This window comes from Triticum dicoccoides, chromosome 7A, assembly GCF_002162155.2.
Source record: "Triticum dicoccoides isolate Atlit2015 ecotype Zavitan chromosome 7A, WEW_v2.0, whole genome shotgun sequence".
Taxonomy (NCBI): domain Eukaryota; kingdom Viridiplantae; phylum Streptophyta; class Magnoliopsida; order Poales; family Poaceae; genus Triticum; species Triticum dicoccoides.
In genome coordinates this window covers 462,634,189-462,706,277 of record NC_041392.1, presented here as the reverse complement: position 1 = coordinate 462,706,277, position 72,089 = coordinate 462,634,189, and positions in this window count along the sequence as shown.

Below are 72,089 nucleotides of genomic sequence, written 5' to 3'. Positions count from 1 at the left end.
AAGCTGATTTAATTCTGCAAACAAATAAGGAGATGAGTAATCACAGAACATCATAATAGAGAGAGAGAAAGAGGGGAATCAGATCGGGTTATACTTTTTGTGATGGCAGATTATAATGAGATTGAGCTCTCGTCCCCTCTTTGCTATGAGACTATCAGCTACTATGGATGTGGAATCTGTTGGACAATCGATGCTCCAGGGAAGGACAAACTCCGGCGCTACGCCCCCGTGTGATGGTGGTGAGGAGGCCCTGAGGAGGTGAGGTGGGCTGGCTGCGGGCTTGGCGGTGAGGTAGGCTGGCGGCAGGCGAAGACACCGCACATGGGTAGGGCGGCGGGCGACGCGCTACGGCGCTAGTAGTTGCAGCAAGGGGAGAGCTGTTGTGGAGATTGGAGAAGAAGCACGCAGCGACGGAGAATATATGGGGAAGAAACAGAAGTGGAGAAGAAGCGGTGCCATCTTGCGCCGTTTTTCTTTTCGAGGGAACCATCGGGTGCTTTGATGTGGAATTCACTGGGGAAAGAAACCGAAGCGGAGGAGGCGTTTTGATTAGGCCCAGCGCGTAGCGGGGCTTGTGCAGAAAATGAAGCGGTGCGTGCCGAAGAATGAAGGGGCAAAATAATAACGTAAATAATGTGATGTGTCGTGAAAGCTGATTGAAAAAAATAAAAGTGATGTTGCTGACATGGCTTGATGATGTGGATGGGCTGCATGTCAAGAGAAATCATGTAGTGGGGAGCTCCTATTTATATATAGTAAATATCTAGGTATGATCATGTATATAGGCATCACGTCCGAGACAAGTAGACTGACTCCTGCCTGCATCTACTACTATTACTCCACACATCGACCACTATCCAGCATGCATCTAGAGTATTAAGTTCATAAGAACAGAGTAACGCCTTAAGCAAGATGACATGATGTAGAGGGATAAATTCATGCAATATGATAAAACCACCATCTTGTTATCCTCGATGGCAACAATACAATACGTGCCTTGCTGCCCCTACTGTCACTGGGAAAGGACACCGCAAGATTGAACCCAAAGTTAAGCACTTCTCCCATTGCAAGAAAGATCAATCTAGTAGGCCAAACCAAACTGATAATTCGAAGAGACTTGCAAAGATAACTAATCACACATAAAAGAATTCAGAGAAGATTCAAATATTGTTCATAGATAAACTTGACAATAAACCCACAATTCATCGGTCTCAACAAACACACCGCAAAAGAAGATTACATCGAATAGATTTCCACAAGAGAGGGGGAGAACTTTGTATTGAGATCCAAAAAGAGAGAAGAAGCCATCTAGCTAATAACTATGGACCCGAATGTCTAAGGTAAACTACTCACACTTCATCGGAGAGGCTATGGTGTTGATGTAGAAGCCCTCCGCGATCGATGCCCCCTCCGGCGGAGCTCCGGAATAGGCCCCAAGATGGGATCTCGTAGATACAGAAATTTTTGGCGGTGGAATTAGGGTTTTGGCTCCGTATTTGATCGTTTGGGGGTACGTAGGTATATATAGGAGGAAGAAGTACGTCGGTGGAGCAACAGGGGCCCCACGAGGGTGGAGGGCGCGCCTAGGGGGGGGGGGGGTAGGCGCGCCCCTACCTTGTGGCTTCCCTGTTGGTTGCTTGACGTAGGGTCCAAGTCTCCTGGATCTTGTTCGTTCCAAAAATCACGTTCCCGAAGGTTTCATTCCGTTTGGACTCCGTTTGATATTCCTTTTCTTTGAAACCCTAAAATAGGCAAAAAAAACAGCAATTCTGGGCTGGGCCTCCGGTTAGTAGGTTAGTCCCAAAAATAATATAAAAGTGTATAATAAAGCCCAATAATGTCCAAAACAAAATATAATATAGCATGGAACAATAAAAAATTATAGATACGTTGGAGACGTATCAACGGTACTCTCTCCCTCGCCCTTCATCACTCTATCTCTTTCTAAGTATATCTCGCTCCCTACTATGTGTCTCTAACTATGATTCTCCATGTGAAATATCTTTCTCTTACACAAACACAAACTTTGTCTCCCGGGGTCTCATTTCTCTCTACTATTCCCCTGTGTGCCACTCGCACACCCCCTCTCACACAGAGCTGTCTTTTGCTCCTTAGATATGAGAAGCTACGACTCTTCCTCTTAAATATCTCTTTCTCACACACAAACACAAACTCTGTTTCCCAGGGTCTCATATCTCTCCACCATTCTCTTGTATGTCGCTCACACACACTCTCTCCCCTAGAGATATCTTGCGTTCCCTCATATGTCTCTCTAGCTATCACTCTCCTTGTGAAATATCTTTATCTCTCGCAGACACAAAAATCCGACTCTCGGGATCTCATTTCTCTCTGATATTTGTTTGTATGTGACTCACATGCACACTCTCTCTATCTCTCTCTCACCCACACACATAACTCAGCCTTCTGATCCACTCGACTCCTATCTCTAACACACACTAGCTAGCTAGCATCTTTATCTTTCTATTTATCTGTTTCTCCATCAACCTTCTTTCTCTCCCTCACTCTTGCTTCCTATCACGCACACTATATATGTTTCTCTCTACATGCAGTCAAGTGCCCTCTTTTTATCTTTCTCTCACACACACATAACTTCACCCTCTGAACCACCCGACGGTCATCTCCAACACTCAAACTACCCGATGTCCCTCTATCTAGCATCTCTGTCTCTGTATCTATCTGTAGTTTCTCCGTCAACATTTCTTTCTCGCATGCACTCTTGCTTCCTATCACCCACACTATATATGTCTCTCCATACATGCATTTATAGGTTGAACTCTTTTGCACAATCCTTGTGTCTCGCTCCCTCTGCTCGCCATAGATGCATGCTCCAGCCCATGCCACTATCTCTTAAAGACAAAAACACATGCTCAATTATCGAGCCTTCTTCCCTGCACTCTCACATGCATGCATATTGTCATACCGATCTCTACCATATCGCTGATTTTATGACTTATGTCTTCTTTCTTTTATCTCGATCATGATCGTGCGCACACACACACATCCCACGTATACATGTATACCTCTCCTACATGCACGTTCAAGGTCTCCTATGTCTCCATACATAGTTAACTACCCTCAACCCTAACGCCACATCGAATCGTTCTCTTCTTGTGTGCACATAACTTCTGCCTGGATGGGTAAAACACACACTCACACTTGACAATCTCCTTCTAGCTACCACTCCCTCACTCTTCCCCTATATCCCCGAAACCAATAACACCATCACTTTGTTTAATTCCCGCCTACATGCACCATCGATATATAGTAGTCTTCCTCAGTGTCTCTTGAACAAACACGTTCTCTCGATGTCGACTCCTCTCACGCGCACATGCCTTCTCTTCCCTCTCTACAGGCCTTTTCTCTCTCACACCTCCTCATTGGTGGCCCCTGTCATACACTATGATGAAGCCACACACACTTAAATTACATCTGCCACCGAGGACCCCGTGTCACACACAAACACACACACACACACACACACACACACACACACACACACACACACACACACCCCTACACACTAAGACTCCATCTCACACACACATGCTCTAGGCGGAGCATTTGTTCCTACCACCCTTCGTCCAACCTTACCTGTATGATAAGCAATCACCTTAATTTACTTGTATAACATGGACAAATTCCACTTTACTTTAGTAGTTAGCAAACTTATCATCTCTACTATTATAAAAAAACAAGTTGGTGATGATGGTGGGCCTTCCATCTTGTAATATAGACCGTCCGATCTATATCTGACGGATAGAAAGCAAACTATGACAATTTTAAAAAGATACCTTCACCTCTCTCCACATTTACAGACAAGGCATTGCCTCATTCATCTTCCTTATCTCCCACAACCTCATTGCTGAGCAATTAAAATAGGAAGTCTCTGGAACAATCTAGCATGGTGGCCGCTGCCACCTGCCGGCGCCGTCCATTCCCATGCCTCCGCCCAGTCTGACCACCAGTCACCACCACGCTCCACTCCTCCTCACCTTATCTCTCATCTTTCATTTTTTGATGAAATTGTGGAGATACCAGTTTTCTGATAAAATTATCGAGATATCATTAGTTTTTACACATGGGATTACTCCTGCATGGGTCAATCAAAATAGGTGTTTTGTAAAAAAATGCATATTGATGTTCTATGCAATGCATGAGCATCTTGCTAGTAATTATATAATGCAAATCACGAGCAGGAAGTGACATTTTTTTACACAACCACGTTAACATGGCCACGTAAATCACTAGCTAAAGTGTAATACCATTATACTTATATCCTGATGCAAAAGGTTGAGTACATGTCTGAAGAGTAGAGTCGCACACACGCACTCTGTCTCTTAGAATCTCTCACACACACCAGTTACGTGACGCCCACTTAAGCAGACATGTATGTTACAATTTGTGCACCCATGGGTACACGTGATGGTGCGCATTTATTTAAGCCGGACGGCGAACCCAAATAGTGGCTGCATTCATTCCCCTCCCGCCGTGATAACCCACAAGTATAGGGGATCGCAACAGTTTTCGAGGGTAGAGTATTCAACCCAAATTTATTGATTCGACACAAGGGGAGCCAAAGAATATTCTCAAGTATTAGCAGCTGAGTTGTCCATTAAACCACACCTGGAAACTTAATCTCTGCAGCAAAGTGTTTAGTAGCAAGTAATATGATAGTAGTGATAACGGTAACAAAAGGTAACAGTAGTAAAAGCAATGTTCTTGGTATTTTGTAGTGATGATAGCAATAGCAATGGAAAAGTAAATAAGCGAAGAACAATATATGGGAAGCTCGCAGGCAATGGACCAGTGATGGAGAATTATGCCGGATGCGGTTCATCATGTAACAGTCATAACCTAGGGTGACACAGAACTAGCTCCAGTTCATCGATATAATGTAGGCATGTATTCCGAATATAGTCATACGTGCTTATGGAAAAGAACTTGCATGACATCTTTTGTCCTAGCCTCCCGTGGCAGCGGGGTCCTTATGGAAACTAAGGGATATTAAGGCCTCCTTTTAATAGAGAACCGGAACAAAGCATTAACATATAGTGAATACATGAACTCCTCAAACTACGTTCATCACCGGTAAGCATCCCGATTATTGTCACTTCGGGGTTAACGGATCATAACACATAATAGGTGACTATAGACTTGCAAGATAGGATCAAGAACACCCATATATTGATGAAAACATAATAGGTTCAGATCTGAAATCATGGCATTCGGGCCCTAGTGACAAGCATTAAGCATAGCAAAGTCATAGCAACATCAATCTCAGAACATAGTGGACAGTAGGGATCAAACCCTAACAAAACTAACTCGATTACATGATAGATCCCATCCAACCCATCATCGTCCACCAAGCCTATGATGGAATTACTCACACACGGCAGTGAGCATCATGAAATTGGTGATGGAGGATGGTTGATGACGACGATGGTGACGGATTCCCCTCTCCAGAGCCCCGAACGGACTCCAGATCAGCCCTCCTGAGAGGTTTTAGGGCTTGGCGGTGGCTCCGTCTCGTAAAACGCAATGATTTCTTCTCTCTAATTTTTTCTCCCCGATACTCAATATATGGAGGTGGAGTTGGAGTCGGAGAGGCAACAAGGGGCCCACGAGGTAGGGGGGCATGCCCTAGGGGGGCAGGCGCGCCCCCACCCTCGTGGCAAGGTGGTGGGCCTCCTGGCCTTCATCTTTTGCAGGTATCTTTCTTATTTTCTGAAAAGTAGCTCCGTGAAGTTTCAGGTCATTCCGGGAACGTTTGCTCCCGCACATAAATAACACCATGGTAATTCTGCTGAAAACAACGTCAGTTCGGGTTAGTTCCATTCAAATCACGCAAGTTAGAGTCCAAAACAAGTACAAAAGTGTTTGGAAAAGTAGATATGTTGGAGAGGTATCAACTCCCCCAAGCTTAAACCTTTGCTTGTCCTCAAGCAATTCAGTTGACAAACTGAAAGTGATAAAGAAAAACTTTTACAAACTCTGTTTGCTCTTGCTGTTGTAAATATGTAAAGCCAGCATTCAAGATTTCAGCAAAGATTATAACTAACCACATTCACAATAACGCATAGGTCTCAAGTTTACTCATATCAATAGCATAATCAACTAACGAGCAATAATAATAAATCTCGGATGACAACACTTTCTCAAAACAATCATAATCTGATATAACAAGATGGTATCTCGCTAGCCCTTTCTGAGACCGCAAAACATAAATGCAGAGCACCATTAAAGACCAAGGACTGACTAGACATTGTAATTCATGGTAAAAGAGATCCAGTCAAGTCATACTCAATGTAAACTAACAGTAATGAATGCAAATGACAGCGGTGCTCTCCAACCACTATTCAAGATATCTTCCGATATTCTGATAAATCGGCCGATTTATCGCTTACCAGTGTCTGACAGATAAGATATATCGGCCGATAAATCAACCGATATGACGATAAATCAGCCGATATGCCGATAAACTGGCCGATTTACCCCTTATCATGGGTCAACTGATAAGTTCCCGATAAACGATATCCCCAACATTGTCTCCAACGGGTGCTTTTTAATAAGAGGATGATGACTCAGCATAAAAGTAAATAGATAGGCCCTTCGCAGAGGGAAGCAGGGATTTGTAGAGGTGCCAGAGGGTTTTGAAATAGAGGTGAATACTATTTTGAGCGGTATACTTTCATTGTCAACATAACAACCCAGAGATGGCGATATCTTCCATGCTACACACATTATAGGCGGTTCCCAAACAGAATGGTAAAGTTTATACTCCCCCTTCCACCAACAAGCATCAATCCATGGCTTGCTCGAAACAACGAGTGCATCCAACTAACAAGAGTCCCAGGGGGAGTTTTGTTTGCAATTATTTTGATTTAGTTTGCATAAAGCATGGGACTGGGCATCCCGGTGACCAGCCATTTATCTCGTGAGTGAGGAGCGGAGTCCACTCCTCTTGAGAATAACCCGCCTAACATGGAAGATACGGACAGCCCTAGTTGATACATGAGCTATTCGAGCATACAAAACAGTTTATTTATTTGAAGGTTTAGAGTTTGGCACATACAAATTTACTTGGAACGGCAGGTAGATACCGTATATAGGTAGGTATAGTGGACTCATGTGGAATAACTTTGGGGTTTAAGGAGTTTGGATGCACAAGCAGTATTTCCGCTTAGTACAGGTGAAGGCAAGCAAAAGACTGGGAAGCGACCAGCTAGAGAGCGACAACAGTCATGAACATGCATTAAAATTAATCAACACCGAATGCAAGCATGAGTAGGATATAATCCACCATGAACATAAATATCGTGAAGGCTATGTTGATATTGTTTCAACTACATGCCTGAACATGTGCCAAGTCAAGTCACTTAAATCATTTAGAGGAGGATACCACCCTATCATACCACATCATAACCATTTTAATAGCATGTTGGCACGCAAGGTAAACCATTATAACTCATGGCTAATCAAGCATGGCACAAGAAACTATGATCTCTAATTGTCATTGCAAACATGTTTATTCATAATAGGCTGAATCAGGAACGATGAACTAATCATATTTACAAAAACAAAAGAGGTCGAGTTCATACCAGCTTTTCTCATCTCAGCAACCCATCATATAGCATCATAATTGCCTTTCACTTCCACGACCGAACGGTGTGAATAATAATAATAGTGCACGTGCATTGGACTAAGCTAGAATCTGCAAGCATTCAATAAACAGGAGAAGACAAGGCAATATGGGCTCTTTTGTCATATCAAAAATAATGCATATAAGAGCCACTTCAACAATTTAATTATGCTCTTCTCCTATCGACCCCCAAAGAAAAGAAAAGAAATAAACTATTTACACGGGAAAGCTCCCAACAAGCAAAAGAAGAACAGGAAATCTTTTTGGGTTTTCTTTTTAATTACTACTACAAGCATGGAAAGTAAATTAATTAAAAGCTACAACTAATTTTTGGGTTTTTCTTAAGGTTTATTAAACACACAAGAAGAAAGCATAAAAAGGAAAATAAACTAGCATGGATGATACAATGAAAAAGTATGAGCACCAATATCTAGCAATGAGTGTGTGAATATAAATGTAATGTCGGTGGGAAATACGTACTCCCCCAAGCTTAGGCTTTTGGCCTAAGTTGGTCTATGGCCTTGGCTGGCCTGGCGGATATCCATAATAGTAGTTGGGGTCATACTGCGACGCGGCGGCTATCGCCTGCTGAGCTATAGCGTGGCGACGAGTGGCCTCCTCTCTCCTCTCGTACTCATCTGCCTCCTCTCTGGTAATAGTATATCCTCCTCTTGCATAATAATCAAAGAAGGCAGGAGCATGGAGAGTAATACGAACAACACGGTGTCTGTCAAAGATTAGTCGATACTGGAGAGGTGATTCGTTCCTCTCGACAAACTGGTGGTGAACCATAGCATTAAAGTCTAGATAAGCAGGAGGTAATTCAATATCATCTTCACATATGGCTATACCAAGAAAATTGGCTATGCGGGTTGCATAAATTCCACCAAAGAAATCTCCATTACGTCTATTAAGATGCAACCTACGTGCAACAATGGCTCCCAAATTATATGATTTGTCTCCTAACACAGCATTCCTAAGAATACTAAGATCTGGACACTCATGTGACATGCCTCATCTTTACCATTAATGCATATACCTATGAAGAGAGCAAAATAATGTATAACAGGAAAGTGAATGCTCCCTATGGTAGCTTGTGTAATATCTCTGGATTCTCCCACAGTTATTCTAGCAAGAAAATCTCTAAATTCAGATTTGCGAGGATCCCTTATAATACCCCATTGTGGAAGTTTGCAAGCAGTGGTAAAATCCTCTAAGTCCATAGTGTAAGACTTATCATAAAGATCAAACAGGACAGTTGGAGAATTACATGAAGTTGAATATTCAAACCTCCTCACAAAGGTACTGGTGAGATAGTGATACTGGCTACACTTCTCTTCCTCGAATCTCACAAGATCAGCGTTACAAAAATATGCGTTGAATTCTTCCTTAATTCCCGCTCGATCCATAAAGTTCTCAGAAGGCCATTCACAAGGATGCACTGGAGCATCTCTTGGTGGCTCTTCATCAGCATCACGCATTGCAAGCCTGGGTCCTTGCTTCCTTGAAGAACCACCTTGGAACATTTTCCGGAGCATATTTCTTCCTCTGAAAAATTCTGAATTTTTTTAGTAACTTCAAAATAAAAGTAAACCAAACACAATAATATCGATAGCAACTACTCCTACAAGTGCCTAGGGCCTATATCATGCATCAAAACTACTTTTGACCATATACATTTGACATGCAAGCTCAAGAACAGGGTCACCTAAGCAGCAAAAATTTGCAATGAATAAAGCACTAGAACAAAAACGAATTGGACCAATGGAGGAGTCACATACCCAGGAACAATCTCCCCAAGCAGTTCTGTGAGAGGTGCTTTGAGCAAGGAGATCAAAACTGGCAGAAAGATGAGCTAGAACTCGTGCTTGAGCTGGTTATTCATGTTTGTGGGAGGAAGATGAAGTGTGTGGGTGCAGGAATAAGTGGAGGAGGGCCACCATGGGCCCACGAGGTAGGGGGGCACGCCCTAGAGGGGTGGGCGCACCCTCCACCCTCGTGGGCAGGTGGTTGACCCCCCTGGTGTGTTCTCAGTTCCATAAATCCTCAAATATTCTACAAAAAATCATATTTAAATTTCATGGCATTTGGAGAACTTTTATTTTCAAGGTATTTTTATATTGCACGGATAATCAGATAACAGACAGAAAAATATTTATTTTTATTTTATTTAATATAAATAACAAAAAGTAAAAGTGGGGTACAGAAGGTTGTGCCTTCTAGTTTCACCCATCTCATGATCATCAAAAGGAATCTACTAACAAGGTTGATCAAGTCTTGTTAACGAACTCATTCTGAATAACATGGAACCGGAGAAATTTTGAATAACACTATGTTACCTCAATAGGAATATGCACATCCCCAATAATAAGTGAAAGTGCTAGTGATCGACTAGAGGGGGGGTGAATAGGTGATTTTTATGAAAGTCTTCAAAACCTGGAAGTTTCGAAGACAAACGATAGAAATAAACCTATTACCAAGCAGCGGAAGGTAGACTAGACTAAGCAAGCCATAGTCAAGTATTCAGTGAAATGAAACCACAAAGACTATTAGCAGCTAGGCAGTATAGATCAGGATGGAAGATAGCATGAAGCCAATCAGAACAAGCAGTCACTCAGTGAAGACAGAAGATAATGCAAACAGGCAATGACTTCACAAGGACCAACTGTAAATAAAGAGATGGGAAGCATAGAACCAGTGGCTTGTTGAAGACAATGATTTGTTGGACCAGTTCCAGTTGCTATGACAACTGTACGTCTGGTTAGGGAGGCTGAGATTCAACTCAGAAGACCGCGTCTTCACCTTACTCCCCTTGAGCTAAGGACACCCAGTCCTCGCCCAATCACTCTGGTAAGTCTTCAAGGTAGACTTCCAAACCTTCACAGACTTCGTTCACCGGCGATCCACAATGACTCTTGGATGCTCAGAACGCGACGCCTAACCAGCTGGAGGATGCACAGTCCTCAAGTGTAATAAGTCTTCAGATCACACAGACAAGAAGACTTAAGTGATGCCTAACACTCTTTTACTCTGGATGTTTAGGGCTTTGTCCTCGCAAGGATTTCTCTCTCAAAGGCTTCGACGTGGGTTGCTCTCAAACGACAAAAGCCGTGTACTAACTCTGAGTAGCCGACCAATTTATGGTGTAGGGGGTGGGCTATTTATAGCCACTAGGCAACCCGACCTAATTTGTCCGAAATGACCCTGGGTCACTAAGGAACTGACACGTGTTCCAACGGTCAGATTTCAAACACACACGGCAACTTTACTTGAGCTACAAGCAAAGCTGACTTATCCAGCTCTAGATAAGATTTGCTCTCATTGTCTTCGCCCGAAGACATAGGATTTTGGTTAAGCATCACTTCAGTCATTCCAACTAGTTCACTTGGACCCCACTTAACAGTACGGTGGTTCCTATGACTCAACAAAGAAGAAAAAGAACGACGAAACAACTAAGTCTTTGTGCTCCATAGTCTTCACGCGATGTCTTCTCTTGTCATAGTCTTCAATGTGAATGTCTTCACATACCACCTTTGACTTCAATGTCTTCATACATTTTTAGGGGTCATCTCTGGTAGGAAAACGAATCAATGAGGGACTTCTACCTGTGTTATCCTGCAATTCTCACAAACACATTAGTCCCTCAACCAGGTTTGTCGTCAATACTCCAAAACCAACTAGGGGTGGCACTAGATGCACTTACAATCTCCCCCTTTCTGGTGATTGATGACAAACTGGTTGAAGTTTTCTACGGGGATAGAAATATGTGATATTGTAAAGGATTTAAGTATTGTCTTCGTAAGTAGCAGAAAGGCTCCCCCCTGAAGATGTGCATATAAGTATTTTGCTTTTGAATGCAAATGCACATGGCAGGTTGTACTTGCGGAGCTCCTCTTCTACTTATGAAGACAATTCATCATGCATGAAATGATATAATGAAGATAATGACATGCATAATAACAAATGGATGACTGCAAAATGAATTCGTGCGGAATTTATCGTCGCACATGCGGAATTTATCATCGCATCACATAGTGTCGAAAAAGGTAGCAGGCGACCATCAAGTTTAAGTGTTACAACTCAAAAGGAACCAAATGTTTCAAAAGTGAGAGTTGTAAGCACTTGGAAAAAGTAGCAAAAAGTAAAGCAACCACCCATATGGACCCGCTTGAAGACTATCAACTCATATGCTTCTCCCCCTTTTGTCAGTAATGACCAAAAAGGTTTGAAGACATAGAGCTTCTACTCGTTCCCATGAGGTGCAGGTGAAGCAGCAGGGTCGTCGTTGAGGTCCGGTGGTGCAGAAAAACTTGGTGCAGTGTCGAGACGCGCTGAAAGTGGAGGTGGTGAAGTGGCATCATCTTGATCATCGATAACTCTGGCATCACCGTTGCAGCTGAGGAAGAATAGTCAGAGTCTTCAAGGGAGGGAGTCCGACGCAAGTGAGCATTCCTTGGAGGAGTGGAGTCAAACTTGAATCTTTCTGTGAAGCCATCGTCTTGAAGATCTTCTTCAGCAGTGAGCAAAGTCAAACTCTTCCAAGACCTTCGACAGGTTTCATGTGTAACAAAGGCATTCTTGGTGGCAAGATTGCGAATGCGATTGACGTCCACCAAGAGGCTTTGCATCTGACGCTTAAGCCAGTCATGATGCTTATCCTATTTCTGATGTAGCACGACGAGAAGCTCTCGGTCATTAAGAACACGAGATCGCTTCCGAGGCCTTTGGGCAATGGTGCTTCCAGTGGCGTCAGTTTGGGCGCAAGGGGCACATGTGTTACCAGCCAAGGGATAAACACGAGAGACTGCCTGAACTCCTTCAATGGGCTGGGTGAAGCTTTGACGATCAACGTTGTGAAGATAGATTGGATCCTTAGCAGGCTTTGGGTAAATAGCTTCAACAGACAGATCAACCTCTGGCAAGAATACAAGATGATTGCACGCAGATGGCTGATAGTTGAAGGCAGAGTGAAGCTTGATAAGGCGCATTATCCATGGAGCGTTGAACTTCAGACCAAAAATGTCGGAACCAGATGCAGTCAACTGCCTAATGAAGAAGCCTTGAGCATTGAAGCTTATGCCATTGAATATATAGAAAACCAAAGTCTTCATTGCTCCTTCAAGCTTCACTGCAGATGAATGTCCTTTGACATGCCATAGAGTCTTTCTGATGATATGATAAATGGTGCGGGGCAGATACTCTAGGTCTTCAACAAAGAATTCGGTTGGGTATTCAGCGTCGCGTGGCAAAGGCTTCATCATGCTCAACATTTGACTCATGTTGGGTTCTGGCTTCTAGAAAATGCTCTCCAAAGCATTCTGGTGTTGTTGACAACCTGGTTCATAGTATTCACTAGGAGTGGGCAGGGCTGTGAGCTCAATGATGTCTTGAGCTTTAGCTTCATGATGAACATCTCCTATCATCCACTCAAGGATCCAAGTCTTCGGATCCCTGTTGTATCCACGAATGTGGAGGGTAGCATAGAATTGAAGCAGAAGTTCTTCATTCCAGTGTTCCTTTGCAGTCACAAAATTAAGCAGACCCGCATCACGGAAGTAGTCAAGGGATTCTTCAAGGCATGGCACTCCAGCAATGGCTTCACAGTCACGACACATATGTGGGAAGATGCGCCCCTGATTGTATAAGATGCACGAATAGTAGCTTCGCTGCTGATAACTCCAGAATCGATCTGAGGAGATTCTTGGCCTCGTGTAGGGGTTCTTGGCACTGTTAAAGAATGTGTTGTGTGCCTTGAATCCATTCAAATTAAATGATCCCGGTGACATTGCAGTACCTGGAAACCGTGGTAGCCTTGGCTTTGGCTTTTGGACCTGAGGCATGTGCTCCACATGATAGGAAAATTGAGGTCTGGGAGCAGGCGGAGGAACCAGAATTGGCCAGCGGACTGTAACAAGCTGACCACGATCATATGCTTGCTGGATAGTGTGTGGCCTGGGAGGTGGTACAAGAGCAGATTCATTGGCTTCAGGCTGCGGATTTGCTTCGGGTGCTGCATTGGCTTTAGGTTCATTCACTTCTGGCACCACATTAGCTTCAGGCGCCACATTAGCTTCAGCCATGACAACATCATTCGCTTCAGTGTTGATGTTGGTGGCCGCCTCAGTATTGGTAACCTCCACTTCAGGAGCTGGAGGGTCAGACACGTTCTCCTCGAGAACAACTTCAGGGTTGGACGGGGGTGTAGCAACTCTTTCTTCATCACGTGGTTCTTCTTCTTCATTGGCTGATGCAGCCGGAATATCTTCAGCCGCTTTGGCTTCAGATTCAGGTATGTTCATAATAGGAGAGGCTTCAGAAAAGACTTCGCGTAAGATGGATTGGCGCTCTTCTCCTTCGGGAACACTTGACAATGTGACCTATGGCCTGGGTCCTTTGCGAAGCTTGCGAAATGCTGGCGACGCCTATGGAGATGGAGTTGGTTGGGCCTCAAAGTCTTCGCTGTCAATCACCGGAGTGGTGACCTGTGGTGGGGGAGTGACTGGTGTTTCTTAAGCATGAGGGGATTCTTGAGGGTGATCAGCCCATGAGTCATCCTGAGCAATTGGCGTCAATGGACGACCAATGCCGATGAGTTCGCCGTTCATGAGGACTGGTGATGATACCAAATTGTGCTCGATCTGAGAAAGGACTTCATCATCTTCAACATTGTTGTGAGGACCAATGTCTTCAGCTATGGTGGGGTCAATAGTTCAGCTTGAGGAGCCTCTGTCGAAGCAGGCTCATGAACTACCAGACGATGTTCACGATGTTCAGACGCAGGACGAGCAACAGAAATTGGCTCAACAAGAAGGGGATCTGTGGAAGCAGCCCTGTCTCTCTTCTTTGTTTTCCGTTTCTTGGTTGGGGGAGCATCATCAGTGGTGGCTTTGGTCTTGCGCTTTCTGGCTTCGGCTTCAGCTGCTCTAGTTTTCTTGAATTATGAAGCCACTGTGGGGGCCTTAGGCTTCGAGCCTGTCATACTAGCCGGGAAGACAATGCGAGGTTCTTCCTGCCTTGATGCTTCTGGTTTGGCCACAGCTGGCTTCTTCTTCTTCTTGGCAGCCATTATGGGGTCGATGCCTGGTCGCCCCAAAGCCTTGCGCTTCTCAACTTCATTGTAGCCTTGAACACATTTGGCAGCAAGATTCTTCATGCGGTCACGAGAACCTTTTGCTTCTTCTCGTTTCTTATGGAATGCCTCCTTGAGCTCATGCATCATGACCTTGAAGTTCTGAATGTCTTCAACATTGAGCTTGGCCATGTGCTTCTTGATCTGAGCCTTTTCATAATCGATCTTATGCTTCACTTCAACAATTTTCTGAGCAAGAGCCAGCTCAGGAGCAATGGCTCCGTGGAAGGAGACACTGAGGCCAGTTGGAAGCTGGAGATCATCAAAATTGACATCTGGGCTATCAAACCATTCATCAATAAACTTGTATAAGATTTCCACATCAAAGAGAGGAAGATCATTGAATATTTCCGCCTCTTGCTTGCTCTTTATCAATTGCTCTAGAGCGTCATCGCCAAGATGGTCGTCGCTGGACAGATCAATGGCGTCATTCTCGTTTCTCAAAACAGCAGCAGCGGTCAGTGCTTGACCAGTAGGTTGCATGGGCTTTTTCAACTTGGCAGACTTTGAGATGCGTGAGAGATCTTCAGACTGCACACTAGCTTCAGGAGGTGCAGTGGCCAGAGGCTTCACCCGTGAGACCTTTGGTGCAGAGGGGGGCTTTGAAGCCTTTGGTTTCTTTTGCTTCACAGGCTTCGGAGGTGTAGGTGCTTCGTCAGAATTAGTGTCATCTGCAGAATGGTCCACAGCTTCCCCTTGAACCTGAATGTGAGTGATGAGACCTTCTAAGTTGTAGAAGGGCCCAATAAGATTGGGTTCAGCTTCGCGTGTGCCGTCAGCTCGTGGTGCAGAGGGGCCTAGGTTGAAGTCTAATCCCAAAGACTTCTTGTTTTCCTTGGCCGAGTTCTTTGTAGCCTGATAGTTGCGCATGAACAAATTATCTTCACGACACCATAACAGAGAGGATGGGTCGGCATTAGCAGGCTGAGGTCCACGAATCATGCAGGGGTAGAAGCCTTGAGCAATAGCTTCGGACTTCGACTTGGGCTGAAGACCTTTGTATATTATATCTCCCAGGGGCCCTTTAAGGCATTCTTCTCAGCATACTCTTTGGTGAGAATCTGTACTTGAACCATTCCTCTGCCCAATGTCTTCGAATCCATTGGATTCAGTTCTTGCGTTCTCCATAGGTTTCTTCTGGATCTGACTTGTATAACTCATAGAGATCCGGTGGCAGGTCCTTAGCAGTGTTTCCACGGTGTTCTCTGCCGCCCTTCCTGACTGATTTTTGAGTTTTCATGAAGTTTAGACTGAAAGGCTTCAACACTGTTGAAGTCTTCCGTCCACTGGTCAGACAGGAACTGGCTTCAGGAGAATTTATGTGACGCTGTAGGAACTCTGCAAATAAATGCAGACTATGAGAACCAAGGGATTCTCCCACGGACATGTACCTGTGAGAGCATTAGAGATGCGAGGGAAAGGGAAGAGGTCATATGCATTCTTAGAAGATTTTTAAGATAAATCAGTTTAGAAGACATTGACCTCATAGTGCGAAGACATTCACTCATATGTAGTGAGTTGGTTCCAGATTTGTACGAATCCACAAATAAGTACAAGTGAGGAATCTAACTACTTTGTGAAGCATAAGTGAACATACTAGGCATGCTATGAGATGCAGAACAGGATAGATCCAACTTTGTAGGAGCGGAAACCACTTGTGGTTGAAAAGGATGAATCTATCGGATCAAAAAGACTGTCAAAAGAGGTTTTATTTACCACACGAGGAACTGCTAGACGGAGTGGGAGAGGAGCCTGAGCACTTCGATCTTCCGTGCCCTAACTTGGCGACGGAGGACACCTACGGCGACGGCGGAGAAGACAATGTTTGCAGCCGGCGTGAGGACGGTGTCGGTGAGGTCGCGACAGCTAAGCGCTTCGTTGCCGACATCGTCGAGGGCTAGCGGTAGCGCTAGGGTTTGTGTGAGAGTGGAAGAAGAGATTATGACTGGGGTGAGGCATGTATTTATAGGGACAGCGGAAGCACATCGTTATTACGCAGTGCCCCTGGCGGTTCACATCTGAAGGACACGTGGCGATCATGAAACACATTGGAGGTTGTTCCATGTTCCCACGCACGCCTGTATTGTCGGGTGGTCATTCCCACTTCTCCGGGTTTTAGGTGAAAAGGATTGAGCATTGAAAACAAATTAATGTTTGTCTCTGTGTCTTCTGCTGACAAGGACGCAGAGAAGACGTTTTGATAGTTTCAATAGAATGCATATGATTTGGATAGATAGACTTAAGACGGGAGCATAGAAAGGTCAGGGTCCGATCACATTCACTTAGTTCAAAAGATTCAACTAGAAGACATAGCTATAAGTGAATGTTGTAGAGGACAGAAACCAAATCAGTACATTGAAGATAAACATGAAGCCATGTTAACATTGAAGACAAACAAAATGCGAAGACTTTGCAAATGTAACGCCAACAGAAAGTATTCCAACGAAAATTTTGGTGGTGGCGTTACCCACCGTATAGGAAATATTAGACCCAGACACAGTGCACAATTATCGTGGCACTCCGAAGTCAAATTCTGCGTTAATGTATTGATACTTAGAGTGTGAGTCTTCATTTGTTGAAGATATACGTTACTTCGTGTGTTTGCACATCTAAGTCATCAACATGCATAAGTGTTAGGATGTGTGCATGATCACAGGACATTTGATGATTCCAAGATATTTAGCTCACACCGCAACTTGCAAAACCTTTTCTCATCCAAGGGCTTTGTGAAGATATCTGCCAGTTGTTCTTCAGTGCTAACATGAATGATATCAATATCTTCCTTCATGACATGATCTCTGAGAAAGTGATGACGGATCTGAATGTGCTTTTTCTTCGAGTGCTGAACTGGGTTGTTGGCGATCTTGATGGCGCTTTCATTGTCGCAGTAGAGTGGCACTTGCTTCAGATGAATGTCGTAGTCTTTGAGTGTTTGCTTCATCCATAGAAGCTAAGTGCAGCAAGATCCAGCAGCAATGTATTCATATTCAGCAGTGGAGAGAGATACACAGTTCTGCTTCTTTGAAGACCAACACACAAGTGATCATCCCAGAAAGTGGCATGTGCCTGATGTAGACTTGCGATCCACCTTGTCACCAGCATAATCAGAATCCGAGAATCCAACTAGATCAAACTCTGAGCCCTTTGGATACCATAATCCTAGTGTTGGGGTGTAAGCCAAATATCAAAGAATTCGCTTCACAGCTAAGTGATGTGTTTCCTTTGGTGCCGCTTGGAATCGGGCACACATGCAAACACTAAGCATGATATCTGGCCTAGATGCACATAAATAAAGCAAAGAACCAATCATGGAGCGGTATACCTTTTGATCGAACTCTTTACCATTGGCGTCAGAATCTAGATGACTCTTGGTAGGCATTGGCGTCGTATAACCTTTGCAGTCTTGCATTCCAAACTTCTTCAGGCAATCTTTGAGGTATTTCTCTTGAGATATGAAGATGTCGTTGTGTTGCTGTCGTATTTGAAGACCAAGGAAGAACTTCAACTCACCCATCATGGACATCTGATACTGCTCTTGCATCATGTATCCAAACTCATCACTGTATTTCTGATTAGTGCAGCCGAAGATAATGTCATCCACATACATTTGGCACACAAACAGTTCACCATCATATGTCTTCGTGAAGAGAGTGGGATCCAGGGAACCAGGTTTGAAGCCTTTGCTCTTTAGGAAGTCTTTGAGTGTGTCATACCAAGCACGAGGGGCTTGTTTGAGGCCATACAGTGCCTTGTTGAGCTTGTAAACCATGTCAGGATGTTTTGGATCTTCAAAGCCAGGCGGTTGTGCAACATACACTTCTTCTTTAATCTTGCCATTGAGAAAGGCACTCTTCACATCCATTTGATACAGAAGAATGTTATGATGATTTGCATAGGCCAGCAGTATGCATATAGCTTCAAGCCTAGCCACAGGAGCAAATGTTTCATTGAAGTCAATTCCTTCAACTTGAGTGTATCCTTGAGCAACGAGACGAGCCTTGTTTATGACAACTTGACCATGCTCATCTTGCTTGTTGCGATATATCCATTTAGTGCCTATGATATTGTGCTTATGAGGATCATGATGCTTGACCAGTTCCCATACATTATTCAGCTCAAACTGTTGAAGCTCTTCTTGCATAGCTTGAATCCATTCAGGTTCCATGAAGGCTTCATCAACTTTCTTGGGTTCAGATATAGAGACGAATGCGAAGTGCCCACAGAAATTTGCTAGTTGTGTTGCCCTTGAACGAGTGAGTGGACCTGGAGCATTGATGTTATCAATTATTTTCTCAATCTGTACTTCATTTGCAACATGAGGATGAACAGGACGAAGATTTTGCTCTTGCTGATCATTGTCATCGTTAGAAGGATTGTCTTCAGGCTGAGTATCGTCTTCAGGTTGATCAGGTGCAGAGATGATGAGTTCCTCTTTGGGCTGTGCTTCAGACGATATGATTTCTCCAGTTCCCATAAGCTTGATGGATTCACTGGATGGAACTTCATCTAGCACATTTGGCAGGTGCTCTCTTTGTGAGCTGTTAGTCTCATCGAACCGCACATCCACAGTTTCAACCACTTTATAGTGAAAGAGGTTGAAGACTCTATAGGAGTGCGAATCCTTTCCTTAACCAAGCATAAAACCTTCATGTGCTTTTGGTGCAAATTTTGAAGTGTGGTGTGGATCCTTGATCCAGCACCTGGCACCAAATACTCTGAAGTAACTGACATTTGGTTTCTTACCAGTGAGGAGTTCATAGGATGTTTTGCTCAGAAGCTTGTGAAGATAGACATGGTTGATGACATGGCATGCAGTATCAATGGCTTCGGGCCAGAACTTCCTTCAGTCTTGTATTCATCAAGCATCGTCCGAGCCATCTCAATGAGTGTTCTATTCTTGCGTACCACGATGCCATTCTGCTGTGGCATGTATGGAGCTGAGAACTCATGAGTGGTGCACAAAGTATCAAGATAACTGTCGAGGCTGGTGTTCTTGAATTCAGTGCCATTGCCACTTCTGATGTGCTTGATCTTGACGCCATAGTTGTTCATGGCTCGATTGGCGAAGCGTCTGAAGACATCCTGCACTTCAGTCTTGTAGAGGATTATATGCACCCATGTATATCTTGAATAATCATCAACAATGACGAAGCCATAGAGACAAGCAGTAGTAGTAAGTGTTGAGTAGTCAGTGGGACCGAAGAGGTCCATGTGTAGCAGTTCGAAGGGTTGAGTCGTTGTCATGATTGTCTTCGAGGGATGCTTGGCCCTCGTCATCTTTCCTGCTTCGCAGGCACCGCATAAGTGATCCTTCTTGAACTTGACGCCCTCGATGCCTATGACGTGCTTCTTCTTTGCAAGAGTATGCAAGTTCCTCATGACAGCATGCCCTAGCCTCCGATGCCAGAGCCAGCATTCTGAAGCTTTTGCAAGAAGACATACGGCAAGCTGCGGTCCTGCTGAGAAATCTACCATGTACAAATCATCTTTCCGATACCCTTCAAAGACTAGAGACTTGTCAGATTCCATTAGAACAAGGCAACGATATTTTCCAAACATCACAATCATATTCAAATCGCAAAGCATTGAGACAGACATTAAGTTGAAACCAAGGGATTCAACAAGCATCACTTTATCCATGTGCTGATCCCTTGAGATTGCAACTCTACCTAGACCCAATACCTTTTTTTACCAGTATCAGCAAATGTGATGTGACTCTTGTTAGACGGATGTAAGGTTGAGTCCATGAGAAGACATCGCTTGCCAGTCATGTGATTAGTACATCCGCTGTCAATAATCCATTCTGAAGCAGCTGGTGTCATACCCTATAGTGCAGTTAGGGGGATAGGCTTCACGAAGAGAATTGTGAAGCATAAACATTTGACGAGCAAGTGGATTATGAAAGCTTACATCGAGGTTAGGACTGATAGGGAAAGTAGCAAGCGACTCAGGAACAATATACATAATAAGACAATTTGGGCATTTGACCATGTGCCCTACAAGATGTTTAAGGTCCCCAGCAATAGCTTCAGACGCATTTGATTTTTGGCTGGAGACCGTTCCCTGCAAAAGAGAGTTAAGCTTTCTTAGCCACTCACATCTTCAAGGGTGGCTTCGAAGCAATGAGTCTAAGTGCAGCATCTGAGAACTTTGGCTTTGGATCCCTAGCAAATAGTCTTGCAGGTGGACAATAGTACTCATAAGAATAAGCATAGTAGTTCTTGGTCTTATGAACATGATGGTTTGATGAAACACGCTCATATTCATGGGCCTGAGTATGGTTTCCCTGCAGAACATTTGCGTTAGTGCGACTCAGTTGAGTCCTCTGTCTGTATGAATCCTTTGGACCATATGAAGCATGTGGTCTGGGGTTTGTCTTCTTCACTTGTGGTGTCATGACGACATTCACGAGAAGATTTTCCAGACACTTTTTTGGCACCCAGACTTTCTTCATAGGTGGCCCATTCCTGCAGTTAGTACCAATATACCTGGCAAACAGTTCACCATTCTGATTCTTAAACAGTTTATAGTTTGCATCAAGGGATTCATCAATGACAATGGGATTAGTACAAGTGAAGCCAGATAGGGTGGATGGATCCACTCAAGGTTCCTTTGCAGCAACCCATGTGGTTTTGGGGTACTGCTCAGGTTTCCAGTAAGAGCCATCAACATTCATTTTCCTTTCGAACCCAACACCCTCTTTCCTAGGGTTTCGGTTCAGGATGTGCCTTTTGAGGACATCACATAGTGTCTGATGCCCTTTGAGACTTTTGTACATCCCTGTTTCAAGCAATGTCTTCAACCTAGCATTTTTCATCAGCAATAGCAGTGGTATCCTCAACAGATGGGTTAGTTACCACATCAACAGTTGAAGATATTGCAACAGTAGCAGCAGTAGAACATCCAGCAAGGGAGGTAGTATTGTCACGCTCAATGCATTTAAGACATGGTGGTTGAAATCCTTCCTGAACAAAACTGATCTATTTGGCGCGAAGTGACTCGTTTTCCTTTTGAAGATCTTCATGAGCCGCTCTCAATTTCTCAAGAACTTGCTTCCTTTGAAGATAATCATAGGAAAGCTTTTCATGAGTTGTTGAGAGCGTTTCATGACGACTTTCAAGTTCTTCATACTTAACATGAAGATTTTTTATGTCTTCAATTAAGGACTAAGATCAAGTCATTTCAGCGTCTAACAGGTCATCGCTTTTGTCTAATAGTTTTTGAATATGTTCCATAGCTTTCTGTTGTTCAGTTGCAATTTTAGCAAGTGTTTTGTAGCTGGGTTTGGAACCACAATCAGATTCATCTTCACTGGATGTTTGATAGTGAGTAGTGCGTGAGTTCACCTTGGCACCGCGTGCCATGAAGTAGTAGGTGGGAGCGGAGTTGTCCTTGTCATTAGCATCGACGTCGGTGATGAAGTCATTGTCTTCAGTGTTGAAGATGGACTTGGTAATGTAGGTTGTAGCCAGACTTGCAACGCCAGAATCGGACTCCTCCTCAGACTCCACCTCCGCCTCCTCAGAAGCGGACTCCTCCTCTGAATCCATTTCATTGCCAACAAACGCACGAGCCTTGCCATATGAGCTCTTCTTGTGTGATGAAGACTTTGAGGAAGACTTGGAAGAAGACTTTGAGTATTTCTTCTTCTTCTTGTCGTCAGAATCATATTCCTTGCTCTTTTTCTTCTTCTTGTTCTCATTGTCCCACTGCGGACACTCAGAGATGTAGTGACCAGGTTTCTTTCACTTGTGGCATGTTCTCTTCTTGTACTCATGAGCAGAAGCTTCATCATTCCTTGAGCTGGATCGTGAGGACTTTCTGAAGCCTTTCTTATTGGTGAATTTCTGGAACTTCTTCACAAGCATAGCAAGCTCCTTTCCAATGTCTTCAGGATCATCAGAACTGCAGTCAGATTCTTCTTCAGATGAGGAAACAACTTTTGCCTTCAAAGCACGAGTTCACCCATAGTTGGGACCGTAGATGTCTCTTTTCTCAGAAAGCTGAAACTCATGTCTGTTGAGCCTTTTAAGTATGTCAGACGGATCGAGTGTCTTGAAGTCAGGGCGTTCTTGAATCATCAGGGCTAGGGTGTCAAACGAGTTGTCAAGTGATCTCAGGAGTGTCTTGACGATTTCATGCTTGGTGATCTCAGTAGCGCCAAGAGCTTGAAGCTCATTTGTGATGTCAGTGAGTCGATCAAACATGAGCTGAACATTCTCATTGTCATTTCTCTTGAAGCGGTTGAAGAGGTTGCGAAGGACACTGATTCTTTGATCTCTCTGGGTTGAGACGCCTTCCTTGACCTTTGAGAGCCAGTCCCAGACTAGCTTGGATGTTTCCAGAGCACTCACAAGGCCATACTGTCCTTTGGTCAGATGACCACAGATGATATTCTTGTCAGTGGATTCCAGTTGAACGAACTTCTTGACATCAGCAGCGGTGACACCTTCACCAGCCTTGGGGACGCCATTCTTGACGACATACCAGAGGTCGACATCAATGGCTTCAAGATGCATGCACATCTTATTCTTCTAGTAGGGATATTCAGTTCCATCGAAGACGGGGCACACAGCGGAGACTTTGATTATCCCTGTAGTCGACATAGCTAAAACTCCAAGTGGTTAAACTGAATCACACAAAACAAGGGAGTACCTTGCTCTGATACCAATTGAAAGTGCTAGTGATCGACTAGAGGGGGGTTAATAGGCGATTTTTATGAAAGTCTTCAAAACATGGAAGTTTCGAAGACAAACGATAGAAATAAACCTATTACCATGCAGCTGAAGGTAGACTACACTAAGCAAGCCATAGTCAAGTATTCAATGAAATGAAAGCACAAAGACTAATAGCATCTAGGCAGTATAGATCAGGATGGAAGATAGTATGAAGCCAATCAGAACAAGCAGTCACTCAGTGAAGACAGAAGATAATGCAAACAGGCAATGACTTCACAAGGACCAACTGTAAATAAAGAGATGGGAAGGATAGAACCAGTGGCTTGTTGAAGACAATGATTTGTTGGACCAGTTCCAGTTGATGTGACAACTGTATGTCTGGTTAGGGAGGCTGAGATTCAACTCAGAAGACCGCGTCTTCACCTTATTCCCCTTGAGCTAAGGACACCCAGTCCTCACCCAATCACTCTGGTAAGTCTTCAAGGTAGACTTCCAAACCTTCACAGACTTCGTTCACCGGCGATCCACAATGACTCTTGGATGCTAAGAACGCGACACCTAACCGGCTGGAGGATGCACAGTCCTCAAGTGTAATAAGTCTTCAGATCACACAGACAAGAAGACTTAAGTGATGCCTAACACTCTTTGACTCTGGGTGATTAGGGCTTTGTCCTCGCAAGGATTTCTCTCTCAAAGGCTTCGAGGTGGGTTGCTCTCAAATGACAAAAGCCGTGTACTAACTCTGAGCAGCCGACCAATTTATGGTGTAGGGGGTGGGCTATTTATAGCCACTAGGCAACCCGGCCTGATTTGTCCGAAATGACCCTGGGTCACTAAGGAACTGACATGTGTTCCAACGGCCGGATTTCAAACACACACGGCAACTTTACTTGAGCTACAAGCAAAGCTGACTTATCCAGCTCTGGATAAGATTTGCTCTCATTGTCTTTGCTCGAAGACATAGGATTTTGGTTAAGCATCACTTCAGTCATTCTGACTGGTTCACTTGGACCCTACATAACAGTACGGTGGTTCCTATGACTCAACAAATAAGAAAAAGAACATAGAAACAACTAAGTCTTCGCGCTCCATAGTCTTCACGCGATGTCTTCTCTTGTCATAGTCTTCAATGTGAATGTCTTCACATACCACCTTTGACTTCATTGTCTTCATACATTTTTAGGGGTCATCTCTGGTAGGAAAACGAATCAATGAGGGACTTCTACCTGTGTTATCCTGCAATTCTCACAAACACATTAGTCCCTCAACCAGGTTTGTCGTCAATACTCCAAAACCAACTAGGGGCGGCACTAGATGCACTTACAATAAGAATATCATATTTCTTATTGACAGTAGGAAGAGGAAATTCAAAACCTCCAAATATAATCGATGGAATTTTTCCAATGGAGTTGATACTATGAACTTGAGGTTGTTTCCTCGGAAAGTGTACCGTGTGCTCATTACCATTAACATGAAAAGTTACATTGCCTTTAGTGCAATCAATAACAGCCCATGCAGTATTCAAAAAGGGTCTTCTAAGAATAATAGACATACTATCGTCCTTGGGAATATCAAGAATAACAAAGTCCGTTAAAATAGTAACATTTGCAACTACAACAGGCACATCCTCACAAATACCGACAGGTATAGCAGTTGATTTATTAGCCATTTGCAAAGATATTTCAGTACGTGTCAACTTATTCAAATCAAGTCTACGATATAAAGAGAGAGGCATAACACTAACACCGGCTCCAAGATCACATAAAGCAGTTTTAACATAGTTTCTTTTAATGGAGCATGGTATAGTGGGTACTCCTGGATCTCCAAGTTTCTTTGGTATTCCACCCTTAAAAGTATAATTAGCAAGCATGGTGAAAATTTCAGCTACCGGTATCTTTCTTTTATTTGTAATAATATCTTTCATGTACTTAGCATAAGGATTGGTTTTAAGCATATCGGTCAATCGCATATGCAAAAAGATAGGTCTAATCATTTCAGCAAAGTGCTCAAAATCCTCATCATCCTTTTTCTTGGATGGTTTGGGAGGAAAAGGCATGGGTTTCTGAACCCAAGGTTCTCTTTCTTTACCATGTTTACTAGCAACAAAGTCTTTCTTATCATAACATTGATTCTTTGGTTATGGGTTATCGAGATCAACATCAGGTTCAATTTCTATATCATTGTCATTACTAGGTTGAGCATCATCATGAACATTATCATTAACATTATTACTAGTTTCAGGTTCATTACCAGATTGGGTTTCAGCATCAAAAATAGAAATATCATTTGGATTCTCAGGTGTTTCAACAATAGGATCACTAGAAGCATGCAAAGTCCTATCATTTTTCCTTTTCTTCTTTTTAGAAGAAATAGGTGCATCTATATTATTTGTTTGAGAATCTTGCTCAATTCTCTTAGGGTGGCCTTCAGGATACAAAGGTTCCTGAGTCATTCTACCAGTTCTAGTAGCCACTCTAACAGCATTATCATTATTTTTACTATTCAATTCATTGAGAAAATCATTTTGGCTTTAAGTACTTGTTTACTTGAGTGGTAACCATAGAAGCATGTTTACTAATAAGTTTAAGTTCACCTTTATGTTCAAGCATATTTGAATTGTTTTTCAATTGTCTACCAAAATAAGCATTAAAGTCTTCTTGCTTAGCCATAAATTTATCAAACTCATCTAAGCATGGGCTAGCAATTTTCGTATATGGGATTACAACTTTATCATATCTATAGAGAGAATTTACCTTTACTACCTGTGTTGGGTTATCAAGACCATGAGTTTCTTCAATAGGTAATGGATTAAGATTATATGTTTCTTCAACAGGCGGTAAATTAAGACCATGTACTTCTTCAATAGGAGGTAAATTCTTAACATCTTCAGCTTTAATACCTTTCTCTTTCATAGATTTCTTTGCCTCTTGCATATCTTCAGGACTGAGAAATAGAATACCCCTCTTCTTCAGAGTTGATTTAGGAATAGGCTCAGGAATTGGCTCCGGAGGTGTCCAATTATTTTCATTTGTCAACATATTATTCAATAGAATTTCAGCTTCATCCGGTGTTCTTTCCCTGAAAACAGAACCAGCACAACTATCCACGTAATCTCTGGAGGCATCGGTTAGTCCATTATAAAATATATCAAGTATTTCATTTTTCTTAAGATGATGATCAGGCAAAGCATTAAGTAATTGGAGAAGCCTCCCCCAAGCTTGTGGGAGACTCTCTTCTTCAACTAGCACAAAATTATATATACCCCTTAAAGCAGCTTGTTTCTTATGAGCAGGGAAATATTTAGCAGAGAAGTAATAAATCATATCCTGGGGACTACGCCCACAACCAAGATCAAGAGAATTAAACCATATCTTAGCATCACCATTTAATGAGAACGGAAATATTTTAAGGATATAAAAGTTACAAGTTCTCTCATCTTTAGTGAACAGGGTGGCTATATCATTTAATTTAGTAAGATGTGCCACAACAGTTTCAGATTCATAACCATGAAAAGGATCAGATTCAACCAAAGTAATTATATTAGGATCAATAGAGAATTCATAATCCTTATCAGTAACAAAGATAGGTGAAGTAGCAAAAGCAGGGTTAGGTTTCATTCTATCATTTAAATATTGCTTACTCCATTTAGCTAATAATCTTTTGAGTTCAGTTCTATTTTGGCACGCTAAAATAGCTAAAGAAGCTTCTTGATCAAAGACGTAACCCTTAGGAATAACAAGTGATTCTTCATCGTCACTTTCATTAGTATCATCAGATTCAATATTTTCAATCTCTCTAGCCCTAGCAAGTTGTTCATCAAGAAAATCACTAAGTGACATAGTAGTATCAGGCATAGAGGTAGTTTCATCATAAGTATCATGCATAGCAGAAGTGGCATCATCAATAACATGTGACATATCAGAATGAATAGCAGAAGCAGGTGTATGTGTCGCAAGCTTACTCAAAACAGAAGGTGAATCAAGTGCAGAGCTAGATGGCAGTTCCTTACCTCCCCTCGTAGTTGAGGGATAGATCTTGGTTTTTGGATCTCTCAAGTTCTTCATAATGATAAGAAGATATATATCCCAAGTGACTCAAAGAATAGAGCTATGCTCCCCGGCAACGGCGCCAGAAAATAGTCTTGATAACCCACAAGTATAGGGGATCGCAACAGTTTTTGAGGGTAGAGTATATTCAACCCAAATTTATTGATTCGACACAAGGGGAGCCAAAGAATATTCTCAAGTATTAGCAGCTGAGTTGTCAATTCAACCATAGCTGGAAACTTTATATCTGCAGCAAAGTGTTTAGTAGCAAAGTAATATGATAGTAGTGATAATGGTAACAAAAGGTAACAGTAGTAAAAGCAATGTTCTTGGTATTTTGTAGTGATGATAGCAATAGCAACGGAATAGTAAATAAGCGAAGAACAATATATGGAAAGCTCGTAGGCAATGGATCAGTGATGGATAATTATGTCGGATGAGGTTCATCATGTAACAGTCATAACCTAGGGTGACACAGAACTAGCTCCAGTTCATCGATATAATGTAGGCATGTATTCAGAATATAGTCATATGTGCTTATGGAAAAGAACTTGCATGACATCTTTTGTCCTACCCTCCCGTGGCAGTGGGGTCCTTACGGAAACTAAGGGATATTAAGGCCTCCTTTTAATAGAGAACTAGAACAAATCATTAACATATAGTGAATACATGAACTCCTCAAACTACGTTCATCACCGGTAAGTATCCTGATTATTGTCACTTCGGGGTTAACGGATCATAACACATAATAGGTGACTATAGACTTGCAAGATAGGGTCAAGAACACTCATATATTGATGAAAACATAATAGGTTCAGATCTGAAATCATGGCACTCGGGCCCTAGTGACAAGCATTAAGCATAGCAAAGTCATAGCAACATCAATCTCGGAACATAGTGGACACTAGGGATCAAACCCTAACAAAACTAACTCGATTACATGATAGATCCTATCCAACCCATCACCGTCTAACATGCCTATGATGGAATTACTCATGCACAGCGATGAGCATCATGAAATTGGTGATGGAGGATGGTTGATGATGACGATGGTGACGGATTCCCCTCTCCGGAGCCCCGAACGGACTCCAGATTAGCCCTCCCGAGAGGTTTTAGGGCTTGGCGGCGGCTCTGTATCGTAAAACGCGATGATTTCTTCTCTCTGATTTTTCTCTCCCCGAAACTCAATATATGGAGGTGGAGTTGGAGTCGAAGAGGCAACAGGGGGCAACGAGGTAGGGGGCGCGCCCTAGGGGGGCAGGCGCGCCCCCACCCTCGTGGCAAGGTGGTGGGCCCCCTGGCGTTCATCTTTTGCAGGTATTTTTCTTATTTTCTGAAAAGTGGCTCCGTGAAGTTTCAGGTCATTCCGAGAACGTTTGCTCCTGCACATAAATAACACCATGGTAATTCTGCTGAAAACAGCGTCAGTCCGGGTTAGTTCCATTCAAATCATGCAAGTTAGAGTCCAAAACAAGGGAAAAAGTGTTTGGAAAAGTAGATACGTTGGAGACGTATCAGCCGTCTCTTCTCTGGTCGCCGTAGCCCGGTAGCCATGGCCTGGCTGAAGATAACGACATATGCCATACTCCCGCCGGAGCGGCGCTTTAATCTGGAAATTTTAGTGGTCATGCATGCATCTTTTTGTACTAGCTCTCCTATATAAGGGTTGACCGGTCGCTTCCCGCGGACTTGCTCGGGCGGTGGAAGAGGAAGGATAAGGGAAGCGGGCTTTGGAGTAACTTTTTTACCACATTTTCTTAGGAAACTGAGTGCAATAATTGAGTAGTTTTGCAAACTACCAGTACTACAACTGAAACGGTTGAAAACCAATACCACCACCATGCCCGCGTCTGACCGCCCTGGCTGACCCAACCCCCTCCCTTGCCGGCGTGCGCTTCCCGCGTGAAATGATCACCGTCGCCCCGGAACATCAGTGTTGCATTAATGCCGGGCCAGAGCGGAGGAGACCTCTCACTAGCGCCGGCTTTGAAGCAGCACGACGACTAAGAGAGTACCGCTTCCCGGTGCACGCGACTGCTTCGCGTTGAGGCTGGCCATAGTTTGGATGAGTCTCCATCATGGGGAGCCACACTAACTGCAATGATATGGACTCCTGTTTCCCACAATTATGGATCATTCCATCTTTGAAGAACACGTGGGACTGGAACTACGAGAAGGACATGTACCCAGGAGTGGACATACAAACCTGAGTAATGTAGCGTAGTAAGTGAAGTAGAAAGGCACAAATAGTATGAGCATGCGTGGCATATAGGCATTTTTCTCTTACTACCACTAAATGTTGTACGTGCAATGCCCGATGATGTTATGGAGTACGTGCCTAAGTACTTTACTACTGCTATATTAATTGGAGGCACATATTAGGTTTTATATTTGTTTACGTGTATGCCCGAAGACCTTCCAACTAGACGTGTCTTTCTCTCTGGGTCGCACTTTGTATCGTTCATACCACTAGTACTACTACGTGTGGTCTCCGACCCAGAAGTGGAGACGCTCTACCATGTTGTTCATGTCCCACTCCTTTCGCTGACATGTGGGACATCCAGCACGTGCCGTGTTTGGCACTCCTTCGTCGTAAGAGTTGAAACACTAGCATTCATCAGAAATAAAAAATAAATATAAATCAGCAGTGATACTATACCACACAGTTTCCTTGCTCCTCAATATCGGAAAGAATACTTCCGTTCACCGACATGTGGGACGTTGACCATCCTGGTCCACTTGGCATGCCTGCAGAACTCCAAGGGAGAGTCAACCCGATCGTCGCACCGCAGTAATTACTAATGAGCCGTCAAATCACAAGCCCAACCTTTCCCACTGTGAAGTTGCTTGGACGAAGGAACCATCATGACTTCGTTGAATTCCGCTTCTTGAAGAAAACTACTATACCAGCAGTACTGCTAGCTACAGTAGTTACTCCAGCAGAGGCCTCCTTTGGTTCATAGGATAGGAATTTCATAGGAATAAGAAAATCATAGGAAGTGAGATGACATGCATCTCAATTCCTATAGAGAAAGAGATGCCATTTGATGCATAGGATAGGAATTTTTCCATTTAGTCTAGGCTAATGTACTGGTAATTTGCTCTAAAAACTATAGTAGTAACTAGTAGTACTGGTACATGCTCATAATTAATTAAACAAATGCACGGCGACACAGACACACACTAACTACTAGTACTACTACTTCTCACATGCTGGCTAGACACCGTCGTTCTCCTTCCCGGCTTTGTCGGCGACACCCCACCATGCTTGGATCTCCGCCGAGCTCTCCACAGCAGCGCGTGCGTCCTCTTCTTTCTAGCGGCGGCGGGCCTCTCTTTTCTTGAGTGCTTTCTGACTTTTCTGCTCCCTCTTTGCGGCTTTGGCCACCTCTTGCTCTACCGCCCATTCGGCCTTGGCAGCTTCAAATTCCGCTCACATAGGTGTGAGGTCGCGAGCGGCAATGAACTCGGCACGACGGGATGCCATTGCTCCCCTACCATTCTGTGTGTGGTCGTGGGCGCGAGGAACTCGGCGCGACAGGATGCCATCGCTTCCTTACCGGTTAGTGTGCGGCGCGGTGGCATGAAGCTTGGTGACAACTCTGGGGTGGAGTGGCCGGACCACCGTAAAGTGCATTGGTTTGTCAAGAGCTCAAGGACAGAAGACGAAGGAAATTTGGATTCCCCTTCAATCCTGGTCATTTATTACCGATTAAAAGCATTGGCGGTCATCGAACTTGTCTTGATAGCTCACTTTGATCATTGTATATGAGATATGGTGATTATACGGTCACTGGCTCAGCATATAGCTCTGTATTTGTCTGGTTGACCAGTCAAACTATCCGCATGCGCGTCATCAGCTCGTGTTCTTTATCTATCTATCTATGTGGGCCTACCTGTTAGTGGAGAAAGAAATAAAAACCAAAATTATGCGTATGTGAGGAATCAAACCACAGACTCGTCGCTGCAACGCACACCCGTCAACCAAATGAAAATGAAATACTTTGCGTTAAATGCACAAACGGATTTTTTTATATTATACGTGATGCACACATTAGCACACACCGTCCATAGAGGCAAGTAGCATGTACGCGTGCAGACAACCAGACACTCACTCTCACGCTGTCAAACCATGCTAATGCATGCACATCGCCCTCTCAATCAAAGTCTTGCTCATGGCGCAACGCAAACGGCGAGCCTGTCACCTGCGCGCCCCGGTGGTGCATGACATTACTGTTTGGACGTTTGCTGGAGGCCTCCGTGAACACCGAGCATGTATTCACCTGGCTCAACACCAATGGTCATACTCGTGACTCGACGCCTTGCTCATGTATATCGTCCGTCACAACGACAATCTATAAAACAGCCTAGCTAGAGAGGGTACTATGGTACGGAGTATGTACTATTGTGAGCAACCGATCATAGTGCCACTGCACACGAGTGTGTGTCTGGTCGATTCGTCCATTATTCTTAAGTTATACATGGTTGTGTGGTGTCTAATGGTGGTCGTCGAAGGTTAGCTGGCGACAAGAGCGGTTGCATGGATGCCTGGTTGTCAATACACGTTGCATACGCTTCAAAGGCTCGTCATCCATGAGTTCACATTTTACCACCACGCCAGCGTCTGACCGCCCTAGCCTACCGAAACCCCTTCCATCACTAGTGCGCGCTTCCCGCCTAAAACGGTCACCATCTCTCCAAAACGTCAATGCCGCATTCAACGGACTTAACAGCAGTTGCAGTTGGTGTGTCACTGACATGCGGGCCAGATGCCTGTTGGGCCCACATGTCAGTGATCCAATGAACCTGTGGTGAAGTCACTGAAGCAGCGTCCGCATTCACGCCCGACGCGACCTCTCACTGGTGCCGACATTGCAGCAGCGCGACGGCCGAGAGAGCGCCACCCACGCGGCATCCTGGTGAAAGCGACTGTTCCGCGTTAATGACACCATGGCTATCCTTCCGTCCGTCGTCCACATTAATGACACGCGGCCGCCGACGAACCTACTCCGGCGCCAGCTGTCCATCCGTCTGCCGCGGCTCATTGCCATTCGCCCGCTATATTAACTTGAGCCCCAGCTCCCAGCCATAGCCAAAGACCCACAATCATTCTCCTCCGACCCCTTCCTTTTATCGGCACCAATCCAACCATGTCCTCCTGGCACTCCAAAGCTCTCTTGGACGTACTATCGCAGGAGCAGACGAAGGACATCGATGGCTCCGCTCCGGGCATGCTCCAATGCTCTCTTGGACGTACTGTCGCAGGAGCAGACGAAGGAGATCGCCGGCTCCCCCTAGCCGCCCTCCGACGCCACGACCACGAAGCCGGCGCGCGTGCGCGGGCGCAACCGGCAACGAGGAAGAGTAGTACACGGTAGGTCGGCGCCGCTCTTGTCCCAAGGAGGCCACCACTCCTCCACTCAGTCGACGCCAAGCTTGGTGGGATAAACATCGGCGGCCGATTAGCCGCTTGACGATGATGTGGAGGCGGAAATCTTCAGAACCTTGTGCTCTGAAGGAGGAGGTTATCAAGGCGGATGAGGAAGAAGCAAAGGCAATGGCTGGCTTTCTCGGGTTCATGGCCGGACATGGCGGTCAGGCATCGACGATCGTTTAGATTAGGTTTATAGTAGGTTTTAGTATGGTTTGTGCAAAATATGTAATGAATTTCGTCCAGTTTATAGGAAAAGTTTTCGAAATGTAATGAATTTCATCCGGTTAATTTGAAATTTTCTTTGTTTGCACGAATTTCGTCCGGTTAGTTCATATAGTTGTCGAAAGGTATGCGGGCAACACTGGATGACATCCATCAGTGTCCTCGGACAGATGCTGGTGTAAATTTGAGGGCCAGTGCTGGAGATGCCCTAACTATCATGCTATAATCGCTAACAGTGCTCCATTATTTCACAGGGAACATTTATCCCTCGATCAAAATCAGATCCGCCGTGTTTCGCACTCCTCCCACGTAAGAGTGTAGACTCCTGCTTACATAAAAATGGAGCAAGTGGACGGCACTGTAGCACGTCATATCGCTCAAACTAGCCCGCATAACCTGCGGGAAAGCACCACCCTCGTCATTTTGTTCTGGATTTCTATGATCGAGCGCAGGAAACAAGAAATCAAGCCTGCATGCAACCCGCATGCAGCGGTGTGAGCCTGCACTCCTCTCCTTTCAACCAATGAGCCCGTGTCTTGTTTCCTTCTTTCACATGCAAGCATTAAATACCAGTAGTTAGTTTACAACCCATTTATTATACTGCTGGTTGTAATGGGGAGTATCATATACTAGTATCATGCATATGATACTTGTATATGATACTACCTCCATAATGCATAGTATCATAAGTTAGTATCTTAGGTGGCCTTATTAATTGCCATGCATGACACAAAGTAGTACAACATTTAATCTGATACGGTATCATGATATGATACCATACCCTCTTTTTCCTCATTTAGTTGTGTGCCACATCATCCAAAAAGTCTAGTTGGCATGCATGATACCGCTTATGATTCTTCCATTATGACCAGCCTACTAGTTGGCTATTATGAAGGCTTCAAGTGACATGGCAGTGGTATATAGCCATCATTAGGCTTTCTTATTAACCATGCTCTAGGTTGGTCGGACGAAGGAACCATCATGACTTCGTTGAATCCCGCTTCTTCAAGAAAACTTACTGTACCCGCAGTACTGCTACCACACGCGAAGACTGGACGACATTGTACCATGTCATATCACTGAAACCCACTAGGCCAAACTAGCCCGCCTAGGATTTGTACTCCCTCCGTTTCAAAGTTAGTAGTACAAAGTTGAGTCATCTATTTCGGAACGGAGGGAGTACGTCTCTGTACTGCTATGATTTTGTGTTGTACGTCTCTGTACTTTTGCTACGATTTTCCTACCCTATGAACCAAATGAGGCCTGAATGTATCCTTGTCGACTATTGTCTGATCGATCGCTAAGCCTACAATTTTAGGAGCTTGGGATATTGGCCGATCGACGACGGATCAATATACGCGTACCACGAGCTCATCAGCCCCAACGTTTCTCTTTGGTGAGTGTTTTGCAAGTACTATAGCTCGCACAGTAGCTAGCCTACTAACACCAAGAATCATCAAACAAGCCCTGCTGATATGATAAACAGTTCAAACTTACATCTAAGCATGCCATATATTACATCAAAAGTTGGCAAGGATACATCTATTTCCACAACTCGGAGAGGGTTCACATGATTCACTATCGAACAAAAGTAGCAAGTACCACCCACACAAGACAGTGCACTAGCCCTAAGATGGTTTGATAACACGCATCGTTCTGGTAATTAAACACAAAGAAAACTACCCTGAAGGATTAGCGAGACCAACTATTTCTTGTCACCGATCTCTCGGGCAATGAGCACAACATGGACAGAGGCATGGGAATCGATCTCTGGGGTGATGTCCACCGCGACATCAGAATCAATCTCTAGGGCGATGTCCACAAGATGGACAGCAGCATCGGAATCGATCTCCGGGGCGATGTCAACAGGACGGACCACGACATCGAAAACGATCTCTGGGGCGTTGTCCACTGGACGGACTGCGACATCGGAATCATCAAGGATGTCCACCGGCACCTGCATAACCCTAACATATTAGCAAGCACATTGCAAATAATCAAAAACCACAACTATGGTATGCCATTATTTTTTACCTTGTGCAGCTCGCCGGGGGATCCCATCCCTCTAGGGGCCATCTCCTCGTCCTCGATGGGGGCCATCACCTTGCTAGGGGAATACTGCTTCTCAACGGCGACTATCTCCTCAAACTCGGCCTTGAGCCTCACATAGGTGGCCATTAGAGTTTCTGGGATAGGCACGGTGGGGCCCTTGCTGTTCTTCCAACTTTCTTTGAGGAGTTCGTCCGCCAACATCGTCAACTCTTGGGCTAGTGCTTGTTTCTTGGAGTTCTTCGTCTCCATCGGTTGGCCCGCCAACATGGTCAACTCGTTGGTTAGTGCTCGCTTCCTGGAGAGTGTTGTCTCTAGTGGGTTGTCCGCCGGCAACTCTTTGCCTAGTGCTCCAGGATCCATAAATGAACTGACAAACAAAAAGCAATCGAAAGGAAACCACAATCGCAATGAAAACGGGAAAAGAATAGGCTGTGAGAATCAGTCGATGCTTCACAAAAACAAGATTCTTGGAATGAAAATATAGTAGCATCACTGATTCGCCCACCTTTCCTTCGTCGGTATAGAAGAAAAATGGCAGAAGTGAGTAGCCTGGAGTGAGATTTTCTTCAAGAAATGGGAGAAAGGGCTTCAACGAGCGTTCCAGTGAAATGATGGTTGCTTCGTCCAGTCCAACTTCGAGGCCACTTTACCACTACTGGTAAAGGTGTGGGTTTTGTGATATGATGGGTCATCACGGCCACACCGGGGTGACCGGTGAGTCTCGACTATAGCACCTCGCTGTGATTTGCTGGATGGCACGCGGGCCTGGATGCTTTGTGATATGCTTTGATGCTTTGATGTTTGGTCAGGTGTATGAAGGGTACATGAGTCCACACTAGCTAGCTTAACACAAATACACTAGGATCATGCATGAAGAGGGGTGGTGGGATGAGCATGCACGAAGAGGGAACAACTATGTTGAGATGAGAATGCAACCAAACACACTATGGCGAGCATTCGCAACTGCCACGTTTGGGTTGCGCTTGGCTCTTCGCCTCTTCGAGAAGACGAACAATGATGTTACTACTACTTCTAAAGTATTGAATCGACTGCTGCATGTCCATGCACCGCATGCGGGAGGGATAGGTTGGTGTATACTCTATATTTGCTGCAACCTCTAACATTTACCCCACCATAAATTAAAATATATATTCCTGTCTTGACCAGATGAACGTGCAAACTACAATCACCAGGATGACAGGTAGGGCAAGAAGATTATTTTAATCAAAAAAAGCATGGAGCCGACCCCAACAATTTTAAGCTTACAGGCACGGTACACGCTATCCTAGACTACTCTACACATGAAACTGCCACACGAGCGTCCGGGCTGCGCTTGGCTCTTCGCCTCTTCAGGAAGTCGAACAATGATGGAGTACTACTACAGTGGAGGAGTACTACAGTATGCTTCTGGCCCTCTGACACCGATTGAACTACTGCATGTCCACCGCATGCGGGAGGGAGAGCGTGTAGCGAACGAAAGCTTCTCCTAGTCCTGCCAGCCACCACGCTCATGGGCGAGGGAGGGACGTAGCTTCATTGACTTACTTCTCCTGTCTTTGCGTGTATGACAAGTGGGCCCAACAGGTGGGTGGCCCACCTGTCATGCAACCAAAGGTAGGTGCGCGAGGGAGAGGGCGTTGTAGTAATCAAACTTCTCGGTATTGTACGAGTTGACGTGACACATCAAAGCACTGCACTCGATATATTTCAATAATTTGCATTTACTGATGCATCAATTACAATGCATGCATGCATGCCGTGACTCTCCTTTTGATACTTGCATGTGTTGATTTAATGCACCTCGCCAAATTTTGACTATAAATTTAACTAACCAAATGTTCATGCATGTCACAAAAAATTACATAATTGAAAACTATGTTCAAATATGAATCAAACGATATAATTTTTGTTAACATGTACTAACATTTTGTCAGTTAAATATTTGGTCAAAATTTAGCAGAAATTACAAAGGGGCCCAATAAATATTGTACTCTCACATTTTGTTTTGAGGATAACCCCACATAGAAAATATAAATAATAATGCATGTTGGGGCAGCTCACGTTTCCGATAATCTTAGCCGTGGGCTTGTTCACAAATTTTACGAGGGGGTGGTTGTTCATTTAATGGAGGGTCTTGTACCAGACTTACAAAGTGCGACCTGGCGCACTATAACACCACTTGGAATAAGCGGGTAGCTATCTCAAAAAACAATCAACAACTCAAAAAACGGCGACCTGGCACGCACACAATTTTAAACGATTGTTTTCATGGAGTGAAAAAGGAAAACTACCCCACTACGTATATATAGGACGGAGCCTCCGCACTTGCTTGCTAGGGTTGGTCTATTCACAAACTCTCATCCCCTATAGATCTAAACAAGATAGCGGTGGTAACACTGTCTTTCTCCCTTCAAAAAACACTGTCTTTCTATACTCACCGCTCGTTACAGATCCAGATGTATCCCCCTCTGCCGGTGAAGGGGAGGAGGGGCAGTGTTTAGGCCATCGTTGACAGCAAGGGAGGAGACCCACTGCCGGCCGCACCGTTATCTCTGGCCGAGCGCCGGCGCGGGAGGTCCTCCGAACCCTTCGTTGTTGCCCTAGTGTGGGCGGATCCGGCCTCCCGCCACCCACCTATCCACATCCCGACGACCTTCGGGTATATCTTCCTTCGAAACCGCCCTAGCTCTACTTCCCTAGCTCGCTACGTCACTGCGTTTGCATCATTTTCTACCTCTCAGCCCCTCTCGATCGGATGGTCCAACGACACATATTTTTCTTCTTCTATTGTTAGAGGTAAAGCTACTTCATAGAGTCGAATCTTGTACTTGGTTCAAACAAGAAATAAAGTGGGGGTGGGGGAATTTAGTATGTACATCGGACTTGGTACAAACATGAAGGATAGGGGGTGAACGTAGCACAAACTGGTCATCCAACCGGTCTCTTGGTCGAAAAAGGAAATATAGGGGAAACGCTGTACACAGTGGTGTATGACCAGGACTAGATTTGCTATCCACACATAAGATGGCTGCATGCATCATTCTTCGAACATAAATATAGATGCAAGCGCTCATACATATGCGCAAGCCGGGGGCACACCTCCATTTCCAAAAAAACATAGGAGTAGGTGGCTAGAGTGAACAAAAATGGGACCAACCCAGATATGTTTCTTGGATGTTTGTTTCTCGGGGCAACAAACTCTGAATCACCACTTTATGCCCCGGTTTAGGTACATGGTGCTGGACTGCTGGTGCATCCACTGTCCCATGCCCTTATACCAAATATTTAGTTGTTCTTAATCTAATACCCCTGGTAAAATGAAGCCATGCTAGTATTATAGGCCATGACAAGTTTAGCCAAATGTTTTTGCCTGTAATTCTTTGAGACTCTGACGGTTTCCTCTGTAGCTATTTATGCAAACAGGGATATCCATTTCACCTGGTTGCTGTTGTGACCTTTTGGTGCACTGCACAAAACACTTCTTAAAAGAAGTGACTTTTGTGTTGTTTAACTGGAATGTCAGAATGGAACAGTTGGTTCATTTTGGTGGAACTACACAAAGGGAGATATGTGTTCCAATCCTCATCATCCATATTGGCACCATAACCGTCCTTTAGGTAAGAGTGATATTTAATGCATGTGTTCATCTCTATTTTGCGTCTGCCATGAGAAAATAATGCTACTGTTTACTATAGTACACTTGTACTCCCTCATTGACAAAACCAATTCTGAAATAGAAGGCCAATTATGTACTTGGTTTCACCAACTGGTGAGGAGAAAGAGAAACAGAGCATGACGAGGAAGAAGAAGAAGAGTAAACCGTGCCAAGGTGATATTGTTGAAGCCGAGGCCTCGGTCGAGGCCATTCAAGGGCTCCGTCAACGTCTACCTTACACGTGAGACGATCCTCCAGGGAGCCCTTCCACTTCTGCGTATTGTCCATGATGAATTTGATGCTATTGTTAGAGTAATATGCTAATGTCTTTCTATCCTTTCTCACTAAGCTAATGAAGGTTTCACCTTGTTCCTACTTGTGGAAACAGGGATCATGTTGTGCCAATCATACATTTTAGTGGAACTACACAAGACAATACAATGAACTGTATCCCAGCCAGTGCTTTGACTCTGCTGGAAGTTCTTGATAATCTTTTGATATAATCTCAACACTGGTAAACAAGAGTAATTTCAACAATACATTTGAAGTGCACAAAAATATATACTATTGAGTGATTCTAGTGAGTGCTTTATCATCTCTTCTGGGACTACATGAATAATTATTTTTGCTCAGATTGGTACCGGCCTTCATCCATATTAGTTTGCTGTCATCTCTATTTGTATCATGCTACTGTCATGAGAAACTCCTTTATCTTTGCACGTTAAAGTTTTGCAACCTATGATACATGGCAATGCTTTGAGTGTTGAGCTAATTGGCATTGATTAAATAAATTAATACCTCTCTTTAAGAAAGACTACTATGTTGCTAACTTTACTCATTAAGTAATGAGGGTGCTTTTATTTGTTAGCGTTTGTTTCATCAACTAGTGCCACTATTACAGTAATCTCACTCTCTCAATATATGTGCCAACAGGGATGCTCGATTTTGGTGGAATTGCACAAAAACTTTGGGTGCTTCATTGCCTCGACAACTTCCTTCCTTTCCTGTTAGTCGCTAATCTGAGCTTCCTTCCTTCCTTTGCTATTAGTCGCTTGGCTTATCTCGGGTTCCAGTCAAAGGAAATAGTAATTGATATGCTACCTCACACAGTTTGGTACTGGCCTTTATCCTGATTATTGTGCTTGTCATATGTATTGGTAATTTGGTATTGTGCTACTATTTGCCGATTTCATAAAGGAGTAACTTGGAGCCTGATCTCGTGGTCAAATCATTATATTGGGTGATTTCAGTAGAACTACACAAAAAGATCATATGGACATGTACTTATGCTGCTGCTATATACTCCAAAGTTCACTCAAACAAGCATTGATGTTGACAAGAAGAAGTTCCTATATTCATTCGAGTATCAACCTGCGTCAACCAGTTGTCAAACTCCAAGTATTAGGAGAGTGAAAACCAAAAATATTGCTTGGCGCATAGCCCAGAAAAACATAGTCCAGTCTTTGGTCCCAACTTGTGCCTTTTGGTTATTGGCACATATGGTAGCGAACTGTATGGCATGGAGTCTAAAGATTCCAGACAAGTTGGTTGACGCATATATTCATCTGGCCCTTAATCAATCTACACGCCAGGGATGCTCCATTTCAGTTGAACTGCACAAAAAATTTGGGTGGTTCATTTTCTCAACCGCCTCCTTTCTTGTCTGCAATGTAGAATTTAGGCGAGCTACAGGACCAAGATGAGCTAGTAAACTAGTTGGATGAAAGTAGTGGCCAAGTTTCTCAAACCTCTCTCAGCACGAGGCCACTATTTGAGGATAAACCTACAAGCAAAGTTCAGATTGTCTGTGCTGCCTCTCATGTACTCGAAAGTTTACTCGTACAAGCATTAGTTTTTGCAAGAAGTACCTCTGACTGAACACCATTTACCAGTCTGTACCCTAGGTAATTAAAGTTCGTCCATGGATGATATTGGCTGTGATCTCAATCATTTGGTTGCGTAAACATACTGAACATGTGTATATCTGAATCTTTTCGTGAATTGTCTATGAATATTGTCGTGTGATCTATCAATCATTTGGATGCATAGACATGCTGAACTTGTGTATATATGAATCTTTTGAGTTGTTGATTGTGAATGTTGGCTATGAATATGAACGTGTCCTGTGAACCTGAGTTCGATACGTATGTTTACTTGTTATATTGTACTTGTGTGTGAACTTGTTAGTATGTCTACTATGGGATTTGTGACGTGTGGGTGTCAACGGCACACCTTCTTCCCGAGAAGAATTGCACCTGCTTTGTTAAGGTAGTAACGGCGCATCAACTCTTTTTAATATTTTTGCTCTGTCTTCCCCCTCCCCCGCTCAACCCCTACCATAATGTTTTGGGCCTCAAAACAAGCATAGTACTACATTGTTTTTGGGGCTTGATGAAAAATCGAGTGCTGGTCTCTGTAGGTTGGCCCACCCAGCAAATGGGTTGCTGGTCCACCACGGATTGGGAGGCTAAAAATACAAATTGTATGGTGCAAAGGCAAGTAAAAAAACGCTATCGAGAGCCATCCACTAAAGAAAAAAATCGTGTCTGATGTGCTTCTTCAGTCGGCCCGTCGGCCCCCTCTTTAATCCAGTTCGCTCGGGGATCTAGCTTTTTTTAGGGATGAACAGAAATTTTATTCATCAAAAACCACAGTTTGTGGGATACATGCTGGATCGTGGGGGTGTAAAAGCCACATGTGGCGCCCCTGATCTAATCTAAGGGAGTATTTGGCTAAGCTATGCGCATCGTTATTAGAGCGGCACCCTTCATACAAGATATTGCTGTTAAACTCTCTGCCCTCTTCCTGCTCTCATGAATGATCATGCCGTAAGTACCCCCACCGTTCATGTTAATGTCCTCCACTACCTGCTTAGCATCAGAGGCAATGATGAAATTATGGAGCGCTGGGTCTTCTGCCAGAGCATGTGCTTCGCGGCAAGCGATTGACTCAAGAATAGTTGGGTCCTGGATACCGAGAACCACCAGTGAGGAACTACCTAAATATGTGCCATGCTCGTCGCGGCAGACTGCTGCGGCCGATCCTTTTTGCGGGCAGTTGAAACACACATGTCAAAATGAATTTTCACAAAGCCCGTCGGTGGTGCCCTGGGTCTCAGCCTCCCTGTATGGCCTTGCTGGATCGCGGCACCAGCCTGCCTTGCTGGTTATTGACTCTTGATAATTTTCAGGTCCATCAAGTACCTGTTAATGAAAGCATGCGTTGCCGCAGGACTCTGAAATTCCCCTTCGTGTATGGCTTTCCTTCTAGCTGTCCAAGTTGCCCACCATATCACAGCCGGCTTTAGGAATGCAGCATGTGACAATGACTGAATCATCGAAAATAGCCATGGTTTGGCCGCTGTTTCAGAGGCCGCCCTCAACTGGTACTATCATTTTTTCCAGAGGGTGAACAAGTATCAGCTAGGCCTAGGTATGCGTAGCCCACGACATACGGAGATAGTGGTTTCAACTTATTTTTTGAGGTCCATACCGGCCTATGGGCCTCCAAGCGTAGGTTTTACTTTTTCTTAAAGATCGGCAACCCAATGTATTTTCTTAGTAAAACACATATCTCTGTTCTATTTATCTATATATAAGAATAATAATGTTGTGTCCAATTTATGTTTTCCCTTCTAACCACATTATATATATATTTATATTATTACTATTATCATATATTTTATAGAGACTTATATATACATTATAAAAACATTCCACGTGTTATTAACATATAAAAATAAATGTTTAACAGAAGTTGGCAAGGAAAATCCTGGTTGTTTTTGACTCACAGGTAGGAAATCCTGGTGATTGCGTACAAAAGCTTGCGAAGATTGTAAGGACCAATGTAATAATAACGCACTCATTTTTATTTTGAGCAATAACTCGCTAATTTGTTAATTTTATATATAAAAAATGTGTCGCAATGGTTTATTTTTTTGATATTAATTGCTCCTTCTAACCTAACATCATATATAGAATGAGCCCAACTAATTCGTGTATTTCAAGAAAGTGCAAATGGGTTGGGATTTCTTAGAACATATTAAATGGGCTGCATTGACGCGAAATTATTTGTTCACCCATCCCAGCAAATGGACTGTACATTCTAGAAAACATGGGTTAAATATATGCCACATTTTTGCAGGCTGACATGTGGGACAATAGGTCGAAGCCTACGCAGGGCGTTGTCAACTTGGTCAACAAATGATTATGACATCCACAACCATTGGATTTATATCCAACGGGTGGCATGCACCTTCAATCTCGCGTCTTCTTCCTCCAGCGTCGCCGGGACCGCCTGGTCCGGCCTCCGACGGCTAGCGGCTCTGCTTAGCATGCATCGCTGCGAAGTGCTACCCCACCGCCGCACAGGCTATTCCTCCACCCCTCCACACCTCCTGTTATTTTCCACCGACTGCAGCCCCACGCCGCCCCAGAACCAGTTATAACCCTTGTACTCCTCTCAATCTGTGACTCCACTGCAGCGTCTTCCCATCTCCGGGTAGTTTCCGTCTGGGCCTCGCCGTCATCCACCGCCTCGCTGCGCTCGATCCATGGTCAGCTGCACGTGGAGAGCCTGATGGCTGGGACCCGCGAGGTCCACGGTCGCACGCAAGCAAAGTTCCTCATTAAGCTAAAAAAAATGTTTCCTCCCCTTGATAGCTGGGACCCACCGGCTGTATCTTCACACGGAAGGAAGTGCCTCCTTGTTATGGGAAAAAACTATTCCTCCCGTTGACAGCTGGGACCCATCAGATTTGGTGGCTGACTTGTGGGCCTACTAAGTGGACGTGTACGCAGGGCTTTGTCAACTTAATCAACAAATCATTCTAGCAGCTGGACCATTGGATGTTAATCCAACAGTCGTGCTCCTTCTTCAACCTCTGTTCTTGCTCCTATCTCCCATGGGCAGCAGTGCTGCCGTGCACCCGAACCAGTCAAGTTTCCCACTCCTCTCCATCTGCTACTCCACTATCGTGTCTTCCCCATCTCTGGGTCGTTCCAGTCTGGGGCCTCGCCGTCGTCCACCGGCCTAGGTGTGCTCGGCATGGTGTGGTCAACGTGGTCAACAATCAAGATTCATTGTAAGATGACTGTACGTGAGAGGCTGACAGTGGGGACGCACCACGCGTATGGACGCATGCATGCAATTGCATCCTTTTTACCCTGAAATAATGTTTTCTCCCCTGGCTGCTGGGGCCCACCAGCTACATCTTCGTACACAAGGAAGTGCGTCCTTATTACGCCAAAAAGAATGAATACTACCACTGATAGCTCGGACCCACCAGCTATATCTTCGCACGCAAGGAAGTTCCTCCTTATTATGCACAAAAAATGAATATCCCCTGCTAGCTGGGACCCAGCATAGTGGGAGGCTGACCTGTGGGCCTACTAAGTTGACGGGGACGGAGGGCTTTGTCAACTTAGTCAATATGAACGATTCTAGCTCTAGTGACCGTACGATGTCCATCCAACGGCCGTAGTGCTTCTTCAACCTCTGGTCTTCTTGCTCCAGCCGCCCAAACAAGCGTCGGTCGTGCCGCCTGCTCCTGCCTCCCGTGTCTGGCTGTGCTGCCACCACTGGCCATGCCATCCCTCTATACTCACCCACACCTCCTGTTATTCTCCGGCGACGGCAGCCTCACATCGCAGCCGAAGCAGTCAACCCATGTACTCCCCTCCGCGTGGGCATCCACTGCCGCGTCTTCCCCGACTCTGCGTCGTCCCCTTCCTAGGCATCGCCATTGTCCACTGCCTTGATGCTCACGGTGCAGTGTGGTCAACGTGGTCAAGGAACGACTTCCATCGGAAGAGTACTGTACATGGAGAGGCTGACAGCTGGGTCCACGGCAGCAGCAAGGAAGTGCCTCGTTATTACGCGGAAAATAATGATTACTCCACCTGGCAGCAGGGACCCACCGGACGGGCCACCGTATTTCATGAAAAAACATTCCCCCTGACTGCTGGGACCCACCAGCTACATCTTCACACACAAGGAAGTGCCTAACAGTCGGGACCCACCTAGTCGAAGCGTACGTAGCATTGTCATTCTGGTCACGAACGTGTACGTACATACTGGTCGACCTAGAGGCGCGCACATGTCATAGTACAGGCTCGCACGTAGCATGTACACGTACGTACAGTGGCCATGGTGCAAGAAATAAAATACAGCCACACACGTACATACGGGCGGGGTCTCGAATGCCTACTCGCGCATACGTATGGCCCGGGCTCATGTACATGGTTGCGTCGGAACGAAGAAGCTGCGCCGTCGTCGTGTTCATGGGGAGGCAACCGGCTGGGTTAGAACAGAATGCGTCATCATTTTCATCGGGAGCCAACCGGCTTGGACGGAACAACCGATGGAAACGAGGCCTAGTGTATCACAGAACGGAGGAAATGACCTTGTGTTCGACCGGCTACGGTCGAAACGGGACCCTGTTCATCGTGAGGGGCATGGCGTACCGCAAAATGGAGGAAACATACCTCCTACGGTGGAAACGGGGTCCTGTTGATCGGGAGGGGTGTGGCGTACCGCAAAACGGAGGAAACATACTTGTGGTGGAGTGCTACGGTCGAAACGGGGGTCCTGTTCATTGGGAGGGGTGTGGCGTACTACAAAACGGGACTCCACAGGATACTGTTCATCTCCACCATCGACTGCCTCCACGGGCTACTGTTCATCCACCGTCGACCTCCTCTAGCCTCCACCTGCGACTGTTCATCCACCGGCTCCTGTTCATCCAGCCTCCACCGTGCGCTCCTCCACCGGCTACTATTCAACCAGCCCTCTCCACGGGGTCCTATTCAACCACCCCTCCACGGGCTACAGTTCATCCAGCCCTCCACCGGCTACTGCTCAACCAGCCCTCCACCGGCTACTGTTCATCCAGCCCTCCATGGGGTCCTGTTCATCCAGCCCTCCACGGGGTCCTGTTCATCTACCGGCTTGATCGATCGGGGTACTGTTCATCCAGCGGCAACGGCCTCTACTACCACAGGGTCTTGTTCATCTAACCCCCCACCGGGAACTGTTCATCCAAACCGCCCCCAACAACGCTCACTGTTCATCCAGAGGCAGCATCCATTGTCTTCAGTTAGCAGCAGTAGCGAAGGAATCACTCGGGTTCAGTTAACAGCAAGGGATCGATCGATCGCTCGGGTTCAGTAACGCGTAGCCTGCAGTGCAATCGCTCGGGTTCAGTTAGAGCCCAACGCCTTGCTTGGGTTCAGTTAGAGCACAACGCCTTGCACACACACGTGTATGTACGAGAGAAATGCCCATCGCTCGGACCCCGACCACCCACAATAACTGGGAACTCCCCAATATTTTCCTCGCCCTCGCTTCTACCATGGTTTTTTCTGTCATGGATGGCCCAAAGCATGTCATGCAGCTGCGTCTCCGGCCCTCCCAGGATGAAAATCCCATTTTCTGTCATGATTTTTTGTTATAGAAGTAGGACCCCACCACATCTAGGATGATACCGGGTTTTGTCACAATTATCGTCATAGAAGTGTCATAAGTATGACATATTTTTTTCGTTCGGCCCAAAATGTCATGGTTGTGTCTTTTTTGTAGTGTTCGAATTAGAAACTCTACTTGAGGCATTTCTTCCAAGCTGACAACTGGCTCCTTGATCTTGGTGGTTGTGGTCTTGACATGGTGTTGCAGGGCATTGGACCCCTCAGGAGCTTCTTGGTTGCGAAGGCACTTTGAGCTCGTATCATGGCTGGGATTCAACTGCCTAGCACTAGAACCGGAGCCACCACCTATGACACACAACGCAAACACACAAGAAGAGCGATAAGGATTATTGCAAAGACCAAGGCCAAGAACAAAACGAAATAGAAATGAGATTGGGTGTGACAAAACAAAGCAATTTTTAAGTCAACGGTAGTACTGTAACAGGACGCGGAAGTAACTTTTTACATCTGCTCTAGCCGCAGTCGTACTACTTCGGGTCGGCACGGTAGTACCGTGCTTAGAGCGGAAGTAAATTTTTACTTCTGCACGCCGGATGGTAGTACCGCCCCAGCAGAGCGGTAGTACCGCACGGGGCGGATCTCGCATGAACGGGCGGTAGTACAGCTCCAAGAGGAGTGGTTGTACCGCATGAGACAGATTTGAGAACGTCCGTGAAGGTAAATCAGTACTACCGTTGATCAAAACTACGTTGTTGCATCACACCAAATAACATATCTACTACACTAGCACTCTCCAACAATCTCCTGTTGCAAAGATTTAGCCAAAAATCACAAGACCTACTCATACATCCCCCAAAACCTAGAAGCAAAATAAAGAGACAAAGTGAGAAGTACTAGGGGAGATACCGGGGTCCATGGTAAGAGGGCGAGGTGGGGAACAATCCCACCGGTTGGAATGAGAGGAGAGTGGCCGGAGACGGAGATCCGACGAGGTCCTCCGATGCCATTCTTGGGCAGGAGAGAGAGAGACGATGTTGGGGGACGAGATAAATGGGTATGGGGGAGTTGGAACTCCCCTGCCCCCGCTTAACCCCCACGCGTCTCGACAACGCGGTAGTACCGCCCGGGCGGTAGTATCGCACCCTGGACGGTAGTACTGCTCTTCCAACAGCAGTAAAAAATTACTGCCGCGATGGAAGCGGTAGTACCATGCCATGGTCGCAGCTGTGCAAGCATAGGAGCCACCCACTTCTAGCGGTAGTACCGTGGCGTGCCACGGTAGTACCGCAAACCCAAGAAAGTGCAAGTTTCATCAAAAAGAAATAAAAAGGCCTTTGCAATACAAACTTCAAGCAACCGTACACACAAAAGAAGCAACTTAAAAACGGAGAGAGAGAGGACCAAACATCGAGCCAACACCTCTCAAGAAGAGAGGGCGGTGGCTGAAGCCACCTATGTTTGAGTCAATTGGTATGGCACCATGAAGAATTATCCTTGGTCCCACGACCAAAACTCGTCTTTGAAGCACAAGTATCATCAACAATGGTGAATGTGAAAGAGTTGGTCAATTTATGCATAATGGGGGAGGGAGAGTTCATTAAGAGAACAACACTCCCCCTATGTCTATGCCTACACCTAAACAAGATAACAAGATGAGTGTGGTGGGGTGTGCAAACATTCAAGCCACATTGCTCAAACCGAGGATATTTAGCTCATGCCTTAACTCATGAAATCTTGCTTCATCCAAAGGCTTCGTGAAAATATTTGCAAGGCTATCATAAGTGTTGACATAGTTAAGCTCAATCTCCCCTCGCCTAATGTGATCCTGGATGAAGTGATACCGAATCTCAATATGCTTCATCTTGAAGTGTTGCACCGGGTTGAGAGAAATCTTGATGACACTTTCATTTTCACACCAAAGAGGCACTTTGTCACAAATGACACCGTAATCCTTTAAAGTTTGCCTCATCCATAGAAGTTGAGCACAACAACTACCGGTGGCCACATACTCGGCTTTGGTGGAGGAGATAGACACACAACTTTGCTTCTTAGAAGACCAACTCACCAAAGAGCAACCAAGAAATTGGCACCCTCCGGAAGTTGACTTCCTATCCACTTTGTCTCCTGCCCAATCCGAATCTGAAAAACCCACGAGATTGAAGTTTGCTCCTCTAGGGTACCATAAGCCAAAGTTTGGGATATGAGCCAAATAAAGAAAGATTCGCTTGACCTCCACATAGTGGCTTTCCTTAGGTGAAGATTGAAACTGTGCACAAATTCCCACACTCAACATGATATCCAGTCTAGATGCACAAAGGTAAAGCAAGGAGCCAATCATAGAACGATATACCTTTTGATCCACCGCTTTACCATTGGGATCAATGTCAAGTTGGCATTTGACAGGCATTGGTGTAGAAGCCGACTTGACATCACTTATCTTGAATCTCTTGAGCATGTCTTGAGTGTATTTGGCTTGGTTGATGAAGGTTCCTTCTCTTCTTTGTTTGATTTCGAACCCGAGGAAGAACTTCAACTCCCCCATCATGGACATCTTGAACTTCGAGGTCATGAGTGCGGCAAAGTACTCATTGAAAGCTTTGTTAGGAGAACCAAAGATAATATCATCAACATATAGTTGGCATACAAACAACTCCCCTTTTACCTTCTTAGTAAAAAGCGTGGGGAAGATTTTCCCAATTTCAAACCCACGATCTTGCAACAACTCGGTAAGGTGCTCATACCACGCACGTGGGGCTTGTTTAAGGCCATAGAGTGCCTTATCGAGTTGGTACACATGAGTGGGGAACTCGGGATCCTCAAACCCCGGGGGTTGTTTGACATACACCAACTCATTAATAGGACCATTAAGAAAAGCACTCTTCACATCCATTTGTTGCAACTTGAAGTTATGATGAGAAGCATAAGCAATCAACTAACAAATAGATTCAAGGTGAGCAACGGGAGCAAAGGTTTCACCGTAGTTGATACCCTCGACTTGGGAGTAGCCTTGTGCCACCAAACGAGCCTTGTTGCGAATGATAATCTCGTGAGCATCTTGCTTGTTCTTGAGTATCCATTTGGTTCCAATAACATTATGGTTCTCCATTGGCCTTCACCAATCTCCACACCTTGTTGTGCTCGAAGTTGTTGAGTTCTTCATGCATGGAATTAAGCCAATCCGGATCCTCGAGCGCCTCATAGACCTTTTGGGTCTCAACACAAGAAACAAACGCATGATGTTCACAATAGTTTTCTATTGTCTATGAGTACTTACCCCCTTTCTTAAGCTTCCAAGCACATTCTTCATGAGATGATCTTTGGTAGTGAGCTTGGACGCAATCTTGGCGGCACGATGCTCCAATTCCTCCTCAAGAGAGAGTTGAGGAGCGGTAACTTGATCATCATGAGCGTCGTCTTGAGCTTGCTCTTGATCTTGAACTTGCTTGGGAGCCAGAACTTGAACTTGGGCATCACTTGGGGGATCACCACCATCTTGAGGTTGATCTTGCCCTTGATCTGGTTCATTTGGATGAGGGCCTTCACTTTGTTCTTCGGAAGTGTGTGAGTATTGGGTTAGTGATGGTTCCACTTGAGTGGAACATTGTCGTTCTCCTTCGGCCACAAGGGGTTCCTCAGTGGTTAGGATATAGCCAACACCCATTCTTCTTATGGCTTGGGGAGGAATTTCATCACCTACATCACATGTACCACTTTGCTCCACTTGGGAGCCATTATTCTCATCAAACTCCATGTTACACGTCTCCTCAATGAGTCATGTGGACTTGTTGAGGACATGGTAAGCATGAGAGTTTGTAGCATAACCAACAAATATGCCCTCATGAGCTCTAGCCTCAAATTTAGACAAACGAACATCTTTCTTGAGAATGAAACACTTACAATCAAACACCCAGAAGTACTTGAGGTTGGGCTTGTTGCCGGTAAGTATCTCATATGGAGTCTTGTTCAAGCCTTTGCAGAGATAGAGCCGATTGGATGCATGACAAGCAGTGTTGATGGCTTCGGCCCAAAAGTTGTACGGAGACTTGAACTCCGCCATCATGGTCATTGCCACGTCCATCAATGTCCAGTTCTTCCTCTCTGCTACACCATTTTGTTGAGGGGTCTAAGGTGCGGAATATTGATGCTTGATCCCCTCATCGCTAAGAAACTCATCCAAGGTGCATTTCTTGAACTCGGTGCTGTTGTCACTTCTTATCATCAAAATCTTTGCATTGTGTTGACGTTGTGCTTCATTTGCAAAGTCGATGACTGTTTGTTGGGTCTCACTCTTCCTCTTGAAGAAATATACCCAAGTGTATCTTGAATAATCATCCACAATCACCAAGCAATACTTTCTACCCCAAGACTATCAAAGGATGGAGGCCCAAAGAGATCCATGTGAAGGAGCTCCAAGGGCCTCTTTGAGTAGATGATAGTCGTGGGAGGGTGAGCCTTCTCATGTAGCTTTCCTTCAATACAAGCACTGCAAGCATGATCTTCGGAAAAACTAACATTTGTTAGTCCACGGACATGGTCCCCCTCGAGAATACTTTGCAAAGATCTCATATTGACGTGGGCTAAACGGCGACGCCAAAGCCATCCCATGTCAACTTTAGCCATTAGGCATGTCGCGGTCTTAGTGGGTCATTCCGAAAAGTTAATCACATAAAGACCATTCTTGACATGCCCAACAAATGCTACTTTAAGAGTCTTGCTCCACAAGAGGGCCACAATATCAATATCAAAGAAAGTGGCAAAGCCAGAGTGCAAGTTGACGAACGGAAGTAAGTTGTATGCAAGGGACTCAACAAGCATGACTTTCTAGATCGTGAGATCATGACAAATGACAACCTTGCCAAGACCCAATACCTTAGAAGATGAGGCATCACCCCATTCAACATTGGTGGGCATAGATGAAACCTTGTGCACGTCCACCACCAAGTCCTTGCTTCCGGTCATATGATTTGTGGCTCCACTATTGAGGAACCATGACCCCCACCGGAAGCAAACACCTACAAGAGATCAATGCTTGGTTTTAGGTACCCATTTTGTAATGGGTCCTTTGATGTTAGCAACAAAGGTCTTGGGAACCCAAATATACCATTCAATGTACTCATAAGAAGAACAAATAAAGTTGGCATAAACATGCCCATCACTAGCACGACATAACACATAAGAAGGATTAAAGTCGCCAACTCTGTTGGAAGGAGTGCCATTGCCCTTCTTGACACCACCACCCTTCGCATTGTTCTTCTTCTCCTTAGAAGTACCCTCTCCCTCCTTCACAAACATTTGCTTGAGAGGAGGAGGAGGTTGTTTGGTCTTGTCATTCTTCTTCTTCTTCTTCTTCTTCTTCTTCTTCTTCTTCTTCTTCTTCTTCTTCTTCTTCTTCTTCTTGGACTTGGGTGCAAACCCAATCCCCTCCTTTCCCACAACTTCCTTTTGATTGCTCAAAAGGTCATTGAGGTTATTCTCACCTTATATGCAAGACACAAGGCCTTTCTCAAGTTGCTCCTTCAACTTGGCATTCTCCTCCACAAGATGCACACTCTCACAACACGGGTTAGTACCATTTGCATTATCAATTAAAACCATATGAGGAAATGTGGCTTTCTCCTTGGTTAGCTTCACTTGGAGTTGATCATGAGGCTCTTTGAGGCTAGCATGAGCACTCTTCAAGGCCTTGTGAGACTTCTCAAGTATATAAAACTCCTCCTTGAGTCTAGCATGGTCGACCCCAAGTTTGGCCTTCTCGGAATTGAGCACATGAGAGACAACAAGAGCATGATCATGATCTTTCTTTAATTTAGCATGATCATCGTTGTGTTACTCCTCAAGAGCCGAATGATGACCACACTCTTCCTCAAGCGCATTAGAGAGATACGATATCTTATCAGCATAGTCACGACTATGCCCTTCCATCTTAGAGATGGTGTATTCGTGAGCCTCGATCATGCCATTGGCTTTACCAAGTTGTTCCAAGAGAGCAACGAAGTGATTCTTGGATTTACCCATGAGCTTACTCATAAAAGACTCAAACTCATTTTCCTCCTCCTTTGTCCCCTCACTTTCATCAATGCAATCCATCAAGGAGGGATTTGTAGTGATGGTAGTTTTGATGTAGGGGGTTACCATGTTGGTGGATTTAGCCATGAGGCACTTGGTGGTGATGTTCTTGTTGGGTGAATCGAAGAGGGACACCCGTGGAGTTGTTGCAATGGCAACAGAAGCCATGGCAACCGTCTCACCATCTTCATCAGCATCATCATCATCATCATCATCGTCATTGTACTCTTCTTGTGCCACCAACCCCTTGGGAGGAGTCTTCTTGGTGAAGTTGTTCTTGTTGGGGAACGACTTGGCCTTGTCTTTTCGAATAAGCTTGCCACCATTGTCCTCCCTCTTCTCGTATGGGCAATCCACAACAAAGTGACTCACATTGCCACAATTATAGCGTGTCCTCACACATTGCTTGCCCTTAGTGCCACTTGAGTTGTTCTTGTTGAAGTTGGCCCTTGTGTTCTTCTTGTTGCCCCAAAATTGCTGTGAAGCAAGAGCCATGTGCTCATGAAAGGCATATTTGGTTTCTTCGGGGCAACTCTCCTCTTCATCCTCTTATTCCACACTAGCCTTGGACTTCAAGGAAAGGTCGGGCATCTTTGATCGTTGAGAATGCAACACCGCATTGTCGGCGGTCTTGTACAAGATCCTCATTGCAACAAACTCATCCAACACCTCACTTGAGGACAAGGCGTGAAAGTCCGGCCTTTGAAGAATGACAGAGGACATGGCCTTATGATAAGGCATCATGGCCTTGAGAAACTTGCGCTTGATCCAATTGTCATCCGTATCCTTGCTCCCATGATCTCAGAGTGAGACCGCGAGAGTAGTTAATCCTCGGTAAAGCTCTCGAGGTTCTTCATCTTCAATCATTGCAAACTCATTGGCTTTATCTTGCACCACTTCAAATTTTGAGAATTGAATGCTTGCGCCTCCCTTGTATATGGAAACAGCATGTGCCCATGCTTCCTTGGCCACGGTGAAAGGTTGGAGGTGCGTAATATCTTCGGGGGGGAATGGCTTCTTGGAGAATGAAGAGAGCAGACTCATTGAATTGATGGTCCGTGGCTTCTCTAGGAGTGAAGTTGCTTGGATCGTGTGGGTAGAAACCTTGCTCAATAATTCTCCAAAGATTAGTAGAACTATGATTTAAATGATGTTCAAAGCGATACACCCAAGAGGCAAAATCCTCATTATTCACAAGCTTAGGAGGAGGACCAACATGATTCATATGGGTGGAGGTAACCGGTCCTCCATAGGTAAGTGCAGTTTCAACATGGGAAAAGATGCCACTCCCACTTCTACCACTAGGCAAAGGAACTTGATCACTAGTAGCTTCCCCCTTATTGGAGTTAGCATCTGTCCCCTTGTTAGCGGGGTCAACCACTTCCGACGGTGCGGTTGATAGTTTAAGGCCTTCAAGAAATTCCTTAAACATGCATTTAACCTCGGTCGTCATGGAGGTTTTCGATGTGTCCAAAGCCGCATTGAACTCCCCACGAGAGACCAAGGATCCCCCATCGGCCGCAAACAAAGGGGCACTCGCACCGGAGTGCTCATCCACCTCGCCTGTGGTGTCAACCATACTCTTCAGACGACAAAGTCCTTAATAAAGAGATGAGGCTCTAATACCAATTGAAAGGATCGATATGGTTGACTAGAGGGGGGGTTAATAGGCAACTAACAATTTTTAGCTTTTATTTACCAAATTAAACTCAGCATCAAAATAGGTTGTCTAGATCTGCAACTAGGTGAGCAACCTATATGATGCAACAACAACAAGCACACAAGCCAGCACGGGATACAACACAATAAAATCTTGCACAAGTAAAGGTAAGAGATAACCAAGAGTGGAGCCGGTGGATACGAGGATGTGTTACCGAAGTTCCTTCCCTTTGAGAGGAAGTACGTCACTGTTGGAGCGGTGTGGAGGCACAATGCTCCCCAAGAAGTCACTAGGGCCACCGTATTCTCCTCACGCCCTCACACAATGAGAGATGTCGTGATTCCACTATTGGTGCCCTTGAAGGCGGCGACCAAACCTTTACAAACAAGGTTGGGGCTATCTCCGCAACTTAATTGGAGGCTCCAAACGACACCACGAAGCTTCACCACTATGGAATATGGGTCCAAGGTGACCTCAAACATCTAGGGTGCTCAAACACCCAAGAGTAACAAGATCCGCAAGGGATTAGTGAGGGGAATCAAATTTCTCTTGGTGGAAGTGTAGATCGGGGCCTTCTCAACCAATCCCTAGAAAATCAACAAGTTTGATTGGCTAGGGAGAGAGATCGGGCGAAAATGGAACTTTGAGCAACAATGGAGCTTGGGGAGGGAAGAGGTGGTCTTCTTGGGGAAGAAGACCCCCTTTATATAGTGGGGGAAAAGATCCAGCCGTTATCCCCTCTCTCAGCCCGCGTGGCAAGGTACTACCGCACAGAGCTGCGGTACTACTGCAAGGGGTTGCAGTACTACCGCTAGCACAGTAGTGACCTGGTGAGGACCTGTTGCATAGGGAAACGAGTGGTAGAACCGCCGTAGAGGTACTACCGTGCGCCCCTACGGTACTACCGTAAGGCAGGGCTCAACTGGCACTGGAAAAGCACAGATGAAATAAATTGCTTCCGTAAGTACTTCCGCTAAGGTTGGAGCTGTGCAAAAATCTGGCACGATACTACCTCTCACAGGGAGTGGTAATACCGCGTAGGGGCGGAAGTAAAAAATTACATCTGCGGCTACTTCCACATGCTTCAGCGCCAGGGAAGGAGGGAGCGGTACTACCGCTCACCAGGAGTGGTACTACCGCTGGGCGCGGTACTACCGCTAGCGGCAGCGGTATTACCTCACGCCCCTGCGGTAGTACTGCTCAAAGTACTACCTCTCACAGGGAGTGGTAATACCGCGTAGGGGCGGAAGTAAAAAATTACATCTGCGGCTACTTCCGCATGCTTCAGCGCCAGGGAAGGAGGGAGCGGTACTACCGCACACCAGGAGTGGTACTACCGCTGGGCGCGGTACTACCGCTAGCGCCAGCGGTACTACCTCACGCCCCTGCGGTACTACTGCTCCCTTGAGCAGTACTACCGCATGCTACAGAGGCTTTAGCATTTGGCAGCCTTCATAACGCAGAGATATGGATAAACAGAAGGTGCTCCATCGAAGCAAAGGAAAGGTGGTGCGAAGGAATAGATGTGTACGTGTTGATTCCACCCTAACCTTTCCGAAGCGGATCCCCTCTTAATAGTACGAGTTTCCTACGGCTCAAATCCATCGAAAAGAAACATAGAGAACCACCATCTTTGATAGGCTCCGAGGGGCACCGAATCGTCTTGCGCATATACCTGAGATATCTGAAATGCTCAATGCACACGATTAGTCCGCAAATGTAGTGTCATCAATCAACAAAACCACTTAGGCAGAAATATGCCCTTAGAAATGTTCAGATCCGTATGATTCAAAACAAAAGTTTAATATTGACATAAAAACGATAATACTTCAAGCATACTATAGGTGAAATAGAAGGTGGTTGTGGCGAAGACAAAAAGAGAGAGATAGTCTCACATCAATTGGCATATCAACGAGCTATGTAGATGCCCATCAATAGATATCAATGTGAGTGAGTAGGGATTGCCATGCAATGGATGCACCAGAGCTATAAGTTTATGGAAACTCAAAAAGAAAACTAAGTGGGTGTGCATCCAACTTGCTTGCTCATGAAGACCCAGGGCAATTTGAGGAAGCCCATAGTTGGAATATACAAGCCAAGTTCTATAATGAAAAATTCCCACTCATATATGAAAGTGACAAAATAGGAGACTCTCTATCATGAAGATCATGGTGCTACTTTGAAGCACAAGTGTGGAAAAAGGATAGTAACATTGCCCCCTCTCTCTTTTTCTCTCATTTTTTCTTTTCTCTTCTTTTGGACCTTCTCCTTTTTTTATTTGGCCTTTCTCTTTTTTAATTTCCTCACATGGGACAATGCTCAAATAATGAAGATCATCACACTTTTATTTACTTACAACTCAAGAATTACAACTCAATAGTAGAACAAAATATGACTCTATATGAATGCCTCCAGCGATGTACCGGGATGTGCAATGAATCAAGAGCGACATGTATGAAAAAATATGAAGGTGGCTTTGCCACAAATACGTTGTCAACTACATGATCATACAAAGCAATATGACAATGATGATGTGTGTGATAATAAATGGAATGGTGGAAATTTGCATGGCAATATATCCCGGAATGGCTATGGAAATGCCATAACAGGTAGGTATGGTGGCTGTTTTGAGGAAGGTATATGGTGGGTTCATGGTACCGGCGAAAGTTGCACGGTACTAGAGAGGCTAGCAATGGTGGAAGGGTGAGAGTGCGTATAATCCATGGACTCAACATTATTCATGAAGAACTCACAAACTTATTGCAAAAATATATTAGTCATTGAAACAAAGTACTACGCGCAGGCTCCTAGGGGGATGGATTGGTAGGAAAAGACCATTGCTCATCCCCGGCCGCCACTCATAAGGAAGACAATCAAAAAATATCTCATGCTCCAACTTTGTTACATAACGGTTCAGCATACATGCATTCTACGGGACTCACAAACCTCAACACAAGTATTTCTCAAATTCACAACTACTCACTAGCATGACTCTAGTATCACCATATTCATATCTCAAAACAATCATAAGTGTAAGTGCATATAGTGCCCCTTAGTGATTTTGGTGTATTGAAGACTTATAGGTTAAGGGACTGATGTGTTTGTGAGTATACACAGGTCTATAAGTCTATGAGGAGTTTGATATTTAAAGAGAAAGTCGACCCCTAAAAATGAAGTTCTTCGACTGAAGACTTTGTATTACTGAAGACTTTATGAAGACTCTGAAAGTGAAGAAATTGGTGTGATCCTGAAGACTTGGTATTCATTCGAGGAACATGAAGCGTGAATACTTTTGTTTTCGTGGTTTCTTTTTCTCTTTCTTGAGTCATAGGAAACATCGTACTGTTAAAGGGGGTCCAGGAAATACTAAGGAAAAATTTCCAAGTGATGCTCAACTCAAAAACCTACACCTACCAATCCCTTCGAGCGAAGCCATTGGAAATCTCATACAGTTTAGTCAAATTTCTTCAGTGACAGAGACGAAGCTCTTTTGGTCTCTGAGGAATTTGTTCTGACTGAGGAGTTAGGAATTCGCCAGTGCGAATTGCCTACAAGTGAGGAACATGATATCCCTAAGGAATTTGCTAGACAAATTTGCGACCGTTGTTGTGCTACGCGCCAGCTGTCCCAAAATATCCTTCCACCTAATGGTCATATCATTGAAGGGCATTTATGTCTTATCATGCCGGGCTGCTCCCTAGGCTATAAATAGCCGCCCCCTACAACCACTAGCTGGTTGGCTGCTCCGAGAGAAACTGACACTTGTCATTTGAGAGCATCCCATCCTCCGAGGACTTTGAGCAAAAATCATCAAGTGACGAAAACCCAAACCCAAACACCTTCAAACCCAAAGTGATTGAGCATCACTGAAGAGATTGATCCCGCGTGGATTCGACGCTTGTTACCTTTGAAGACTGTGCATCTTCCAAACGGTTAGGCGTCATGGTCTAGAGCATCCAAGAGGAAATTGTGGATTGCCGAGTGACCGAGTCTGTGAAGGTTTTGAAGTCACCTGAAGACTTACCACGAGTGATTGGGCGAGGTCCGTATGACCTTAGCTCAAGGGGAATACGGTGAGGACTAAGTGTCCTGGTCTACGTGTTCAGGGCTGGGTGTCCGGGACTGTGTGTCCTTAGGTTTAAATACCTAGCCGCCCTAACCAGACATACAACTGTCACAGCAGTTGGAACTGGTCTACCAAATCATTGTCTTCACCGAGCTAACTCGTTCCATTTCCTCAACCCTTCCATTTCCTCATTTCTGTGTTGTGTGCTTGTTCATATTTGTTTGAAGACTTTGACTGAAGACTTTCTCTATTTCCTCAGCTCAATTTCTTCAGTATGTTTGTCTTCATTCTGTTTATCATGTGGTTACGCTTTTTGTACTCTATGCTTGTTTACATTTCATCATGAAGACCATACTCATGTTCTGTTATGTTTACTTTTGAGTACTTATTCTGCTGCAAGTAGTTCTTCTCTTAGGAATTTCCTCACCCTAAAATTCCTTAGTGAAGAATTCATAAAAATTGCCTATTCACCCCCTCTAGTCGACTTAACACACTTTCAATTAGTATCAGAGCCAGGTACTGCCTTGTTTTGTGTGATTTTGGTTTAACCGCCTAGGGTTTTAGTTTTGTCGACTGCAGGTATGATCAAGGTTTCTGCTGGGTGTCCTACCTTCGATGGGACGGACTAACCCTACTAGAAGAACAAGATGCGCATGCATCTTGAGGCAATTGATAACGATCTTTGGTACGTTGTGGAGAATGGTGTTCCCTCTGTCACTCCCACCATCAACGCTGCTGATGTGAAGAGATTCAAGCAACTCGACTCTCAAGCGAAGAACATCATATGTGGCCATTTGAGCAAAGGGAAGTATGGCAAAGTGAGTGCTTTGGAAACAACACAGCTTATCTGGGACATGCTGTCCAAGGTCAATGAAGGCGTCTCAACACAGCGTGACTCTCGAGTTGACGTTCTTTGCAATCTCTTCAACCGCTTCAAAATACTCGACAATGCAAATGTTCAGCAAACCTTCGATTGCCTCACGGACATCTCAAATGAGCTTCAAGAACTTGGTGCCACTGACTTCACCGACCATGAGGTGGTGAAGAAATTGCTGAGATTGCTTGATTCCTCATTTGATACTTTGGCATTGATGATACAAGAACGTGGAGACTATAAGTCACTTGATCCCACTGATATCCTCGAGAGGCTAAACACTCATGAGTTCTAGCTTGCTGAGAAGAGAGATCTCTATGGACCAAGCTATGGCAGATCACGAGCTCTGAAGGCCAAGGCAGTGTCTGAATCAGAAGGTGATGATTCTGGTAGTAGTCTTGGTGACCCTGAAGAACTGAGCCAGGAGCTAGCAATGCTCGTGAGGAAATTCCAGAAGTTCTCAAGACGTGGTCACTTTGGAAAGTCCTCAAGAAGTGGTGAGTTGAGATCATATTCCTCATTCCATGACTACAAGAAGAAACTTTGTCACAAATGCAAGAAACCCGGTCACTACATTCAAGATTGTCCTCAGTGGGAAAAGGAATCAAAGAAGAAGAAGTACAAGGATTACAGTTCTGAGGATTCAAAGAAGAGGAAGAAATCTTCAAAGTCCTCTTCATCAAAACCTTCAAGGTCTTCATCTCACAAGAAGAGCAGCTCCAAGAAGGATCGGGCATTCATTGGCAAGGAAATGGACTCTGAAGCTGAATCTGAGGAAAATGAGGAAGATGAGGAATCTGAGGAGTCAGACTCTGGTGTGACAAGCCTAGCCCTCACTAGCGCATTCGCCAGCAAGTCCATCTTCAACTCTGAGGAAAAGGACCTCTCCAACACCACTAATGACGACGATAATGACTACGATCCCACCTATTGCTTCATGGCAAAAGGTGCAAAGGTATTCAATTATCCCTCCTCTAAATCAAGTGAGGATGAATCTGATGAAAACCCTAAACCCAGCTATTCTAAACTTGCTAAGATTGTTGTGAAATTGCAAAAGGCTCTGGAAAGGGTTCAAAACATGCTAGATAAATGCGATGATATGTTGGGCGAGGAAATGGATCACACTAAAATTTTGACTAAAAATCTTCAGAGACTTTAGTCCAAGTTTGACAATCTTCAAGGTCATCATAACACTCTCCTATCTGATTATGAGAAGCTTTCTTATGAATTTCTTCAAAGAAAGCAAGATCTTGAGCAGTTAAGAGTGAGTTGTGAAGATCTTCAGAAGGAGCGTGATTCATTACTTGCTCAACAAATCAGCGCTACTCAGGAAGAATTTATTCCGACATGTCTGAAGTGCATTGAACGTGAATCTGCTAATTCTTCACCTGAGTGCTCAAATACTTCCATTCTTGAAAATTCTTGAACTGCCTCTGCCATCACTAATTCCTCATCTGAGGACATTGCTAGTATCACTAATGATGCAGGGCTCAAGGAATTGTATATGACAGGCATGTACAAAAGCCTCAAAGGGCATCACGCTCTTTGTGATGTGCTTAAAAAACAAATCCTCAACAGGGACCCTAGGAAAGAGGGTATTGCCTTTGAGAGGAAACTTAATGCTGATGGGACCTACTGGAAACCTGAGTAGTATCCCAAAAACTCATGGGTTGCTGCAAAGGGACCTTCAGTGGATCCATCTACTTTATCTGGCTTTACATGTGAATCTTCATATTCTTCTGATGAGTCATTTGACTCCAATTATAAACTGTTCAAAAATCAGAATGGTGAAGTATTTGCTAGATATATTGGCACTAACTGCAGGAATGGTCCTCCTATGAAGAAAATCTGGGTTCCCAAAAGGTGCCTTGAAAATCTTCAAGTGAATGTCATCATGAAACCACCTGTGAAGAATAGGAACTCCAGATCAAATTCCTCATACGAACCAAATTCTTCATATGGATCCAAGTCCTCATATGAGCATCATCGTGCTAACCCGTCTGTTTCGCAAGGAAGATCTAAGGATTATGGATATGTGCATTATTCTTCAAATCATTATGTTCATAAATCCTCGAAGAATTTCTCTGCTTACTCTTATGCTCACCCTAATCCCTCTTATGTGAAACGAAGTGGATTGGCATCTATGCCACCTTTCTCTTATGGAGCTTGCAGAATGATGAACTCTTTGCCACCCCTTCAGATGTGGGTGGTGAAGAAAAAGAACTAATCTCTTATGCAGGATCAGGTCTGCATACGAACTTAATCGTCTAAAGAATTTGCTAGAGATCTGAATATGCTTGAAAGGACGCAAGCTAATCATGAAGAAATGAATTTTCATTTCTCATGTCCTCATACCGCTTTATCTCTTCTATTGCTTGATGAAATTGATCTGATGAAATTGATATCATATTCTTCACTGATGAAGTATATGAGTTCGTAAGTTGCACTAATTCATCTGCAAGATGATCAACCCAAAGCCACTGAGTGGGTCCTCGATAGTGGATGTAAAAATCACATGACTGGTCACAAGAGCTTATTGATGGATTGTGCTTTATCTCTGTCACATCTGAAGCATATCACTTATGCTGACAAAGGCAAAAGCAAGGTATTGGGTCTAGGTAAGGTTGCAATCTCAAAGGATCGACACATGGACAAAGTCATGCTTGATGAGTCCTTAGGGTTCAACCTTATGTCTGTCTCAATGCTTTGTGATCTTGATATGGTTGTTGTCTTTGGCAAGTATCGTTGTGTTGTGATCATGGAAGCTGACAATTCCAAAGTCTTCGAAGGCTTTAGGAGAGGAGATTTCTATATTGTTGATTTCTCTACAGGACCATAACCTGCTACATGTCTACTTGCAAAAGCTTTAGAAGGCTGGCTATGGCATCGACGACTTGGTCATGCTGGGATGAGGAACTTACACATGCTCGCGGAGAAGAAGCATGTCATTGGCATCGAGGGTGTCAAATTCCTAAATGACCATTTATGTGGAGCTTGTGGAGCCGGAAAGATGACCAAGGCCAAACATCCCTCAAAGACCATCATGACTACCACTCGTCCATTTGAATTGCTTCACATGGATCTCTTTGGCCCTACTCAGTATGCCACATTTACTAATGTTGCATCTTTATATGGCTTTGTCATTGTTGATGATTATTCTCGATATACATGGGTGCATATCATCACTTACAAAACTAAAGTGCAGGAAGTCTTGAAACGATTTTCCTCGAGGGCTTCAACCAACTTTGGTGTGAAGATCAAGCACATCAGAAGTGATAATGGAACTGAGTTCAAGAATACTGGTCTTGATGACTATCTTGATGAACTTGGTATTACTCATGAGTTATCTGCTCCTTATACTCCTCAGCAAAATGGCATCGTGGAGTGCAAGAACAGGACTCTTGTTGAGATGGCCCGCACTATGCTTGATGAGTACAAGACGCCTCCTCGCTTCTGGCCTAAGGCAATTGGTACTGCGTGCCACATCATCAATAGGGTGTATCTTCACAAATTCTTCAAGAAAACTGCATATGAACTTCGCACTGACAAGAAACCCAATGTGAGTTATTTCAAAGTCTTCGATGCTAAATGCTGGATTAGAGATCCTCATCACAATTCTAAATTTGCACCGAAAGCACATGAAGGTTTTATGCTTGGTTATGGTAAGGACTCGCACACCTACAGAGTCTTCAACACCTATCACCACAAGGTTGTTGAAACTATAGATGTGCGGTTCGATGAGACTAATGGCTCGCAAAGAGAGCACCTACCTCCCGTGACAGATGAAATACCTAATGAGGAATCTATTAAGTTCAAGGCTACTGAGGATGTCATTCTTACCGAAGAATCTGCCGAAGAAGTCATTCCATAACATGAAGAACGTCATGCTGATGCACCTGAAGAAAATGGTGCTGAAGAAAATGCTGATCAAATTCCTCAACGACAACCAGCTCATCCTCGCATTGCAAATGAAGTGCAAATTGAGAAAATCATCAGCGACATCAACATTCTAGGTCCTCTCACATGCTCAAGAGCTTCACATTTATCTAACTTTTGTGGGCACTTTGCTTTCGTCTCTATCACAGAGCCCACTAAGGTAGATGAAGCATTTCTGGAGCCTGAGTGGATTCAAGCTATGCAAGAGGAATTACATCAATTCGAGCTCAACAATGTCTGGGAACTGGTCAAAAGTTCAGATCCTCGCAAGCTCAATATCATTGGCACAAAGTGGATCTACCGTAACAAGCAAGATGAAAATGGCCTTGTGGTGAGGAATAAGGCACGAGTTGTAGCGCAAGGCTACACACAGGTTGAAGGAATTGACTTCAATGAAACTTTTACACTTGTTGCTAGACTTGAAGGTATTCGCATATTACTTGCTTATGCTAACCATCATGATATCATCTTATATCAAATGGATGTGAAAAGTGCATTCCTCAATGGTAAGCTTGAGGAAGAAGTATATGTTGCTCAACCCCCAGGTTTTGAAGATCCAAAGCATCCTGACAAAGTCTTCAGACTCAATAAGGCCCTCTATGGCCTCAAGCAGGCCCCTCGATCATGGTATGATACTTTGAATGACTTCTTCATGAAGAAAGGCTTCAAACCCGGTTCACTTGACCCAACTCTTTTCACTAAATCTTATGATGGTGAATTGTTTGTGTGCCAAATATATGTTGATGATATCATTTTCGGCTGTACTGACCAACGTTAGAGTGATGAATTTGCCTATATGATGAGTGAAGAATATAAAATGTCTATGATGGGAGAATTGAAATTCTTCTTAGGTATTCAGATTCATCAACAATGAAATGGCATATTCATATCTCAGGAGAAATACCTCAAGGATGTACTAAGAAAATTCAGCATGCAAGATTGCAAAGGAGTGAAAATCCCTATGCCTACAAATGGCCATCTATGCACTGATGAAAACGGTATTAACTTAGGTCAAAAGGTATACCGCTCCATGATTGGTTCTTTATTGTATTTATGTGCATCTAGGCCAGATATTATGCTTAGTGTTTGCATGTGTGCCCGATTTCAAGCTACACCGAAGGAATCACACCATAAGGCTGTGAAGCATATTCTTCGATATCTAGCTCACACACCAACACTTGGATTATGGTATCCCAAGGGCTCGGCTTTTGATCTCATTGGATATTCAGACTCGGACTATGCTGGTGATCGTGTGGACCGCAAGTCAACATCTGGCACATGCCATTTCCTCGGACGATCCTTGGTCTGTTGGTCTTCGAAGAAACATAACTGTGTACCACTGTCTACTGCTGAAACTGAATAGATTGCTGTTGGTTCTTGCTGTGCTCAATTGCTATGGATGAAACAAACCCTCAAGGACTACAGTGTCAACATGAAGAATGTACCTCTCTACTGTTATAATGAGAGTGCCATCAAGATTGCTCATAACCCAGTTCAGCACTCGAAGACAAATCACATTCAGATTCGTCATCATTTTCTTCGTGATCATGTGTTGAAGGGCGACATCTCTATTGAGCATGTGAAGACTAAAGAACAGCTAGCCGATATCTTCACTAAGCCCTTGGATGAGAAGAGATTTAGCAAGTTGAGGTGTGAGCTAAATATCCTAGAATCTTCAAATGTCCTTTGAAAAGGACACACATCTTAACACTTATGCAAAATTGATGACTTATATGTGCAACACACAAAGTAACTTTTTCTTAAATCAATGAAGACTAACCCTCTAAGTGTGAAGAAATTAATGAAGAATTTGATTCTCAGAACCCTACGACAATTGTACGCGGTGTCTAAAATCATCATTCTTATACGGTGGGTCATGCCACCACCAACAGTTGAAAATCCTCAATCTGAGTTTTTCCTCACTTTGAAATTCCTCAGTTGTTCTTCAACTTTGCATTGTCTTCACTCTTTCTGTCATTTTTCTTCAAGTTGCTTGTTCTGCTATGAGTTTATGTCCTCTACAACATTTACTTATAGCTAATTCTTCAAGTTGCTTGTTCTGCTAAGTGAATGTGATCGGACCCTTTCCCCCTCTATGCTAAACTCAACCTAGTCTATTCACAAATTCTTCATGTGCGTTCTATTTGAAACATGTTCAAAATCTTCACTGTCTCCTTGTCAACTGAAGAAATTGCGAATGAAACTTTAAACTTATCTTATCTGAATTTTCGGCTTTTGCCGCTCAAACCGCTCCGCTTCCACGATATATTATCCTATTCACCCATGATCGCACACGATCGTCACCTCTCAGCATGTGGGTGACACACGTCACGCAAATGAGAAGGGTAAGGGGCACGTTCGTCCAATTTCCTCAGGCGAGCAGTTTTTCACTTCGGCTATAAATACCCCTCTCCCTTCCTCATTTCGTTTTTACTCCGCTCGACCTCACTCCCTCGCTCGAACTCTCAAACCCTAGCGCCGCTGCTACTTCCATCATCGCCGGTGAGGAAGAGCTTCACTACCTTGACCTCGTCGCCGCCGTACTCATGTCGGCTGTGGATTTATTCACTCCGCCACCGCCGTAGTTGTCTTCCTTATCCAAGTTAGGGCTTGGAAGATCTGAACCGACGAGCTTCAAATCTACACTTCACAATTCATCGTATTCTTCATCAAGAGTAATTAAAAGTTACTTTTACTGCCCTTATTGATTCTGATGTTTTCCTCAAATCTTCAAAAGGTGTTTATTCCTCAACTCTTCACACACTAAACACCTATCATCTGCTCTTGATCTGTTTCTCTAAGCAACATTTTTCTTCAAGATTCCTCAATTGTGTGGATTTTCAAATCTGTACAACTCTGGAACCTAAGTCAAAGAATGCTTAGTGAAATTCCTCAAGACTCAACCGGCCAAGTTCCTCAAACTTGTTCTTTTTGCAAAAACTTCTGAGAACGCATATGACCTCTCCAAATTCTTCGCACCTATACTCTGTTCGTAGGTACTCATGTCCGCTGCTGAATCTCTAAGTTCTCATCAACTTAACTCATTTGCAGCGTTCCTCGAAGAAAAGTTGCATACCTCTTCAGAGAACTCAATAGTTCAAAACCCTCAGCTGAAGAAAATGGCAGATGGCAAGAAACCTCAGAAGGGAGGGAAGAGACTAGAGGTGAACACTACGTTTGAAATCCCTGAGGATATCTATGATGAATATTGCACACCTGATGAGGCCAAACATGGCAAGGAGACCTGTCGTGGAGTTGCCACGGCGGATGTCCTAGAGCAAGGACTTAGTCGTAGGGCCATCGCACTAGGAAGCTTAAAGGGGTTAATCGGGACAAAGGACACACGGGAGAGTTTTTATACTAGTTCGGCCCCTTACGATGAAGGTAAAAGCCTACGTCTAGTTGGGATTGGTATTGCTGAAGTTTTGATCTCCAAGGGGCTTCAACTCGCCGGCTTGGTTATCGATTTGGTTGTTTCTTGCCCTAAGCCGCCACCGGGTCGTCCCCTTATATACATGGTTTGACGCCTGGTGGCCTATAGAGTCCCGGCTGGCTCATGATCGTGTCCGGCTCGGTGACTTCCTTTACATGCCTTTCTTTACAAGTCTTTCCTTACATACAGCGGTTTACAATATCGGGCCTTAAGCCGGCCCCAGGCCTTTGGGCCTTCTATATGTTTTAATAAACTATCATCTTAAATGTACATTGGGCTTCTTATGTAACCCGCCATTAGGGCTAACCCGGCCCCTCCTGGGCGAGTCATACTGATAGTAATATCCCCAACAAGACCAAAAATCAGCGCAAGGTGCGCATAGAGAAGATAGAAAGGAGACAGGCACGGGAATGGAGGGAATATCGCTATGTCACTCCAAAATATATGAAGAAATTCGCTCTTCACCCTCCTTGCCCAAGACCTCCATTCACACCTGGCCAAGAAGCTGATCCCACTAGCCTCAAGCGCGGTGAGGACTATCCTGATGAATGGGCCAAGCGTCAAGCTAAGTTGGCCAGAGTAGCAAAAGAAGCAGTGAGGAAAGTCAATGAAGACTCTGCTGCTGCTGCTGCCACTGTTGAGGCCTCTGCTAGCAAGCCGAAGAAGGCCATGCTTAAGAAGCCACACATAAGCCCAGTGCTCCTTCTTCTTCAATGCCCTCATGGCCAAGCTCCTCTGCAATGCCCTCACGGCCAACTTCTGCTAAGCCCTCACAGCCAATTCCTCAAGCCGCACCAGCTCCTTCAAAATCCTCAGCTCCTCCTTCCAAGTCCTCAGCACCTGCGCATCTCGCCTTGTGCCAAAGGACAACAGGCATCTATATTGCCTCAGGAGCCTCTGCAAGTTCATTAGCTCCTCTGCACTCTTCAACTGGCCCCACTCTGCTGAAGACCAAGACCACTGCAGGACGAGGCACTAGACCAAGTCCTCAAAAGAAGCAGGTCGCCTTCCAAGTATCGTCCAATGACGACGAAGCTGATGATGAAGAACACGCTGAAATCATCAGAGATAGGCAACAGAGGGCCGCTAGAGCCAAAGGCAGTAATGTGCCATTGATGCTGGACCCAAAGTTGATCCTCGACTTCATTGACTTGTGGCACAAGGACCCCAACACACCTCTGCCTGAGCTGAACCTCACTCCTGGTCAAAGTCATGTGCTGACTCACTTCATTGACGAAGAAAAATGGAAATATGAACAGGGGAGGAAGGTGAAGGAAGCGCAGAAAAAGCGCTTTCTGAAGAAAAACTTCTTGAAGCTTTCACCTGAAGAACTTGTTGCTCTGCAATCAGATATCAAGAAACTGAGTGATGAATTTGATCGCTACTATGCTGACTGGCTTGGAGCCAAAGTCAGATTTGTAAAGATAACTGAAAATTTTACTACCAATGTTGCTACCCCTAGGCAACAAGAAATTCCTCAGGCTGAAGCATCAGCTCAGCCTACTGAAGAAAATGCCAGCACCACTAATGATACTTAGGCTGCTGAAGAAAATGCTAGTACCAGGGCCAATGACTGCATTCCAGCCGCTGATGAAACTGCCAGGGTAACCACTAGTGTTGCGCGTGAAGAAATTGCCAGGCCAGCTGAAGCTTCAACCGCTGTGCCTGAAGAAATTGCTTATACCAGGGCAACTGCATCAGTTGTGCCTGAAGAAATGGAACCAATTTCCTCTGCTCCTCCTGCACCTGCACCAAGTCCAATTCTTCCTTCTGCATCAGAAGCGAAGAAGACCAAGGCTGCGGAGCATGCAGCTGTGAAGAAAAGGAAATCATCAATTTCATCAGACTCTTCAGCTCCGAAGAAGATGAAGAAATTGACCAGCTCATTTGAAAATCCTATTGATGTTGTTCTAGTCTCAAGCATGCCATCAAAGGAACTCGTTCCTTTTGATGAAGAATATGTGATCCCAAGCGGATCCGATGAAGATATTCCTTCTGCTGCTTCCTCAAAGCAGTTGGATGAAGAAATTGAAGTGGATGCAATCCCTTCAACCCCAGTTGTTTCATCGCCCATGCCTCAGTTTACTGCTCAAGAGGCCGGCATTGAAGAAATGAGTGGAGAAGATGAGGATGTGGACATTGGGTGCACAACGCCAGTTCTGAATGATGACTTTTGGGAAAGTTAGCACCCCAATTCTCCATTGTTCACTCCTCTGCAACAAATTCCTCAGTCCCTAGTGACTACTGAAGTTCAAATGGGTTCTGAAGAACCACACCCCACTCTGTCCACCCCTGAAGAGATTCCAGCCACTAGCGCTGATGACATTGCTGCTGAAGAATTGAAGTCCCGGGCTGCCACTGAAGAAGAAACTGAAATTTCTCAGCCTGCGGAACCTGAGGTCGCGATTCCTGAGGTTGTGATGCAATTAACTGACACTCCTCACCCCAAGCCAAAGGATCCTTTCTCAAAGAAACAAAAATTCAAGGATGATGACTTCTTCCCCAAGCATGTTTTCTTCACAGACTACAACCCCTATGAAGTTGCTCACCTTAGAAGGAAGCACTTCTGGACTGCTAGCCAAGCAATTTTCTATTCTTAGCTGCATTTCAACAAAGACAAAGTCTTCGACCATGAGCATATTCCTCATGTGTACATGGAATCACTGTCCTGCTTCGTGCCAGTCCTCAGTGTTCTTCATGACGCTGGGCTTCTCAACTTTTGCACGGATATTGTTGACTGGAATGAAGAGCTAATTCTTCAGTTCTATGCGACGCTGCACATCACGGGAGAAGCTGAAGATGTTAACACTTGGGTATTGGACTGGATGATAGAGAACACACATTTCAAAGCACCGGCCTCTGAATTAATTCATGCCCTGCCTGTCAGTCCTCCCCTTGAAGGCTCTCGTTGCATCTATCAAGAACCTGAACTTACTACTCACTACATGCAAGTGTTGATGAAGCCGCTGAAGCCCGGCCAAGCTCCACAGACCAAATTCCTCGTGAAGGAATAGCTGTTTGTGCCTAGAACTGTCTATCGCATTCTGACAAAGACATTGAGTCCAATCAAAGGCCATGGTTCAAATGATGAAGAAGTTGTTGGCATCATGAAGAATCTGCTATTCAATATCATACATGGCATTCCTATCAACTATCATGATTTCTTCATGAGGACTCTGGCAAATGTTGCCCTCTCTCCATTTGAGTTGAAGCATTATGCTCTTTGGATTATGAGATTCCTCAGAACTAGGTCTTCACTCAACTACAAGGCTGATTTTCAGAATCATGTCAGTTACTTGCCCCCCCCCATTGAAGTCCTCAAGAGGACATTTCCCTCATCTGATGAAAAGGGCAAGGCTACTGCAATTATTGATGAAGGCATTCGTCCATTGGATGGTCTGTTCCGAAAAGCTGCATCCTACTCTACCAATGATGACTCTGCCATTCATGACTCTGCCGCAAATGCTTCAAAGCAAGATCCTCAAGGCACAACTCCAAATGATCGCAACCACTGATCGTGATCTTCTCCTCAGTCTTCACCAGAAGGTCGATCGCAACCACAAATGGGTTAAGCTCCAGTTTGGTTCTATTCTTCACAACATGACTGCCACACACAATGCAGTGAAGAAAAACCATTACTACCTCCATGAAGTCTTCGGTCGCACCTGGGCTGTTTTTCACATCTGTATGGTGAAGATGATCTAAAGCAAATGGGTTTCAAGTAGGACTTTGAATGGTCTTAGCCGCATAGGGGCGGAAGTAAAAAATTATATCCGCGGCTACTTCCGCATGCTTCAGCGTTAGGGAAGGAGGGAGCGGTATTACCGCTCACCAGGAGCGGCACCACCGTTGGGCGCGATACTACCGCTAGCGCCAGCGGTACTACCTCACGCCCCTGTGGTACTAATGTGATGCCCCGAGTCCGTTGCGCCAGGTGTCTCCCAGTTATTCGCTATTGTTGCCTTGTCATTTGCTTGTGTGTTGCATCTTGTCATGTCATCATGTGCATTGCATCATCATGTTTTCAAAACTTGCATCCATCCCGGTCTCCCCGTTCCATCTGTTGTCCGTTCTGAGCCCAGACACACTTGCACGTGCCCGCAGCATGTTTGAAATATTATTTTATAAGTGGCCAAAAAATGTTCTCGGAATGGGTTGAAAGTTGGCATGTGGTGTTGTTATGTTGTCAGTAGGCCGCCTGCCAAGTTTCATCGCATTCGAAGTCCGTTTGACGCCCCAACGGATATCTATAGCGGCATTATAGTCAGTCTTACGTCGGACGTTTTCGGTCTCCGAAAACCGTCATCGGGCTGCACTCTTTCCCCTCTCTCCTCTCAGCCCAAGCCATCCTACACAGCCCTTTAGCCCACCTGCAGCCCACCTAGTCTTCTCCTTTGTCCGAAGCCGCAAGATCACGATCCGAGGGTCCAAAAAACCCCTAACCCTAACCCTTTTCTCTATATAAACACACCCCTTCCAAATTTGGGTATCCCCTAGCCTCTATCTACCTTCTAGCCTTCCCCTCGGGCTCCCCGCAGCCGCCAGCCACCTCCATCCTCGTTTTCAGCGTCGGAGCACTCCCCCGCTGCCACTTGTCGCCGTGCCAGCGGGCAGCCGTCACCCAGCGCCGCCGCCATGTCAGCCGCATTGTCCCTGCAGCCATTGAGAGCGTGCCACCTCACCTCCCCACAGTCCCCACTCCACCGCGGCCCTGCTGGCCCATCCACGGCCCGCCCCGGGCCGATCTGGGCCCAGGGAGCCCGCACCGCGCTGCCCGGCTTCCCGAGCTCCAGATCGGGAGAGAGGATCCCGATCCAGCGCGTCCTAGCTGCCTCCTTGCCGCTGCCTTCACCCCGCTTCGCCGGAGCACGCCGCACCCCCGCCGGTGACCTCGACCCCAGGCCTGACCTACCTCCGCCGCCCTCTCCTTTCTTCTCCCTCCATTCTCTGCTCATTTCTCCTCTCCCCTGCAGTGCCCTCCATCGCCGCCATGGGAGTTCGTCGGAGCCGGAGCTCCCTCGGCGCCGCCCTCGCCTCCCGCCGCTGGATTTGGCCGGAAACGGAGCCGCCACCTCCAGATCCATTGTCCTCCACTGCCTGGCGTCCGTCCCTGACCTCCTCCGCCGCCCCTCATCAGAGATCGTGCCGCCGCCGCTCTCTAGTTTGATCGGGAGATCCTCGATCCACCTCCAGCGCAGTTGACCGCAGCCCCCGCCCGCGTGGGCCACGCCTTCCCTGCGGCCCAGCCAGCGCCAAGCCGGATACTGCTCCACCGAGCCGGCCCATGAGGCCTGGTGAGCAGCCCCCGCTCCTGTGCATTGTTGGGCCGGCCTCTGTTTCGGCCCGTTCATTTTTTTCTGTTATCAGCGATTTGTTAATTTCTCAGAGCCTTGCATAATTACAGTATTGCCCCTCTTTTAAACTGCTAATAACTTTTGAACCATGCATCCAAATAAAACATGTCATATGTGTAACTTGACTAGAATTTCATCTAGTTTCATAATATGCTAGTTTCATGCATGTTAAAAATATTTCACTTGTTGTTTACATTAATTTGCTTAAATGCCATGTTAAAAATGATTTATTTCATAACTAAATAACCATAGCTCCATTTTCAATAAACTTTATATGTAAATGGGGCAGAAAAATGCATAGGTTATAATGGTAGCATTACTTTGCATGTTTAACAACTCTAAAATATGGTTTAGGACATAACAGAACCAAATTCATAATATGCATAAGACGATTTTTTCA